This window comes from Choloepus didactylus, chromosome X (genome assembly GCF_015220235.1).
Source record: "Choloepus didactylus isolate mChoDid1 chromosome X, mChoDid1.pri, whole genome shotgun sequence".
Lineage (NCBI taxonomy): Eukaryota > Metazoa > Chordata > Mammalia > Pilosa > Megalonychidae > Choloepus > Choloepus didactylus.
In genome coordinates this window covers 47,334,255-47,406,343 of record NC_051334.1, presented here as the reverse complement: position 1 = coordinate 47,406,343, position 72,089 = coordinate 47,334,255, and the positions used below count along the sequence as shown (strand labels likewise).

General features: G+C 39.4%; 5 pseudogenes; 2 read left to right on the top strand and 3 right to left on the bottom strand.

Annotated features, from left to right (window-relative positions):
* The first annotated feature begins 8,365 nt into the window (after positions 1-8,365).
* Positions 8,366-9,079, top strand: LOC119522111 (annotated as a pseudogene).
* Positions 9,080-21,463: 12,384 nt separating this feature from the next.
* Positions 21,464-22,338, bottom strand: LOC119522926 (annotated as a pseudogene).
* A 4,522-nt stretch (positions 22,339-26,860) lies between these two features.
* Positions 26,861-54,266, bottom strand: LOC119522110 (annotated as a pseudogene).
* A 2,877-nt stretch (positions 54,267-57,143) lies between these two features.
* Positions 57,144-58,875, top strand: LOC119523644 (annotated as a pseudogene).
* A 5,287-nt stretch (positions 58,876-64,162) lies between these two features.
* On the bottom strand, positions 64,163-65,802 carry LOC119523692 (annotated as a pseudogene).
* Positions 65,803-72,089: the final 6,287 nt, after the last annotated feature.

Sequence of the window (72,089 nt, the reverse complement as noted above, 5' to 3'; positions counted from 1 at the left end):
TCCAAATATTTTCTCCCATTGCATTGGCTGCTTCTTCACCTTTTTGACAAATTCCTTTGAGGTACAGAAGCTTTTAACTTTGAAGAGTTCCCATTTATCTATTTTTTCTTGCCTGCTTGTGCATTGGATATAAGGTCTAAAAAGCTACCTCCTAATACTAGGTCTTGAAGAAGTTTCCCTGCATTATCTTCTAGGAGTTTTATGGTACTGTCTCTAATATTCAGGTCCTTGATCCGCTTTGAGTTAAATTTGAATAGGGTATGAGGTCAGGGTCCTCTTTCATTCTTTTGAATATGGATATCCAGTTCTCACAGACTCATTTGTGGAAGAGATTGTTCTGTTCCAGTTCAGTGGATTTGGGGGTCTTATCAAAAATCAGTTGACCATAGATCTGGGAGTCTGTTTCTGAACTCTCAATTCAATTCTATTGATCAATATGTCTATCTTTGTGCCAGCACCATGCTGTTTTGACTACTGTGGCTATATAGGAGGCTCTAAATGCAGGAAGTTTAAGTCCTCCCAGTTTGTTCTTCTTTTTAGAAAGTTTTTGGCAATTCAAGTCCCCTTTCCCTTGTGAATAAATTTGATAACTAGCTTTTCCAAGTCTGCAAAGTAGTTTGTTGGAATTTTGATTGGAATTGCATTGAATCTGTAGATCAGTTTGAGTAGAATTTGCATCTTGATGTTTAGCCTTCCTATCCATAAACACAGAATGTCTTTCCACCCCTTAGGTCCCACTTTATTTCTTTTAGTAAAGTTATGTAATTTTCTCTGTAGGGGTCTTTTATGTCCTTGGTTAAGTTTATTCCTAGGTACTTCATTTTTTTTGGTTGTTATTGTGAATGGAATTTTTTTTCTTGAGTGTCCTTTTAGTTAGGTCATTTCTAGTGTATAGGAACATTACTGAGTTTTGCACATTAATCTTGTATCCCACCACTTTGCTGAATTTGTTTATTAGCTCAAGTAGCTGTGTCATCCATTTCTCAGGATTTTCCAAATATACGATCGTATCATTTGCAAGTAATGACAGTTTTACTTCTTCCTTTCCAATTTGGATGCCTTTTATTTCTTTGTCTTTCCATATTGCTCTGGCTAGGACTTCTAGCACAATGTGGAATAATAGTGGTGACACTGGGCATCCTTGTCTCATTCTTGATCTTAGGGAGAAAGATTTAAGTCTCTCACCATTGAGTACTATGCTGGCTGTGAGTTTTTCATATATGTCCTTCATCATATTGAGGAAGTTTCCTTCAATTACTACCTTTTGAAGTAATTTAACAAAAAAGTATGTTGAATTTTGTTGAATGCCTTTTCAGCATTTACTCAGATGATTACTTGAATTTTCTCTTTTGATTTGTTAATGTGTTGTGTTACATTGATTGATTTTCTTATGTTGAACCATCCTTGCATGCTTGGGATGAACCCCACTTGGTCATGGTGCATGACTTTTTTGCTGTGTCTTTGGATTCAATTTGCAAGTATTTCATTGAGAATTTTTGCATCTACATTTAGTAGGGAGATTGGCCTGTAGCTTTCTTTTCTTATAGCATCTTTATCTGGTTTTGGTATTAGAGTGATGTTGGATTCATAAAATGAGTTAGGTAGTGTTCTCTTTTTTTCAATTTTTTGAAAGAATTTGAGCAGGTATGGTGTCAGTTCTTCTTTCTGAAAATTTGGTAAAATTCCCCTGTGGAGCCTTCTGTCCCTGGGATTTTATTTGTAGGAAGCTTTTTGAAGACTGATTGTGTCTCTTTATTTGTGATTGGTTTGTTGAGGTCCTCTATTTCTTCTTGTTTCAGTCTAGACTGTTCATGTGTTCCCAGGAAATTATCCATTTCCTCTGAATTGTCTAGTTTGTTGGTGTACAGTTGTTCATAGTATTCTTTTATGGTTTTAAAAATTTATTTGGGATCCACAGTAATGTCCCCCATCTCATTTGTGATTTTGCTTATTTGGGTCTTCTCTCTTTCTGACTTTGTCAGTTGAGATAAGGGTTTGTCAATCTTGTTGATCTCAAAAAACCAGCTTTTGCTTTTATTTATTCCCTCTATTGTTTTTTTTTGTTGTTGTTGTTCTCCATATCAATTATTTATACTTTAATCCTTGTTATTTCTTTTCTTCTACTTACTTTAGGGTTAGTTTGCTGATCATTCCCTAGGTTCTTCAGTTGCTCAGTTAGTCCTTTGATTTTAACTCCCTCTTCCTTTTCAATGTATGTATTTAGGGCTATAAATCCCCCTCTCAGCACTGCCTTTGCTGCATCCCATAGGTCTTGATATCTTGTGTCTTCATTTTCATTCATCACTAGATATTTACCAATTTCTCTTGCAATTTCTTCTTTGACCCACTGATTGTTTAGGAGTGTGTTGTTTAACCTCCACATATTTGTGAATGTTCTTGTTCCTTGATGGTTATTGACTTCTAGTTGTATTCCATTAGTTCAGAGAATGTGCTTTGAATAATTCCAATCTTTTTAAAATTATTGAGGCTTGTGCCCCAGCATATGTTCTATCTTGTAGAACATTCCATGAGTGTTAGAGAAGAATGTATATCCTGGTAATTTAGGATGTAACACTCTGTATATGTCTATTAAATTTAATTCATTATCACATTGTTAAGGTTCTTAATTTCCTTATTGGTCTTCTATCTGGTTGTTCTATCTATAGAAGACAGTGGTGTATTGAAGTCTCCCACTATTATTGTAGAAATGTCTATTGCTTCCTTCAGTTTTGCAATGTTTGTCTCATGTACTTTGGAGCACCTTGATTGGGTGCGTAAACATTTACGATTGTTATTTCTTCTTGATGGGTTGGCCCTTTTGTTAATATATAGTGTCCTTCTTAGTCTCTTATGACATTTTTGCATTTAAAGTCTATTTTGTCTGATACTCAAATTGCTTCCACTGCTTTCCATTGACGTAGCTTGCATTGGAAAATATTTTTCCATCCTTTCTCTTTCAATCTCTATGTTTCTGGGTCTAAGATGAGTCTCTTGTAAACTGCATACTGATGGTTCTTACTTTTTAATCCATTCTGCCAATCTGTATCTTTTAATTGTGGAGTTTAATCCATTCACATTCAATGTTATTACTGTGAAGGCAGTTCTTGAACCAACCGTCTTATCCTTTGGTTTTTATTTCTCAGATCTGTTCCACCACCCCCCTCCTTATTTTTCCTATAAGTTACCCTTAATAATTCTCTTCAGTTCTGTGCCCTTCTCCTGACCTCTCTCTTTTTTTCTCATCCAGTAGAACTCCCTTTAATATTTTTTTTTTTTGCAGGGCAGGTCCCTTGTTAACAAATTCTCTTAGCATTTGTCTGTGAAAATTTTAAACTCCCCCTCAATTTTGAAGCAGAACTTTGCTGGATAAAGAATTATTGGCTGAAAATTTTTCTCTTCCAGAACCTTAAATATGTCATACCATTGCCTTCTCGCTTCCATGGTCCTGCTGAGTAGTCGGTACTTAGTCTTATGTGGTTTGCCTTGTATGTGGTGAATTGCTTGTCTCTTGCTACTTTCAGGATTTTCTCCTCTTCAGCATTTGACAATCTGATCAGTATATGTCTCAGAGTGGGTTTATTTGTATTTATTCTATTTGGAGTTCATTGAGCATCTTTGATTTTCATATTTATCTCATTTAGAAGGGTTGTGAATTTTCCCCAACTATGTCTTCAAATGCACTTCCTGGCCCTTTACTCTTCTCTTTAATTTCTGGGACACCAATGATTCTTATATTTGTGTCCTTCATGTTGTCCATTATTTCCCTGAGATCCATTTCAAATTTTTTTTATTTTTTTCATGATTTTTTCTAGTGCGCATTTGCATTCAATTGTTTGTACTCTAGGTCACTTATTCTTTCTTCTGCCTCTTCAAATCTGCTGTTGTGTGTCTCTAGTATATTTTTAATTTGATCAACAGTATCTTGTATTTCTATAAGATCTGCTTTTTTAAATTTACTCTTTCAAATTCTTCTTTATGCTCTTCTGGAGTCTTCTTGATATCTTCTTGATATCCTTTATGTGTTACCAAACTCATTGAAGTTGTTTTAGAGATTTGTGTGTACTTCTTTGATTAATTGCTCCACATTCTGTGTCTCCTCCAGCTTTTAAATACAGTCATTTGACTTGTCCATACTGTGTTGTTTCTTCATGTACTTTATGATTTTCTGTTGTTGGCTTTGGGGCAGTTGCTTATCTTGATAAGTTTATTTTGGGATATGCAGCATTATTTGAAAATTTATCTATAATCTGGCAAAGCTAAAGCTTGGTGGAGTGCACATTCCCTGTTCTACCAGCAGGTGACAGCTGGTACTCTTGAGCCAGCTCTCCCACAACTTCACTTGTGCAATGGGCAGGTTCTATACTGGGTGGAAATCCAATAAGCCCACCAGTTCTCCATGTGCACTGGGGACTGCCAACCCTGGGGGTAGTGGGTGGGCCCTGCCACTTTGGCAGGGAGTCCACTCCAGGGCACAGTGAGTCCAGCAGTTCCCAGGGGTGCTAGTGGAACACTCTGGGGCTGTGAGGCTGTGTGTCTCACCCTGCAGCTCAAATCCACTGCAGTCTCTGTCCGCCATGTGCCCGCTAGCCTCTGGGGCTGGGGAGGGACTCCTGGCACTTTGGTGTGGTACCCTTGCCTTTCAGCTATGCTGACCACACGCTTCTGTGCAGAAAGAGTGAGTGCAGTCACCACAAGTCTGCCAAATCTTGAGTCCCTTCATGGGATCTCTCAGCCACGGGACTGTGAAGGGTTATCTCCCCAGCTAACTGCTGAGATGGGCACATGGAGCTGGAAAGCTGCTCCCTCCCATGCTCAGCAGCTGGCTTCAGCCACCAGTCCCTGGTGGTGGTCCCGGCCCAACATAGTCACCCCGTCCTTTCAAGTGCAGTCTCTGCGCCTCTCCATATAAGTCCCCTCTATGTGGTGTAGATGTCCCTGTCTGGCTGATGGTACCCTGGAACTGCTTTTCTGGGGGTGATTTCTTCCTTTTATCTGGTCTTTTTCCTGGAGAAGTTTGCTCTGCCTCTCCTAATTCACCATCTTCCTGGAAGTCCTGTATTGCTTGTTCCAAAATCCTAATGGACTGTACTCTGATTCTTATATGGGGACCTTCCAAAGGCACCATACATCATTCCTATCTGCCAGAGACCCTTCAAGCCACATGTTATATGCTAGGTCATATGGTCCAAGAGAGTGTGCATGGCAGATCAGACCTATTTCAAAGTGTATTCTTGCTCTGGGTCACATTGAAAATTGGCAGTTTTGTAGATTATTCAGCAACTGGGCTGAAGCAGCAAAATAAGATTTATGGGCCTAGTAGGGTCCATTAACATGCCAGGAGCAGTTTTTCAAGAGTGATGTAATTCTCTATTGCAGATGCCATGACCTTGCTCCAAAATTCTGGGGACCTGATTCCCACACTGCATTTTTTCCATCATGGACAACTTTAACACCCTAGGGCTACCAGAAACACATGGTCTGAGCAAGAAGACAGCTTGTACTACAACCTGAACTTGATGCAGAGCTTTTTGTTCTCCAGGCTCCACTCAAAGCTGGGAGCCTTCTGTGTCATCTGGTATATGGGCCAGTGCAGTATTTCTAGGTGTGGAATATGTTACCTACAGATTCCAAAGAGACCCTCAAGGTGCTGTACTTTCTCCATTGTGAGGTTAAGCATTGTGTGTTTGAGCTTGTGGTAGTTTACAGTCATTCTCTAGGAACCAGCTGGTTTCTGCAGGGGCCAGAATAATTATTTAAACAGAAATATGGTAGGTACCATCACCACCTGCATTCTTTAGGCCTTTAATGGTGTCATTAATCTCCATCTCCATAGGATGCGGTATTGTTTATGATTTACCATCTTGGTCAATGAGGGAAGGGGGAGGCAGAAGTTCCCATTTTGCTTTCCATGCTATGAAAGCTCCAGAGGCCCAGAACCCAGTGTGGATATTAGTCCAGCTCCCAAGTATATCAATTCCAGTTATATGCTTGGAGACTTGGGAAATCACCACTCGATAGGTCTGTAGATGCAATGGCTCACTGTGAACCAGATTTTAGCCAGGACTCCATTTGCTACCTAACTCTACAGTAAGGTAAACCCCCACTCTAACAGGAGGGCCATTATGGAGCTTTGAGTGTCTGCATATCAATGTAAACTCAGAAATCTGTGTCCAGTTGTCCAAAAATATCTGGGTATTTCCCTTTTCCCAGTGTACAGTCACCAGAATAAATGGCCAAAAGCCTCTTTAAGGGAGGGCTAGGATTAGCATTATAATGTATGCCAGCTACAATGTTATAGAGTCCTTACTTTGAGGAACATGGGTCTCTCTTCAGTCAATGGGTTTCAAATCTGAAGACTGGCTCAGATCTGGGAACTGAGCAAGGGATCCTAACTTTTTGCTGCAGTGATTGTCCTCAGATCTCTGTTCTTCCATTCTTGCCTATTTCTGACCGTAATTCACCCTTGTTGACTGTCCATCAATTTTACTCCTAGGAATGTTAAACTCATAAGCAGACTCCATACAGCCTAGAAAAGAATTAGTGATCTTAAGGGAAAGTGTTTAGGCTTTCACCTCTTAATATGATTTTAGCAATGGCCATTTGTAGATGTCCTTTATCAGGCTGAGGAAGTTCCCTTCTACTCCTAGTTTACTGAGGGTTTTGTTATTATTATTATGAACATTTATTGAATTTTGCCAAATGATTTTCCTGCAGCCATTGAGATGATCACATGGTTTTTCTCTTTAACCTGTAATATATTTAGTTAAACTGAGTTCTGAATGTTAAATCAACCTTGCATTCATTTTAATATATTACTGGATTCATGGGTATATGGGAAAAATCTACATGTTGCATACTAGGGACTATAATTAATAAGAATACCATACTAGTACTACACAAATACTAGGGACCAATAATTAAGGGCTGATAAGAGCTATGAGATGTTTTGTGTCAGGAGCATTGTTTTAAATGAAGAGTGATGAGGATTGTACAACTAAGTGATGGTAATGTGAGATATGGTTGGATTGTCATGGACATAACATATTCCATGTGAACTTAGGAATCCCCTACTTTATAAGTCAAGCCCTCAATCTTGAGGCTTGTTCGGGTGAAACTTATGGTTGTAAAGGGGAGGCTAAGACCACCTATAATTATGCCTAGGAGTCACCTCCAGAGAACCTCTTTTGTTGCTCAAATGTGGACTTTCTCTCTCTAAGCCTAACTCTGCAAATAGTTAGGACAGCCCCCCCCCCCCCCAGATGAATGAGTCTTCTTGGCAACATGGGACATGGATTCTGGGAATGACCCTGACCCTGGCATTGAGGGATTGAGAATGCCTTTTTGATCACAAGGGGGAAAAGAAAGGCACAAAATAAGGTTTCAGGGGCTAAAAGAATTCAAATAGAGTCAAGAGGCTGTCCTGGAGGTTACTCCTATGCTAGCTTCACCTAGATATGCCAAATGACCACAGTAAAATAAGCCCAAGTCAACAGTAGTCCCAAAAACCTTAAGAAATGCCTGGATCCCTATCTGAGACTCTATAAAAGTTTGACTCATTAAGTTTATTCTTCAGAAACTAAAATCCTTCAGAGAACTCCTATGCCAGCTAAGTCCCAAAGCCCAGAGGCAACAGCCTCTTCAAGAACATCAACTAGGTGTGTCCCCTTTTCTCATAAAGTTGACACCCATTTTCAAAATGAACAAGTTAGGGTGGTCACTGCCTAGACATCTCTGAAGATTGGAAATTGATTAAGCTAGAGGAAGGGGTAGCAATAGACAAGATGGAATTTAACAAAGGATTATGAATACCGAATCTTTATATAATTTTCTTTTTCTTTGTTGCTAGGGCATTAGAATGGCTAGAGGGAAAGAATTGGAATGGTGGCACTTTAACACATGGCATCCTTTGAAATTTGTTCCATGGATGCTTGTTATATTGTACTTTGAAAGCTGCTACCTTTTTGTATACATGTATTTCACAATAAAAAAATAACTGAAACTATGGTACCATAACTCATACTAACTTTGGAGATTTCCTGTATAACTGCTTGTTAAATCATACTTTGAAAGATACTACCTTTTTGAATATACATTATATTTCACATTAAAGAAATAACTGAAACTGTGGAACTGTAACCTATAATATTCTTTGAAATTTGCCCTCTAACTACTTGTTAAATTGCACTTGGAAAGTTATCACTTTTATGTATATATGTTATATTCTACAACAAAAAATTTAAAAATATATTACTGGATTCAATTTGCTAATATTGTGTTCACATTGTTTACATGAATATTCATGATAGCTGTTAGTCTTTAGTTTTCTTTTCTTGTAATTTTCTGGTCTGATTTTGGTATCAGGGTAATGTTGGCCTCAAAAATAGTTGGGAGGAAAAAGGGGGCATGCGTGCAGTCTGGTTGCTGTGTGATTGGTACTCAGGCTGAGGCTGTGGTAGTGGCTAAAGCAGTTTTGGTGTCTTTGCAGGTTGAGGAAGGGGACCCCAACCCCCTTCTTCTGCTGATTTTAAGAAGCTGGCTGTGGTGCAATAAGAAACTTAAAGTAAAGATTTTTAGTGTCCATCCTACCCAGGTTGTTAATGAAAAAAAATGTCATTCCAGTTTGTAAAAGCACAGGGTTTTAAAATCCTGCATCACAGTCAACTTCACAGTGACCAAAGTTAAAATAGTGATGAAAGGAAAGGCCAAACCTCAGGGTAGAGAAGGAAAAGGTGCTCAATTAACTCCAATTTAGTACTCCTTCCTCACCCATGTCTCAAAAGTTCAGGAGAGGGAAAGATGGCTCCTAAGCTTTTGAATGATTTCCACTATGGAAAACTAAGCTTTGGAAATGAATGTTCCATTGAACACATGGAATAGGTTTGGCGAATGCAGAAGAAATTAGTTCACTTGAATTTAGAGCTTTATGGGGAGTTAGAGGAACTTTCTGAGGATAAGGAAAAAACAGCCCATGACTCCAATTTGGATAGGCTTCTGCTCAATTTAGAAGAATTGTAGTCTTCTATAAAAAAAACTCCATTTGGCAGAGGCACAAGATGTTACAAATACTTCCACCAGCTGAAAGGGAACACAGTTTGCTGTCTTATGATTTAAAGAAAAGCAGCATTCTTCACTTTGGTAATGATTTTGAATTTGATTTTGCTGGACCTGCAACCCATGGTACAGCAATCTTTGGTTATGAGGGCTGGCTTCCTGAATCCAGTAGAAGAATCATCTTTCACAACAATGAATTAAAGTACAAGTGCAATGATTATTTTCACATATTTCTTTTAGTAGACTCCAGGACCTTGTTGAAGGTTTAATCAGGAAATGTGACACAGAGATTGTTGCTTCTGTGATTTATATTTGTTGCCTTGTGGGGTTATACTTGAACTGTATCATGCTAATTGTTGATAAGGCTAAAGGATTTGTCCTTCCTGAGCTCACCAAACTTATTCCAATGCTTATCATAAGTTGATGATGCACAGGCTTTTTGTGGTAGCCTAGCTTCAGTTTATATCATACAATCAGTACACACTCTGGTGTGGTTTTCACTGACCTTTGACAAAATTTTAAATAAACATTTGTGAAAGTTGCTATTTTAAATAATGTGATTGTTTTAAATTAGAAAAAAAAATAGTTGGAAATATTTCCTCATTTTCTTAAAGCGTATGTATAGGATTGATATTGTATCAACCTGATATGTTAGCTAACATTGACCAGTGAAGTCCCTGTTTGTGGTGTTTTCTTCTTGGGTAGATTTTAAATTCCTAATCCAATTTCTTTAATAGAGATAAGGCTATTCAGGTTTTCTATTTCTTTTTGAGACAAAGTTGAAAATTTGTGTCTTTCAAATATGTTCATTTCTTTTAAATTGTCTAGTTTATTGACATAACTGTTCATAATATTTCCTTATTATCTATTTAATATGTCTCAGGTTGTATCTTCATTCCTGATAGTGATAATTTTATCTCTGCTCTTTTTTTGTCAGAATTCTGACTAGAAGTTTATCACATTTATCTCTTCAGAGAACTGGCTCTTGGTTTCATTTATTTTTTCTACCAACTCTTTTCTATTTCATTGGTTCCTTGCTTATTTTTATTGTTTCTTTCCTTCTGTAACTTTGAGATTAACTTGCTCCACTATTTCTAGCTTTTTAAGGCAGTAAGTAGTTCTCAAAATTGTCTGCCCATTGGAGTCACATGGGAAGTTTTAAGAAAGAACTCATACCTGGGTCCCCCCCCCCCCACAAGATTCTGATTTAATTGGCCTGGGGTTTGGCCTAACCATCAGAATTTTTAGAAGTTCACCACATGATTCAAATATTTGGAAAGTTTGAGAACTACTGGCATAGGTTTTTGTGTTGGTCCTTTCATCCCTTCTAATATGAGCATTTAATGTTATAAATTTCTAAGTAATACTTTCACTATATTCCTTAGATTTTGTTATGTTGTGTGTTCATTTTCATGGAGTTAAAATATTTTCTATATTTCCCTCTTCCTGATTTCTTCTTTAAACCATAGGTTATTTAGAACCCATGTTGTTTAATTTCCAAGTATTTGGAGATTTTTTCAGATATTTTGGTAATTGATTTCTAATTTAACAATATTTTGGACCAAGAACATGTCTTATATGATTTAATTATTTTTAAATTTATTGAGACTTCTTTTATGATCCAGAATTTTGTCTCTCTTGGTGAAAGTTCCATAGGTACTTGCAAAGAATATATATGCTGCTCTTGTTGGGTAGTGTTAGGACAAGTTGGTTGGTGGAGTTGTTCAAGTCTCCTCTATCCTTACTGATTTTCTTTTTGCTTGTCCTATCAATTAATGAGAGATGAGTGTTGAAATTCCCAACTGTAATTATGGATTTGTCTAAATTTTTTCAGTTCTTTAAGGTTTTTTCATTTATGTTGAAGTTCTGTTCTTAAGTACATAAACATTTGGGATTTTTCAGTCTTCTTAGTAAATTTATCCCTGTATCATTATGAAATGTCCCTCTTGATCTCCAGTAATAATCACTTTTTTCTGAGATATTTGTCTAATATGGACATAGTCATTCTGGTTCCTCATGATTATTGTTTCCATAAAAATTAAATTTTTATCCTTTTACTTTTAAACTAACTGTGTCTTTGTATGTAAAGTGTGTTTCTTGTGGACAACATATAATTAAGTCTTACTTTTCATCCCAGTCTATTGCTGCCTTTTAATTGGAGTATTTGGATCATTTATATTTAATGTAATTATCAACGTGAGTTGGATTTAAATCTACCACTTTACTCTTTGTTTTTTACTTGCTCCAACTGGTTTTGCTTCTTTTTCCCTCCTTTCCTGTTTTCTTTTGCACTATTTTTAGACTTTAATTTTATATTCACTATTGGCTCATTAGCTATATCAATGAGTGCTGGTTTGAATCTGTTATGTACCCCACAAAAGATTATGTTCTTTTAATCCACTCTTGTGGTGGCAGACCTATTGTGGGTGGGATCTTTTGATTAGGTTGTTTCCATGGAGATGTTACCCACCCAATTGTGGGTGGGACCTTTTGGTTAGATTTCCATGGATATGTGAAACTGCCCATTCAAGGTGGGTGTGCTGATTTGGATGTATTATGTCCCTCAAAACACCATTATCTTTGATGCAGTCTTGTGTGGGCAGGAAATGTATTGGTGTTGATTGGGTAGGAGACTTTTGGTTGGATGTTTCCATGGAGATGTGATCACTCAACTGTGGGAGAGATCTTTCATTGGATAATTTCCATGGAGGTGTGGCCCTGCCCATTCAGCATGGGCCTTGATTAGTTTACTGGAACACTATATAAGCTCAGACAGAAGGAGCCAGCTTGCTGCAGCCAAGAGGGAAATGTTGAAGAATGCACAGAAGCTGAGAGAGTAGCTGCAGATGAGAGACAGTTTGAAGATGGCTGTTGAAAGCAGACTCTTGCTGTGGAGAAGCTAAGAGAGGACAAACACCCCAAGAGCAACCAAGAGTGACTTTTTTTTAACTATATACAATATTATAAATATTTTATTTAAAGTCCAACCCTTTTTTGAGCTCTGGGTATCATCTTAGGAAATAATACATGGTTTCTTCTTTATTTCTTCCTTTTGCATGTATCTAAAGAACTCATTAAAATTGTATTAGACATTTTAAAGAGTAACCGTTAACAGAACCGTCTCCTGTGTAGTGCTGGAAATGCTCTGTTCTTATCTGGTGTTGGTTACATTGTGCATTTAGTTTGTGAAAATGCCTTGAGCTGGAAATTTATATGTTCAATTTCTGTTTGTAAATGGTACTTCAGTAAAAAAATTTAAAAGGTGGTTGCCTTTTTTTTAGCAGAGAACTGACATTTTATTTCTGGATCTTTGATAGCCTTAACACAATCCCCTCATGTACTCATTGATGTAAAGACAAAGAATTAACTCTTTACCAAAGTTGAGTTTCTGCCCAATGTATATGGATAGGAATAGTCTTATCCATTCTAAATACCCAGATATCTGGCATCATGTAGACAGGCTCTCTGGATAACTGGATAGTTGGATCTCCATGGCTTCTGGAAATGGCCTGAGTCTGATGTGTGCACAGTGGGCTCAGATACTCCCACATCTCCCACAGCCACCATAAAACTGACGGGAGGGTCCTGAGCCTACCTCAAACCCATGTCCCTGCAGACCAAGGCCCTTCACCCAAGGCAGCACCCAGGGTGGGTATTTTCCTCCACAAAATCGGCACCAGAATCATGTAGGAGCTCTGCTGAACTACATTCCCAGGTGCCTCCCAAGTCCACTGACTGGGAAAGATGGAAGGGATCCCACAGATTGCACATTTAACAAGCACCCCAAATGGCACTGAGGTTGAGAACCACCAGTCTCACACGTGGTCTTTAAACCCTCGTGCAGAGAGCGTCTTTCATGCCTCAATTTAAAACACACTTTAATAGCATTTTTGCTTGGAGTGGAGAAGTTCCAGGAGATAAAAATAAGCCACAGAAACCTTCAGTGCCAAGCCCTGGAGGGGACAGGATACGACCTTCATAATCAACTCGAGCTGTTCCTTCAACTCAGGTGAGTGAGGCCTCGTTACCTTGGCCACCCGCTGGGAGGGAGCTGCTATTACCTCCCCTAGATGTCATTCCAGATGGGGCTTGACTTATTTTTATTTATTTATTTTTTTAATGAAAATAATTTTAATAAATGTAACATATATATTTGAATCATGAAGATAGATACAAGAGTATAAATGTTTGTAAGAAACATTTTTGAAACTCACGGCCCTAAGCCTACTAAAAAGAACATATCATCTCTGTTTCTTCCTTCTACTCTTGATCTTCACTTTCTTTTTTTAACATTTTATTTTGGAATAAATTCAAAGTTATAGGAACAGTTGCAAAAACCATACAAACCCCATACACAGAACTCCAGCATTCCCTGACCCCCCCGATACCCCCCGATACCCCCTGATCCACAAACTTTAACATGTTGTCCCACTGCTATTTCTTTCTCTCCCTTCCTCCCTCCCTCCCTCCCTCTCTCCCTATCTATCATCCATCATCTATTGCTCTGTCTTCTGAACATATGAGAGCTAGCTGCACCCCTCCTTGAACAAACACTATAATTCACATATACAATTCCCATGAACAAGAACATTCTTTTATGCAATCCCATTAAGCGCAGCTAAGAAGTACAAGGGATTCAACAATGATACAAAGCTTACATTCTATATTTCCTTTTCCTTATGTCTCAACTATGTCCCTTTGAGCCTCCTGTCCTCCATCATCCGATCCTATCCAGGGTCATCCTTGGCATTCAATTGTTGTCTATTTAGACTGCTTTTTTTTTTCTTAACTGTGGAAACATATATACAGCCTAAATCTTCCCATTCCACCCCATCCCTAGCATTCCATTAGTGGGATTAATCACATTTAGAATGTTGTAATGCTATCACCTTCCCACCCTCCATTGCTAGAAATTTCCCTTCACCTCAAACAGCAACCTTACACTCGTTTCTTAACTCCCCATTGCCCCTTCCCCCATTTCTCTTTGATACCAGCTTAACTTCTATAGGACACATAGACTATGTTCCTATACTCCTCCATTCCCCCACCTTTATATAGTTCTTGTCAAAAATTACATATTTTACGTTGAGTTCAAAACCACTGATTTGTCCTTAGAGTTTGTGTATTTTATATCATGGAGGAAGTAAATAGTGGAGTTACAATTCAAAAAATTATTGACTTCTATTTGTATTCCATTGTGGTTGGAGCATGTGCTTTGAATATGTTCAATTTTCTTTTTTCTTCTTAAATTTATTGAGGCTTGTTTTATGTCCCAGCATATGGTCCCTTCTGGAGAAAGATCCGTGATCCCTAGAGAAAAATGAGTGTCCTGGTGATTTGGGATGTAAGGTTCTATATATGTCTGTTAAAATTCTCTATATCTCTTTCTACTTTCTTTGTTTCTCTGTCAGTAGGGCTTTTTTTAGTATCTGGAGTAGGGCAGGTCTTTTACTGGCAAACTCTCTCAGCATTTGTTTGTCTGTGAAAAATTTAAGCTCTCCCTCAAATTTGAAGGAGAGTTTTGCTGGATAAAGTATTCTTGGTTGGAAATTTTTCTCTCTCAGGATTTTAAATATGTCATGCCACTGCCTTCTCGCCTCCACGGTGGCTGCTGAGTAGTCACTAGTTAGTCTTATGTTGTTTCCTTTGTATGTGGTGAATTGCTTTTCTCTTGCTGCTTTCAGAACTTGCTCCTTCTCTTCAGTATTTGAGAGTCTGATCAGAATATGTCTTGGAGTGGGTTTATTTGGATTGATTCTATTTGGAGTTCGCTGGGCATTTATGCTTTGTGTATTTATATTGTGTAGAAGGTTTGGGAAGTTTTCCCAACAATTTCTTTGAATACTCTTTCTAGACCTTTACCCTTCTCTTCCCCTTCTGGGACACCAATGAGTCTTAAATTTGGACGTTTTATTTTATCTATCATATCCCTGAGATCCATTTTGATTTTTTCAATTTTTTTCTCCATTCTTTCTCTTGTTTTTTCATTTTCTGTTCTGTGGGCTTCTAGGACTTTGAGTCTTTGTTCAACTTCCTCTAATCTTGTATTGTGAATATCCAGAATCTTTTTAATTTGGCCAACAGTTTCTTTTATTTCCATAAGATCTTCTATTTTTTTATTTACTCTTGCAATGTCTTCTTTATGCTCTTCTAGGGTCTTCTTTATGTAGCTTATATCCTGGGCCATGGTCTTCTTGATGTCTTTTAAATCCTTTGCCACGTTTTTGTTCCTCGATTGTAGCTCTTTGATTAATTGAGCCAAGTACTGGGTGTCTTCTGATATTTTGATATGGGTGTTTGGACTTGGGTTCTCCATATTGTCTGGTTTTATCATATGCATTGAGATTTTCTGTTGTTTTTGGCCTCTTGGCATTTGCTTTGCTTGATAGGGTTCTTTCGAGTTGTTAAAAAAAATGCCAATCTAATTTTTCAGAAACACAGGTTGGTGGTGTACACTTTCTCTAGCTAACCAGCAGGTGGCATCTGTGAGTCACCTATACCCCTCAAGTCAGCTCTCCCCAACCTTGTCCCCACGGTGTGTGGGGAAATGATTCTTGTGGGGGTTCAGTTGGTGAACTCAGAACTCAGTTTGGGTGTGTTGCTAGAGCCATCCGCCCTGAATGTGGGGTGTGTGTCCGGGTGGCCAGGGAGGCAGGGCAGTTTTAATATTCAATCCCCCCAGGTGTTCCTGGAGATTCAAGGCCGTCACAAGAGTCTAAGCCTTCATTTCGGATCCATCCCAGACCCTCTCTCTCGCTGACCCACAAACCACCAGACTTGGCGCAGTGTCCCTGGGTTTTCCAAGCGGGCCCTCTTTCTCAGCTGTGATCTTCCAGGACCTCTGCTGAGGGAAGGCTGTGCTACATCACAACTGTGTGCCATCCCTCAAGGGAAGCCCCGGGCCACCCTGCCGTGCTGGGGCACTCTCAGCCTGACACAAAAATGGTTGAAAGGGGTGTCTCTACAACCCCCTCTCTTCGCACAGTTCCTCCTTCCCAGCTCCAGGACAACTGGCGGGGCTCTGGGCTGTGGGCACGGCTCCAGGCAGGAGTTTATCCAGCCCTCTGGGGATCCAGCTACAAGCCGCAGGGCTTCTCCCTCCCTCCGGCTCTCCCCTGCACTCCCCTGGTCCCAAGGGTGTCTGCCACAAGCTATCCTCCACGGCCGACACCGAGAGGCTGGCTCAGCTCACTCCTGTCGTGTTTCGCTGCACGGTTTCCACCATCGGCAACTGTGGCCGCTCCTGGGTTTTTCCCCTTTTTTTTTTTAAAGGACCAGTCTGTCTCCAGCCGTCAACCCCCGGCTTCCCCACACCACAGCATGGCTGCGGGTCTTCCAGCCAGCTTACTCACTCGTTTTGGAATGCAGACTCCTGGTTATACCAAGTATACGGCCCCTGTGGTGCTAGGAGGCCTCATCCAACGGGCGCATCACTGAAACTGGTACTCTGGGTCACTTTCTGTTTTTTTTCTAGTATTTTTCACGGAGATATTTTTTTTTTCCTGTCTCACCTGGCCACCATCTTAGGTTCTCCCAAGAGTGACATTTTGAAGAGGAGCTGCAGCCTAGAGAGAAACATCATGGGAGAAAGCCATTTTGGAACCAGAACTTGGAACAGATGCCAGCCACATGCCTTCCCAGCTAACAGAAGTTTTCTGGATGCCATTGGCCATCCTCCAGTGAATACCCTTTGTTGATGGACACTTTATGGCCTTAAGACTGTAACTGTGTAACCAAATAAACCCTCTTTTATAAAAGCCAATCCATTTCTGGTGTTTTGCCTTCTGGCAACATTAGCAAACTAGAACAGTGGGTCTTAATTAGTTTACTAGAGTCCTTAACAGAGATCAGAGAGAATACAGACCCAGATTCTTGGAGATGCAGACAAAAAGACATTTGGAAATGCTAAGAGATGAAGCCCAGAGTTTGGCCTGGAGAAACTGAGAACTCAGAGATGCTTAGAGAGGAAATGCCCAGAGACATTGAAACCAGAACCAGGAGAGAAGCTAAGAGATGAAATCCAGATTCTGCCCTGGAGAAGCTAACAGAGGACACCCAGACACTTAGAGAGAAACACCCTGGGAGGAAAAAGTAAGGATGCACAGGAGCTGAGAGAGAGAGAAGCTAAGACAGAAGGCCAGGGACATTTTGGAGAAAGCAACAGAAGCCAAAAGGTAACCATGGGAGAGGTCCAGCAGACTCCAGCCATGTGCCCTCCCATGTGACAGAGGAATCCCAGGTGCTATCAGCCTTTCTTCAGAGAAAGTATCATCCTATTGATGCCTTAATTGAGACATTTTTATAGCCTTAGAACTGTAAATTTGTGAACTAACAAACAACCATTTTGAAAGCCAATCCATTTCTGGTATTTTGCATTGTGGCAGCTTTAGCAAACCAAACACTCTGTTTTACTTTTTTAGTGGTTGACATGGTTTGAAATATTCATCTTTAACTTATCGAGTCCAAGTTCACAGAATCTTTTATCACTTCACATATAAGAACCTTGAAACACAATGCTTTCATTTTCCTGTCCTTCCTTTGCACTAATTTTGTCATCCTTTTTGTTCTTTAAAAGCACCACAATATATTATTGAATTTGCTTTAGATTGACAATTACCTTTTTAAAATGAGAAAACAAAAGTCTTTAATATTTATCTGCCTGTATATATACCATTTATTGCTCTGTATTCCTTTGTGGAGATCTAAATTTCCATCTGGTATCATTTCTCTTTCTCTTTATATATTCTGGATATGATAGCCTTATCAGATATATGATTTGCAAATATTTTCTTTCAATCTGGGAGTTGTCTTTATTTTCTTGATAGTGCCTTTAATGCACAAAAGGTTTTAATTTTGATGAAGTGCTATTTGTCTATTCTTTTGTTGATTTTTTGTGTCATATTTAAGGGACCATTGCCTAATCTAAGGTCATGAGGATTTCCATCTATGTTTCCTTCCATGAGTTTTGCATTTAGATATTTGCTCCATTTTGAGTTTATCTCATGTTTTGCATATGGCATGAGAAAAGGGTCCAGATTCATTCATTTGTATGTGAATATCCAGTTGTACAGCACCATTTGTTGAAAAGACTATTCTTTCCCCCATTGAACAGTCTTAGCATCATTGTCAAAAATCAATTGACCATGGGTTTATTTCTGAACTCTCAATTCTATTCCATCAATCTGTATGCCAGTATCACACTGTTTTGATTACTGCAGTTTTGTAGAAATTTTGAAATCAGGAGGGTGAGTTCTTCAACTTTGTTCTTGTTTTCAAGATTTGTTTTGGCTGTTCAGGTTCTTTTTATTTCCATATGAATTTTAGGATCAGCTTGTTCATATCTGCAAAAAGTTGGAATTTTGATAGGGATTATATTTAATCTGTAGATCGGTGTCGGGCATATTGCCATTTTAACAATCTTAAGTCTTCCAATTGATGATCATGGGTTGTCTGTTTATTTAGGTCATCTTTAATTTCTTTCAACAACATTTTGTAGTTTTCAGTGTACAAGTCTTGTACTTTTCTGATTTAATTTATTCCTAAGTGTTTTATTCTTTTTGATGCTATTGTAAATGGAATTGTCTTCTTAAATTTGTTTTCAGATTGTTCATTGCTACAGTATAGAAATACAACTGATTTTTATATATTGATCTTGTACCTGCAACTTTGCTGAATTCATTTATTAGATCTAATAGTATTTTTTGTGGATTCTCCATGGGTTTATATATAAAAGATTTCATCTGCAAATATAGTTTTACTTCTTCCTTTCCAATCAATATGCCATTTATTTCTTTTTCTTACCTTAATGCCCTGACTAGGGCTCCCAATACCACTTGAAAAGAAGTGGTGAGAGTGGACATCCTTCTCTTATTACTGATCTTAGGGGAAAAGCTTTCAGTCTTTCACTATGAAGTATGATGTTAGCTGTGGTTTTGTATAGATGTCCTTGAGAAAATTCCCTTCTATTCCTAGTTGTTGAGTGTTTTAATTTTGAAACAGTGTTGAATTTTGTCAAACAACTTTCTGCATATATTAAGGTTATCATGTGGGTTTTGTCCTTTATTCTATTAGTATGATGTATTGCATTGATTGATTTTCTTATGTTGAACTACCCATGTATTCCTGGGATAAATCCCAGTTGCTCATGGTGTAAAATCCTTTTAATGTGCTGCTGAATTGGAATTACTAGTGTTTTGCTGAAGAGTTCTGTATATATATTCATAAGGGATATTGGTCTGTAGTTTTCTTTCCTTGTAATGTCTTTGGCTTTGGTAATAGTGGCCTCATGGAATGCATTAGAAAATGGTCCCTTCTCTTCTATTTTTTTTTTGGAAGAGTTTGTGAAGGATTTGTGTTAATTCTTCTTCAAAAATTTACTAGAATTCACCAGCAAAGCCATCTGGGCCTGGTCTTTGCTTTGTTGGAAGATTTTTGATTAGTGACACAATCCCCTTATTTGTTAAATATATATCAGATTTTATATTTCTTCTGAGTTAGTTTTTGTAGATTGTATTTTTCTAGGAATTTTTCCATTTCATCTTTGTTATATAATTTGTTGGTATATGATTGTTCATAGTATTCTTATAATCTTTTTTTTTTATTTCTGTAGGGTCTGTAAAAATCTCCACACTTTCATTTCTGATTTTAGTAATTTGAGTCTTCTTTTTTTTTTCTTTATCAGTTTAACTAAAGGTTTGTTAATATTGTTGATCTTTTCAAAGAAGCAATACTGGTTTTGATGATTTTCTCTATTGCTTTTCTATGAACTATTTAATTAATTATTGCTCTAAAGTTGTTTCCTTCCTTCTTCTTGCTTCAGGTTTAGTTTGGTTTTCTTTTTCTAGTTTATTAAGGTAGATTTTATTTGAGTTTTTTTTTTTTTAATACAGGAGTTTGTAGCTCTAAATTTCTGCTAAACATTGCTTTATTTGCATCATTCAGTTTGGTATGTTGTATTTTCATTTTCATGCATCTCAAGATGTTTTCTGATTTCCCTTGTGAGTTCATATTTGACCCATATGGTTATTTAGCAATGTGTTCTGTAATTTCTACATCTTATGAATTTCCAAATTTCTTTCTGTTTTCCATTTCTAATTTTATTCCACTGTGGTCAGAGAACATACTTTGAATGAATTAAATCCTTTGAAGTCTAAAGAGGCTGTTTTATGGCCTAGGTCTATTCTCAACAATGTTCCATGTGCACTTGAAAAGAATATGTGTTCTGTTGTTGTTGGGTGAAGTGTTCTATTGATGTTTGTTAGGTCTAGTTGGTTTAGAGTGCGTCTCAATTCTTCCATATCCTTATTGATTTTCTCTGTAGTGTTCTATCCACTTTTTTATTTTTTATTTTTCCCACTTTTAAAGTAGGGTATTGAAATCCCTAACTTTCATTGTTGAATTGCCTTATTTCTCCCTTCAATTCTGTGAGTTTTTGCTCTATATATTTGGGGGCTCTGTTGTTAGGTGTTTATAATTTTTATGTTTTCTTGATGAGTTGATCCTTTCATCATTATATAATGTCTTTCTTTGTCTCTCATAAAATTATTTTATTAAAATATATTTTGGTTGATATTTACATAGCCATTCCAGCTCTCTTTTTGTTACTGTGTCATGAACTATCATTTTCCATCCTTTTACTTTCAACTAATTTGTGTCTGTGACTCTAAAGTGGGTCTTTTGCAGACAATATTGAGTTGAATCACTTTTTAAATACATTCTGCCAGTCTCTGCCTTGTAATGGAAGAGTTTAATCCATTTAAATTTAATGTAATTACTGTTTAGGAAGGGCTTACCTCTGCCATTTTGCTTTTTGTTTTGGAATGCACTATATCATTTTTCCCTCAGTTTCTCTATTTTGCCTTCTATGTGTTAAACATTCTATAGTGTACCATTTTAATTCCTTCATCATTTCTTTTACTGTATATTTTTCAGTTGTTTTTTTGTGGCTGCCTGGGGATTTCAATTAACATCTTAGTTTATAAAAATATTTTTCTGATTAATACTAACATTATTTGTATTCAGTAGTATGCAAAAACTATAGATATGTCCCACCCCCTTAATTCTGATATTAAAATATTACAATGTTATACAATGTGTGTCCATCAATAAAGATTTATAATTTTTTTCAGTTTTCATAAAGGTCAATTTCATTGTTGGTGGATAGCACATTTAACAGTTAAATACAATTAAATAATATATAGGTGACTACACAACTGCAGCATTGGTAACTAGATAACCAATTCAACTAGAAACCAGCTAACAAGTAACTATCTAAGTATTTAAAATACAGCTCTTGCTTAGGTCATCCTTTGTTTTTATCACCTTCTTGGGGGAAAAAAGCCTGCTGGTCACAATTGAAATATATTAAGGCCAAATCTTCTGATATCAATTCCCAGATGTTTCTTCAGGTGGATTAAGCCTCCAACTCCAGGACAAGCCCAAGTTTGTGGTCTCCAGCATTAATGCTCTTCCCGTCTACCAGAGCAGACAGCATAAGCTTCACACCAGGCCACAGAGTCGCCTGAGTGTAGCCCACCCTAATTAAACTAGAGTTGTTGACTTTTGTAGAAATAGAAGCAGTGGGATCCAACTGATATTTAGCTGCAATGCCAAAATGAGTGCAGTTGATACCCAATGTCCAGGCAAGGTTTACTGAAGTGTCAAGATCTTCACATATTTTCTGATAAATTGATCCTCTGAATTCTGTCCCATCATTGACATTAGTGTGTAGCTGGAATTCTCCAGTCCTGTAGCCTACTGCAAAGTTATTCCTTGTTAGCTCTGATTTGGCACTGTCAAAAGTCATCTGTTAACCAGCAAGCCAGCCCTCATAACCAAAGATTGCTGTACCATGGGTTGCAGGTCCAGCAAAATCAAATTCAACATCATTACCAAGGTTTATACACTGCTCTTGTAAGAAGACTTGATTTTACTACTTTTCTTTCCCATGTTTGGTGAGAAGGTGGTATCAAATGTCAGTTTCAAACCTTGACAAATCTCATCTTTCATTATGATTTCTTTTCCCAGAGTGTTATCAGTGTTCCATTTTTCTGTGAAAGTGAGACCATACTCACACCATTTGTATTTGGTCTCCAAGGTCCCAATAACTGTATTAGATGAACCAGATGTTGAGAATTCCATGCCATTGCATGACTTTGTTTTCACACCCAGTTTCACCAAGCCAAAACCAAATCCTTTGTTGAAAGTATCTCTGGCAGCTTTGCCAAGGTCAGCATATGATGGAGGAATACACATTGGCCTCACATAGCTCTGCCCATAGGTCACCATGGTGAGGCCATGGGAAGGGGTGATCTGATTGTCTTCTGAGGGGGGCCACTACCACTGTTCCATTCATGGGTGAAGCTGCTAGACTTGTTCAAGACAAGACTGCCAGATTATAATTATTGACTTATGCTGTTATCTTTTAAATCAGGTAGGAAGCAAGAGGAGTTAAAAACAAAAAAAATAATTAATACTGTCTTTTATGTTTACCTATGTTCTTATCCTTACTGCTATTCTTTATTTCTTTATATGACTTTGAGTTACTACCTAGTACCCTTTCATTTCAGCCTGAAGTACTCTCTTTAGAGTTTTTGTAGGGCAGTTTTGTTGGCAATGAACTCACTCAGTTTGTGTACATCTGGAAATGTCTTCTATTAGCCTTGAATGATAGAATTTAAGAATATAGAATTCTTGGTTAACAAACATTTTTCATTCAGCACTTTGAATATGTTTCCCCACTGCCTTCAAGCCTTCCTGGTTCCTGATGCAAAATCAGCTTTTGATCTTGTTGAGGATCTCTTATGCCTGATAAGTTGCTTCTGTTTTGCCACTATCAAGGTTCTCTCTTTGACTTATGACAAATGTGTCTCAATGTAGGTCTCTTTGAGTTTATCCTACTTGGAGTTCATTGAGCTTCTTGAATATGAAGGTTAATGTTTTTCATCAAACTTATGAAGTTTTCAACCATTATTTTTTCAAATATTCTTCCTGCCCTTTCTCTCTCTCCTTTTCTTCCAGAACTCCTATTATACATATGTTGGTATTCTTTATGGTGTCCTACAGATCTCTTACATTCTGATCATATTTCTCCACTTTTTTTCTTTGTGTTCTTTTGAGTGGATAATCTCAATTGATATATATTCAAGTTCACTTGTTATTTCTTTTGACTGATCAAACCTGCTGTGGGTCTCCTCCAGTGAATTTTTCACTCCAGTCATTGTACTTTTCAATCCAGAATTTCTATTTGGTTACTTTTTATAATTTCTTTCTCTATTTGATATTCTCCATGTGGTGAGATATTATTTTGCTTTCCTTCAATTCTTTAGCATGGTTTCCTTAAGCTCTTTGAACATATTTAAAATGGTCTTTGTCTAGTAAATATTAGACAAAGACTAAATACTGGGTTTCTTCGGGTTCAGTTTCTATTGATTGCTTTTTTCCCCCTGTGTATTGGCCATACTTTATTTCTTTGCATGCCTCATAATATTTTTTGTTGTTGAGACTTGGACATTTTAAATATTATAATGTGGCACTCTGGAAATCAATTCTCCCCCTTCCCTAGGTTTGTTATTGTTCATTTGTTTGTTTAGTGACTTTTCTCAAATATTGTAGAGTTTGTTTTCTTTATTGTGTGTGCAGTCACTGAAGTCTCTGTTGCATTAGCTTGGTGGTCAGCTACTGATTAGACAGAGATTTCCTTACAAGCTCAGAACCAAAAAATCTCCCAGTCTTTGCAGAGGGGGTCTGTGTGTGTATGTTGGACCTTGCTTTCCACACTCAGTCAGGCAGGTTACAACTCTGCCTTTATCCTTTATTTCCTGCTTATGCAGAGCCTCAAGGCCAGCCAGAGGTGAGAGCCTAGGCCCTTCTCAGGTCATTCCTGAAGATGTGCACAGCCATGGGCATGCATGTGGTCTTCTATATTCCCAGGAATACACCAGAGATTTTAAAAGCCCCTATTCCTCAAAGCATGTCATTCTTCAGTCTTTCATCTGAAGCATTTTGGTTAGTCTATTGCTTGCTTCAACTGTTACTTATTGCTTCATGTGACTAAAACATTTGCCTGTAAATGTTTTCAACAAATCCCCCTTGGGTAGTGGCTTTAGCACTTGGTGAGTTCCGAGTTAGGTAAGATAAAGACAAGCCTATTGAGTGAGTGTTCCAGGGAACCAGCAAGCAGAACATCTAAGTACAATTCTTTCCAAATGATGCCTGATTTCCCCCCTCCCTTGGTACTGGTACCAGTGTAGTGGGCTGTTATTTTTAAGGCTACCACTGAACTGGAGAATGGAGAATGGGACTAGAGTAAGTTAAAATGGCACAAAACTCACTGTTCTTACCAAGAACCAGACTTTTTTTTATATAGTGCTCTCTGGGTTGCTGCAAATTTTTGGTTAGCATTTTGGTTTGCTAATGTTGCCATTTTGCAAAACACCAGAAATGGATTGGCTTTTAAAAAGGGGGTTTATTTGGTTACAAAGTTATAGTCTTAAGGCCATAAAGTGTCCAAGGTAAGGCAGCAACTATAGGGTACCTGAATCCAGAAAACCTCTGTTAGCTGGGAAGGCACGTGGCTGGCATCTGCTTGCTCCCAGGTTGTGTTTCAAAATGGCGTTCTCCAAAATGTCTGCATCATCTTCCAACAGCCATCTTCAAAGTGTTTGTCTCAGCTACAGCTAGCTTCTGGGCCTGTGTGGCTCTTTTAGTACTCCAGTAACCAATCAATGCCAACACTGAATGGGCAGGGCCACAACTCCATGGAAACATTCAGTCAGAGGTCACATCTTAACCAAAGACTCTCTTTTGCATTGAATCCCTCTCCTGCTTCAAACCCCTGACTTCCTCTTCCACCACCCAGCTGAGGAAACCTCTGTTTTACAAGGGCTCATGTGAAAAGATTAGGTCCACCCAGATAATCACCCTTTTGCCATGTAATTTAATACAATCACAGGAGTGGTATCTCCTCATATTTACAGGTTCCACTCACACTCAAAGGGGATGGATTATACAAGGAAGAGTATCTTTGGGGGTCATTCTTAGAATTCTGCCTACCACAACTGTTATTGTTCGTTTTCTCTCTTAAACATCACATTTTCCTGCCTTTTCTCTTGTCTAGTATATTTTTTCTCTAGGATATTGTGTATTAAAAAGAGTATGAGGTTATAGTTGCCTTTTCCTCTATTCAGCAGAAAAAGGGAGGGACTGCTCACCTCAAACCAATCAGGGCTGGTTTACATTGTTGTTAAGACAGTCCAGCTCTTGTTTAACACTGTTTCTTGGGTTTGTCCCTCCTGCACTTTTGCTTGAGAACCTTCTGAATCTCTGTCTCCTCAGACCTGAATGACTGCTGGTGACTTAGTTCTCTCCTTCAGAGGTTTTTAGCTTAGCTCTTTATCCTCTACACCCATAAATAATTGCAGCAGGCCCCTTTCTCTACTGGGACTGTTTCCAAAGCACAGTGAGAGTCAGGAAATTTCACTTTGCCATATCAGTGCAGTCCCTAACCTCCAACCCCATTACAAATTCAACAAATGTCCTATGGACAAAAGTAGTCATGTGCTTTGGTCTCCTCTAGTTCCTTAGTCAGTCCTATATAACCTCTAAAAGCTCTCTGAATCTCTTTCCCCTTGTAAAGTCTGTCAGCCTGGTTGAGACCCATCCCCAGCTCAAACTCAGTGTGCCCCCAGGGAAGATAATGACCCACAGCTGTCAACTCACCTAGACAAGGCATTTCCTGCTCTGGAATTTTAATTCCTCTAGTCCTCATTGCTTCTGCAGCTCTGCAATATCTTTAAACTAATTTTTAAGTGTATCCTTTTTCCCCCTAGTTGTTGCAACATGACTGCTGGTCTGGCAGGACCAACTACAATATACACAAAAATGGAAGTCTGCTCATTACTTTCAAAAATGAGAAGTATTAAATAACCACATATGATGTTCCTTCCTCTTTTCCCTGGGTGAAGTCTTGAAGTTTGATATTGTGGAAGAGCACACAAATTGGCTTCACAAAGGAGCCATGGAATGTGAATCAGAATAGGTGTCTCCTAGTGCCTGCTATAACTTACCATCTATGAGACTTAAGTAAATACACTCCTTATGATTTTGTTTCCTCATCTGTAAAATACATAGGGTGTGTGTGTGTGTTTGGGGGAGGGGATACTGTCATCATCCTCCCTACTTAATCGGGTTGATGTGAGAATCAAAAGAATTCATCAATGTAATGCTATTTTATTTAAATGAAAAGCCTTAACTTATGTAAAGAATCAGTATTAAGAAATACGAATCACAGTATATGTTGAGGACTGGTGACAAAGAGCAGGGGAAAAAGAAGAAAAGAGAAAATGAGCATTCAATAGCAATCACAAGGATCAAAATGAAAAGTACTTTGTATTTGATGTCTGACAGTTTGGGTTTGAGTCACAGTTTGTTTTTATGACCTGTGGGACCTTTACTCATTCACTGAAATGCTTCTCACCTGCAAAATTTGGTAGCTTATAACTGAGGTCACAGGAATTTGTGAGGATGAAGTGAAAAAGTAAAGATGAGTATGTTTTAATTTTCATGAGAAAATCACTATAAAAATCCAAGTCACAAGATATCCGTTTTCAAAGGTACAATATATTCTTGTAACGAAATCAAGAAGACTACCACCTGGAAAATGAATAAGAAATATGTGTAGATATGTCAAAGTGGGATTATCTGTGTCGAATAGAAAGTAGCAGAATAATGTCATATAATGAAGATGTGACTGGATAGAAAAATGGGAAGAAGGGAGGGAAAGAAAGAAAAATAAGAAAAGTATGTAAAAGACATTTAAAATAATCTTTATTGGTAGTTTGTGGAAATTTGAGGCCACAATCAAAGAGGAAATTAAAAGTCAACCATTCTAACACCCAAATATGACTCCTATTAGTAGGCATTAGGGTGTCTTTTCTTCCTAGCTTTTTTTCAGTGCATGTCTTTCTCCACACATGAAGATAAACACATATATGCATAAAATAGATATACATGTAGTAGAAATGTATATATAATTTTTTACTAATAGAAAATTTGCCTATATTCCCACCACCCAGAGACACTGAATGAATTCTTGGGAGTAACCAAGAACTACTGGATGAAGTTATCCCACTTACAAGTTTATTCTTAGGTTTTCTCTCCTGCATGACTTCTCTGATGTTTAATGAGAGATGTCTTCCCACTGAAGGCTTTTCCACATTCTCTGCATTAGTAGGGTTTCTCTCCTGTATGAGTTCTCTGAAGTACAATAAGAGTTGATTTCACACTGAAGGCTATTCCACATTTGTTACAATCATAAGGTTTCTCCTCTGTATGAATCCGCTGGTGTTTAATGAGAGTTGACTGCCTACTGAAAGCTTTCCCACAGTCACTGCATTCATAGGGTGTCTCTCCTGTATGAACTCGCTGATGTTTTATCAGGGGTGCCTTTTGGATAAAAGCTCTCCCACAATCACTGCATTCATAGGGTTTCTCCCCTCTGTGAGTTCTTTGGTGTGCAATGAGAGTTGACTTCTGGGTGAAGGCTTTTGCACATTTACAGCATTTGTAAGATCTCTCTCCAATGTGAGTTCTCTGATGTACAACAAGGTTTGCTTTCTGGATAAACACTTTCCCTCATTCAGTACATTCAAATAATTTCTCCCCAGTTTGAATTTGCTGACTTTTATTAAAGGGTTGCTTATGGTGGAGGGCTTTTCCATGTTGATTAGGGTCAACAAATTTCTCTCCAAGTTGAGCTTTTGTCAAGATTAGAATGGAAGCACAATTTCCAATGTGTCTTATATTCATCATCTTTCTTTCTTAAATAGCTTCTCTTTTGACTAAGAAAGTTTAAATTATGTTTTGAATGTCTTCCCCATAAATGACATTTAGGGAGTCTTTGTCCTATAGAAACAAAGTCTGTGCTCAGATAAATGAATTTTCTACATGTTCTGCATTCTTAACCACTTTCATCCTTCAGTGTTCTCTTGTCTTTAGATGCAACTTGCCACAGAGGATTGTCTTGGCTTTCCTTGTAGTCATCTATCTGGTCATCAACTTGCCAGACTTCTAGAAAAAAAATACAATGAATCATCATAGTTGTAAGTATTTCTACTATAAAGTTATGGGATAAAATTAATTCATAAATGCCCTGCTCTGACCTCCTATCAATATGACTGGGCTGATGTGGATGGACCCTCCCCATGCTCTGCTACCACCACCTCCCCTGACTGCAAATACAAAGAAATGCTAGACCAAATTTAACTAAAAAATAGTTAATAAAAATAAAAAAATAAAAAGCTGAAAACTGACAAAGTGATTACATGACATAAATAAGAAATTTAAAGTGAGGAGTGAACAGAAATTGAAGCTATGTGGATGTGCAGTTGGGAGGTGGTTAAGGCTCTAATTCATGACTGTGGAGTAGATTCCAGGGAACAGGGCACACATGTGCAGAGAAATAGAACAAAACTACCTTCTTAAAGCTGGAAGTTACAAAGGACATCCCTGCTTGTAAAACAGGAACTAGAAAGATTTCACCTACCAGTTAATGAAAATGGTAAAAAGAATCAGAAGTTATTTATAAGAAATCAGAACTCTAATCCAATACCACATGTAGGAATATAGTCCAAATGGATATTCAAAGCATAATACAAAGCCCACAAGCTGAAAAATATATCCAAAAATTTGTTCTGCATTAGTGAAACCAGTGGAGGCCCTAGCAGTGGCACTCTTCAAACAGTTCTGTAGTGATGTTTTCATAGCATAGGGTATGCAGAATTTCCATGGAAAAGAACTCTCACTGAAAAGGAGATCACAATGATAACTTACAAACCTGAAAACAAATGAACCTGAATGAGGGAACATAACAGATTCAATTAAAGACCATTGAACTAGACAGAGTTTAGAATGGGATAAATAAAAGTGAAATAACAAAACTTACTTTAAAGTTAGAAAATCTTGGAAGCTATCAGAGAAAAATGACAGATTACCTTTATGGGAATAATTAGAGCAACAGACTTCATCAGCAAAAATAGAAGCCAAAAAAATTATAGAATAGTAGCTTCAAAATGCAGAGAGAAGCTGTCAACCTAGAATTCTATATTCAACTAAATTATAATCAAGGAAATAGGACAAAATAAAGACATTTTTGGATACAAAAGGAGAAAATATACCACATGTAGAATCTTCTAAGAGGAATAGTAAGTACTTGATTTACTCAGGATAGTGACCTGCAGGGGAAAAGGAGAGGGAGGGATAAAGAAAACTTGTTCCATAAGATGGCAGGGAAAAAGAAAAAAGAAGCAAAAAAGGGAAACACATGTAGAAAATAAAATAAAATTAAAGAACCACAAATATATCAATAGTCATAAAAAATTTTAGCCTAATGGGCACTAAAAAATGAGTGTCTATTAAAAGACATAATTAGAACAACATGACACAGACATATTGAAAATAACATGATGGAAAGCATTCTAGCTGGTAAATAACCAAAAGAATATTGGTACAAAAATTCACCAAATATAAATTAAAGCAAAGAGCATTAAAAGGGAAAAAGGAGATATGATGTATTAAAAAAGGGAACAGTCCAACAAGATGATATAACTTATGAATTTGTATAACTGAAGGGTCTTATGATAAGAAAGAGAAATTGATAATCCTACAATTACAGTGAGGCAGTATAACCTGTTCCACCAGAAACTGATAGATCAAGGTGACAAAAATAATAAAGCTATAAAAGAATGCCAACAATACAATAAAAAGTCTAATCTAATAGCAGTATCTCAGGAACCTATATGTAGCTCCCAAAATGGGGGGAACCCATATACTAGAGAACTGAAGAGATACTAGTTTGAGCTGGGAAATAAGCAGTCCAGAGGTAAATAGAAAGATGAGTGGAATGATCAGGCTCAAAGGAGATATAACAGGGTTATCTCTTTCCCAAGGTTCTTGTGATAGGAACCACACAAGTCTCTCTGCTTCCAGACCTTTTCTCCTCATCCATTCCATAACTCTATAAACCAACTTACCCCAAACACTCCTGTAGAAAGTGCTCTAAATCTCCATATAGCTGTGATTAATTCTGTCATGGGCATGTAGCCCTTTAATTAAAAAGGCACATAGCCTTTTTAATTCTGAAAATCAGAATGCATAAAACAGGGTAGAGGGGAAGCCTCTGGGATGAAATATAGAAGGATCACATTCTCTATTCTCTCTGGCTTACCATACAGCTGGCCTCCTCTTTGCTCATCAAACATGCTAAGCTCATTCCTGCACCCGGGCTTTTGAACATGCTATTCCCCCTGCCTTCAATATTCTCACCCTGGCACTTCAGGTAGCTGGTTCAGTTGAATTCTTCAGGTCTCAGCTCAAATGTCACCTCCTCAGAGAAGCCTTTGCTTGGCTACTATTTTAGTTTCCTAGGCTGCTCCGAGCAAATACCATGAAATGGTTTGGCTTAAACAATGGGGATTTATTTTCTTATGGTTTGAGTCTGGGAAAACGTCCAAATCAAGGTCATCATCAAGGCAATGCTTTCTTCCCAAAGACTGGCTGCCAGTGATCCTTGGCTCCTCTGCCACATGGCAAGGCACATGGAAGTATCTGCTGGTCTCTCCCTTCTTTTCCAGGTTTCATTTATTTCAGTTTCTTGTTTCTGTGCTTTCTCTCTGTTTTCATTCCATTTATAAAGGACTCCAGTAATAGGATTAAGACCTGTCCTGAATGAGGTGGGTCACACCTTAACCAAAGTAGCTTCATCAAAAGGTTCTACTTACAATGGGTTAACAACCACAGTAATGGATTAGATAAGAATATATTTTTCTGGGGTACAAACAGCTCCAAACCACCACAGCCACCCTACATAAAGTGATTTCTGTCATATCACTCTGTTTATTTCACTGTTAACACAATGAGAAATTATTTTGTTAATTAACTTATTGCCTGACTTCCCCCAAAAGACTGTGGGCATCACAAGGGCAGGAGTTGTATCTGTATTGTTCACACAGTATTTTCAGCACTTAAAACAGTACCTGGAACATAGAAGTGTTCAACTGATATTTGTTGAATGAGTGAGTGAGTGCTGTTATCAAGAATATTGGCACCTCACACCTTTTTCTATTAGGGGATCCCTAGATCCTAGTGATCACATCTGATTTTAGCACATTTTTATTTACCTGATATAATAATGCCCAGATAATTCACACTTTAAACACAAAGCAATAATACATAAAATGTAAGAACAGAAACTCCAGAGAATGGTCAGTATCAAAAACAAGATACATGCATCTCCATGGAGTAGAAATAGAACAGAAATGGAAAGTACTAAGCAGAGCTGAAACCAAAAGCCTGTTAGGCTCCCCATCCAGGCAGTGCCAAACAGGATTTCCTGTGGGGTTAAGGTCTTAAAAGTGGATTGAGATCCAAGGCTAGACTCACTGACTAAAACAATGGGCTGGAGTAGGGCTCCCCTCTCTCCTGAAAGAAGGCTGAAAATAAAATGTGGTCAACCAATTACCTACAGCCACTGCCTTAGCAAGTGGCAGGCCTAGGAAGGCAAGAAGACAGAGACCCAGACTTGAGAATAGAAACTGAATGAAGCCACCAGCTGGTTCTGAGCATGGATCTGTAATATTCTCAATATCATTGTGAGACAGGTACCCTGAAGTACCATTCATGGGACATGGCTCTGGGCTAGGGTCCTGAAGGAAGGAGGGTAGAGGGAGGGATGGAGGAAACAGAGGAGAAAGAACCCCAAATCTTCTCCTCAAATTAAGCTTACAAAAAAAATTCAAAATCAAATGAAAAAAATAAAGAATCTAATGCTAAGATAGACATACAATAAAATCATCAATCAGAATAAGTATTCCCTCCAGAAAAAATTTTATGAGACACTCTGACACTGGCTTTAAAATAAGCATGCTAGTGGAGCTACTGCTTTCAGCTTGGACATGTAGAGAGTGGAATAGAAGCTTCCATCCTGACAACAAGAAAAAATCTGGACAGGTACTAAATTAACAACTTTTCATGACCTAATAAAGAACTGAGGTCACAGGAGAAATGCCCATCCTGAAATCTGGAGAATGTACCTGCAGGGAGATATAGGGCCTGAGCAATTGTTCATCTGGGGCAGAAGCTACAGAATGTCATATAGGGAAGGATGAACATTAAACTAGAAATTCTGACAAATTGCTGGAGACCAAGTATGGGCTAGTGTAAGAGTATGAGGCTCCTGGGAGCTGAAATCATTAAGGTTCCCACCCTTTTGAAGGTTTTTCCTCCAGGAATTCTACCAGAATCTGACATGGAGGATCAGGAAGAATCTGGAGAAAGCTCCCTTTATAGTGCTGGCTAGGGGGAGGGAAAAGCAGCCACTGTGAAATCTGCTTAGATCCATCTCCCTTATGGAACAAAAGGCATTATCTGTAGGGGAAGGATATCACTGGTGAGTTCTGGGAAAATATCAGTGTAACTGGGGTAAGGTAAGTCTACCTAGGCCCAGCTACCCTGTCTTGCCTACTTAAAAAAATAATTTAAAAAAAGCCTTAGTTTGCAGTAGAGAGGACCTCAAAGACATTGACAGAGAATACTGGTAGATACTCACTGCACCTCAGGATGGGGAGAGAGGGAGCAAAGTCCCAACAGAGAATTAATTTCCAAAAGACTTACTCTACAGGAAATGTTAAAGGAAATTCTTTAGGCAGAAGGATTATGATTAAGGTCAGAAACTTGTATCTACACAAAGAAATAAAAAGCAATGGAAATGGAATAAATAAAGGTGAAATATTTTCTTTTTGTTTTTGATTGCACATCAAGGCAACTGTTTGAAGCAGTAACAGTAACAATGTATTGGGTATTTAGAGCATCTGTAAAGCTGAAATGTATGATAACAATGACATGAGGGATGGGATATAGGAACTAGGAATATACTGTTATGAGTTTTTTTCATTACATGTGTAGCAGTGGTAGAAGGCAGAATAAGAGGAAACAAGAAACAAAGAACAAATACAAAGAATAGAAAATAGATAACAAGATGGCATACTTTAACCCCAAAATATCAATAAGCACTGTAAATGTGAATGGTCTAAACAAACAAGTCAAAAGAAAGAGATCATCAGATTGGTAAAAAGGCAAGAAGCAACTATATATTGTCCAAAAGCAACCCACTTTAAAAATACCATTTACTTAAGTTAAAAGGGGACAGGAGAGGCGGGGCAAGATGGCAGACTGGTGAGCTGTATGTTTTAGTTACTCCTCCAGGAAAGTAGGTAGAAAGCCAGGAACTGCGTGGACTGGACACCACAGAGCAATCTGACTTTGGGCATACTTCATACAACACTCATGAAAACGTGGAACTGCTGAGATCAGCGAAATCTGTAAGTTTTTGCGGCCAGGGGACCCACGCCCCTCCCTGCCAGGCTCAGTCCCGTGGGAGGAGGGGCTGTCAGCTCCGGGAAGGAGAAGGGAGAACTGCAGTGGCAGCCCTTATCAGAAACTCATTCTGCTGATCCAAACTCCAACCATAGATAGTCGGAGACCAGACACCAGAGAATCTGAGAGCAGCCAGGCCAGCAGAGAGGAGACAGGCATAGAAAAAAAACAACACTAAAAACTCCAAAATAAAAGCGGAGGATTTTTGGAGTTCTGGTGAACATAGAAGGGGGGAGGGCAGAGCTCAGGCCGGAGCTCAGGCCCTGAGGCGCATATGCAAATCCCAAAGAAAAGCTGATCTCTCTGCCCTGTGGACCTTTCCTTAATGGCCCTGGTTGCTTTGTCTCTTAGCATTTCAATAACCCATTAGATCTCTGAGGAGGGCCCTTTTTTTTTTTTTTTTTTTAAACCTTTTTTCTTTTTCTAAAACAATTACTCTAAGAAGCCCAATACAGAAAGCTTCAAAGACCTGCAATTTGGTCAGGTCAAGTCAAGAGCAGAACTAGGAGAGCTCTGAGACAAAATGCAATAATCCCGTGGCTGAGAAAATTCACTAAACACCACAACTTCCCAAGAAAAGGGGGGTGTCCGCTCACAGCCATCATCCTGGTGGACAGGAAACACTCCTGCCCATCGCCAGCCCCATAGCCCAGAACTGCCCCAGACAACCCAGTGTGACGGAAGTGCTTCAAATAACAGGCACACACCACAAAACTGGGCGTGGACATTAGCCTTCCCTGCAACCTCAGCTGATTGTCCCAGAGTTGGGAAGGTAGAGCAGTGTGAATTAACAAAGCCCCAATCAGCCATCATTTCAGCAGACTGGGAGCCTCCCTACACAGCCCAGCAGCCCAGAATTGCTCTGGGGGGACGGCACTCACCTGTGACATAGCACAGTCATCCCTCAACAGAGGACCAGGGGGTGCACGGCCTGGAAGAGGGGCCCACTTGCAAGTCTCAGGAGCCATACGCCAATACCAAGGACTTGTGGGTCAGTGGCAGAGACAAACTGTGGCAGGACTGAACTGAAGGATTAGAATATTGCAGCAGCCTTAAAACTCTAGGATCACCAGGGAGATTTGATTGTTAGAGCCACACCCCCCTCCCTGACTGCCCAGAAACACGCCCCATATACAGGGCGGGCAACGCCAACTACACACGCAAGCTTGGTACACCAATTGGACCCCACAAGACTCACTCCCCCACTCACCAAAAAGGCTAAGCAGGGGAGAACTGGCTTGTGGAGAACAGGTGGCTCGTGGACGCCACCTGCTGGTTAGTTAGAGAAAGTGTACTCCACGAAGCTGTAGATCTGATAAATTAGAGATAAGGACTTCAATTGGTCTACAAATCCTAAAAGAACCCTAACAAGTTAAGCAAATGCCAAGAGGCCAAAAACAACAGAAAATTATAAAGCATATGAAAAAACCAGACGATATGGATAACCCAAGCCCAAGCACCCAAATCAAAAGACCAGAAGAGACACAGCACCTAGAGCAGCTACTCAAAGAACTAAAGATGAACAATGAGACCATAGTACGGGAGACAAAGGAAATCAAGAAGACCCTAGAAGAGCATAAAGAAGACATTGCAAGACTAAATAAAAAAATGGATGATCTTATGGAAATTAAAGAAACTGTTGACCAAATTAAAAAGACTCTGGACACTCATAGTACAAGACTAGAGGAAGTTGAACAACGAATCAGTGACCTGGAAGATGACAGAATGGAAAATGAAACCATAAAAGAAAGAATGGGGAAAAAAATTGAAAAAATCGAAATGGACCTCAGGGATATGATAGATAATATGAAACGTCCAAATATAAGACTCATTGGTGTCCCAGAAGGGGAAGAAAAGGGTAAAGGTCTAGGAAGAGTATTCAAAGAAATTTTGGGGGAAAACTTCCCAAATCTTCTAAACAACATAAATACACAAATCATAAATGCTCAGCGAACCCCAAGTAGAATAAATCCAAATAAACCCACTCCGAGACATATACTGATCACACTGTCAAACACAGAAGAGAAGGAGCAAGTTCTGAAAGCAGCAAGAGAAAAGCAATTCACCACATACAAAGGAAACAGCATAAGACTAAGTAGTGACTACTCAGCAGCCACCATGGAGGCGAGAAGGCAGTGGCATGATATATTTAAAATTCTGAGTGAGAAAAATTTCCAGCCAAGAATACTTTATCCAGCAAAGCTCTCCTTCAAATTTGAGGGAGAGCTTAAATTTTTCACAGACAAACAAATGCTGAGAGAATTTGCTAACAAGACACCTGCCCTACTGGAGATACTAAAGGGAGCCCTACAGACAGAGAAACAAAGAAAGGACAGAGAGACTTGGAGAAAGGTTCAGTACTAAAGAGATTCGGTATGGGTACAATAAAGGATATTAATAGACAGAGGGGAAAAATATGACAAACATAAACCAAAGGATAAGATGGCTGATTCAAGAAATGCCTTCACGGGTATAACGTTGAATGTAAATGGATTAAACTCCCCAATTAAAAGATATAGATTCGCAGAATGGATCAAAAAAAATGAACCATCAATATGTTGCATACAAGAGACTCATCTTAGACACAGGGACACAAAGAAACTGAAAGTGAAAGGATGGAAAAAAATATTTCATGCAAGCTACAGCCAAAAGAAAGCAGGTGTAGCAATATTAATCTCAGATAAAATAGACTTCAAATGCAGGGATGTTTTGAGAGACAAAGAAGGCCACTACATACTAATAAAAGGGGCAATTCAGCAAGAAGAAATAACAATCGTAAATGTCTATGCACCCAATCAAGGTGCCACAAAATACATGAGAGAAACACTGGCAAAACTAAAGGAAGCAATTGATGTTTCCACAATAATTGTGGGAGACTTCAACACATCACTCTCTCCTATAGATAGATCAACCAGACAGAAGACCAATAAGGAAATTGAAAACCTAAACAATCTGATAAATGAATTAGATTTAACAGACATATACAGGACATTACATCCCAAATCACCAGGATACACATACTTTTCTAGTGCTCATGGAACTTTCTCCAGAATAGATCATATGCTGGGACATAAAACAAGCCTCAATAAATTTAAAAAGATTGAAATTATTCAAAGCACATTCTCTGACCACAATGGAATACAATTAGAAGTCAATAACCATCAGAGACTTAGAAAATTCACAAATACCTGGAGGTTAAACAACACACTCCTAAACAATCAGTGGGTTAAAGAAGAAATAGCAAGAGAAATTGCTAAATATATAGAGACGAATGAAAATGAGAACACAACATACCAAAACCTATGGGATGCAGCAAAAGCAGTGCTAAGGGGGAAATTTATAGCACTAAACGCATATATTAAAAAGGAAGAAAGAGCCAAAATCAAAGAACTAATGGATCAACTGAAGAAGCTAGAAAATGAACAGCAAACCAATCCTAAACCAAGTACAAGAAAAGAAATAACAAGGATTAAAGCAGAAATAAATGACATAGAGAACAAAAAAACAATAGAGAGGATAAATATCACCAAAAGTTGGTTCTTTGAGAAGATCAACAAGATTGACAAGCCCCTAGCTAGACTGACAAAATCAAAAAGAGAGAAGACCCATATAAACAAAATAATGAATGAAAAAGGTGACATAACTGCAGATCCTGAAGAAATTAAAAAAATTATAAGAGGATACTATGAACAACTGTATGGCAACAAACTGGATAATGTAGAGGAAATGGACAATTTCCTGGAAACATATGAACAACCTAGACTGACCAGAGAAGAAATAGAAGACCTCAACCAACCCATCACAAGCAAAGAGATCCAATCAGTCATCAAAAATCTTCCCACAAATAAATGCCCAGGGCCAGATGGCTTCACAGGGGAATTCTACCAAACTTTCCAGAAAGAACTGACACCAATCTTACTCAAACTCTTTCAAAACATTGAAGAAAATGGAACACTACCTAACTCATTCTATGAAGCTAACATCAATCTAATACCAAAACCAGGCAAAGATGCTACAAAAAAGGAAAACTACCAGCCAATCTCCCTAATGAATATAGATGCAAAAATCCTCAACAAAATACTTGCAAATCGAATCCAAAGACACATTAAAAAAATCATACACCATGACCAAGTGGGGTTTATTCCAGGCATGCAAGGATGGTTCAACATAAGAAAATCAATCAATGTATTACAACACATTAACAAGTCAAAAGGGAAAAATCAATTGATCATCTCAATAGATGCTGAAAAAGCATTTGACAAAATCCAACATCCCTTTTTGATAAAAACACTTCAAAAGGTAGGAATTGAAGGAAACTTCCTCAACATGATAAAGAGCATATATGAAAAACCCACAGCCAGCATAGTACTCAATGGTGAGAGACTGAAAGCCTTCCCTCTAAGATCAGGAACAAGACAAGGATGCCCGCTGTCACCACTGTTATTCAACATTGTGCTGGAAGTGCTAGCCAGGGCAATCCGGCAAGACAAAGAAATAAAAGGCATCCAAATTGGAAAAGAAGAAGTAAAACTGTCATTGTTTGCAGATGATATGATCTTATATCTAGAAAACCCTGAGAAATCGACGATACAGCTACTAGAGCTAATAAACAAATTTAGCAAAGTAGCGGGATACAAGGTTAATGCACATAAGTCAGTAATGTTTCTATATGCTAGAAATGAACAAACTGAAGAGACACTCAAGAAAAAGATACCATTTTCAATAGCAACTAAAAAAATCAAGTACCTAGGAATCAACTTAACCAAAGATGTAAAAGACCTATACAAAGAAAACTACATAACTCTACTAAAAGAAATAGAAGGGGACCTTAAAAGATGGAAAAATATTCCATGTTCATGGATAGGAAGACTAAATGTCATTAAGATGTCAATTCTACCCAAACTCATCTACAGATTCAATGCAATCCCAATCAAAATTCCAACAACCTACTTTGCAGACTTGGAAAAGCTAGTTATCAAATTTATTTGGAAAGGGAAGATGCCTCGAATTGCTAAAGACACTCAAAAACAGAAAAACGAAGTGGGAGGACTTACACTCCCTGACTTTGAAGCTTATTATAAAGCCACAGTTGCCAAAACAGCATGGTACTGGCACAAAGATAGACATATAGATGAATGGAATCGAATTGAGAATTCGGAGATAGACCCTCAGATCTATGGCCAACTGATCTTTGATAAGGCCCCCAAAGTCACTGAACTGAGTCATAATGGTCTTTTCAACAAATGGGGCTGGGAGAGTTGGATATCCATATCCAAAAGAATGAAAGAGGACCCCTACCTCACCCCCTACACAAAAATTAACTCAAAATGGACCAAAGATCTCAATATAAAAGAAAGTACCATAAAACTCCTAGAAGATAATGTAGGAAAACATCTTCAAGACCTTGTATTAGGCGGCCACTTCCTAGACTTTACACCCAAAGCACAAGCAACAAAAGAGAAAATAGATAAATGGGAACTCCTCAAGCTTAGAAGTTTCTGCACCTCAAAGGAATTTCTCAAAAAGGTAAAGAGGCAGCCAACTCAATGGGAAAAAATTTTTGGAAACCAGGTATCTGACAAAAGACTGATATCTTGCATATATAAAGAAATCCTACAACTCAATGACAATAGTACAGTCGGCCCAATTATAAAATGGGCAAAAGATATGAAAAGACAGTTCTCTGAAGAGGAAATACAAATGGCCAAGAAACACATGAAAAAATTTTCAGCTTCACTAGCTATTAGAGAGATGCAAATTAAGACCACAATGAGATACCATCTAACACCGGTTAGAATGGCTGCCATTAAACAAACAGGAAACTACAAATGCTGGAGGGGATGTGGAGAAATTGGAACTCTTATTCATTGTTGGTGGGACTGTATAATGGTTCAGCCACTCTGGAAGTCAGTCTGGCAGTTCCTTAGAAAACTAGATATAGAGTTACCATTCGATCCAGCGATTGCACTTCTCGGTATATACCCGGAAGATCGGAAAGCAGTGACACGAACAGATATCTGCACGCCAATGTTCATAGCAGCATTATTCACAATTGCCAAGAGATGGAAACAACCCAAATGTCCTTCAACAGATGAGTGGATAAATAAAATGTGGTATATACACACGATGGAATACTACGCGGCAGTAAGAAGGAACGATCTCGTGAAACATATGACAACATGGATGAACCTTGAAGACATAATGCTGAGCGAAATAAGCCAGGCACAAAAAGAGAAATATTATATGCTACCACTAATGTGAACTTTGAAAAATGTAAAACAAATGGTTTATAATGTAGAATGTAGGGGAACTAGCAGTAGAGAGCAATTAAGGAAGGGGGAACAAGAATCCAAGAAGAACAGATAGGCTATTTAACGTTCTGGGGATGCCCAGGAATGACTGTGGTCTGTTGGTTTCTGATGGATATGGTAGGGGCAAGTTCACAGAAATGTTGCTATATTAGGTAACTTTCTTGGGGTAAAGTAGGAACATGTTGGAAGTTAAGCAGTTATCTTAGGTTAGTTGTCTTTTTCTTACTCCCTTGTTATGGTCTCTTTGAAATGTTCTTTTATTGTATGTTTGTTTTCTTTTTAACTTTTTTTTCATACAGTTGATTTAAAAAAGAAGGGAAAGTTAAAAAAAAAAAAAGAAAGAAAAAGAAAAACAAGGAAAAAAAAAAAGATGTAGTGCCCCCTTGAGGAGCCTGTGGAGAATGCAGGGGTATTCGCCTACCCCACCTCCATGGTTGCTAACATGACCACAGACATAGGGGACTGGTGGTTTGATGGGTTGAGCCTTCTACCACAGGTTTTACCCTTGGGAACATGGTTGCTGCAAAGGAGAGGCTAGGCCTCCCTATGGTTGTGCCTAAGAGCCTCCTCCCGAATGCCTCTTTGTTGCTCAGATGTGGCCCTGTCTCTCTAGCTAAGCCAACTTGAAAGGTGAAATCACTGCCCTCCCCCCTACGTGGGATCAGACACCCAGGGGAGTGAATCTCCCTGGCAACGTGGAATATGACTCCCGGGGAGGAATGTAGACCTGGCATCGTGGGACGGAGAACATCTTCTTGACCAAAAGGGGGATGTGAAAGGAAATGAAATAAGCTTTAGTGGCATAGAGATTCCAAAAAGAGCCGAGAGGTCACTCTGGTGGGCACTCTTATGCACACTTTAGACAACCCTTTTTAGGTTCTAAAGAATTGGGGTAGCTGGTGGTGGATACCTGAAACTATCAAACTACAACCCAGAACCCATGAATCTCGAAGACAGTTGTATAAAAATGTAGCTTATGAGGGGTGACAATGGGATTGGGAAAGCCATAAGGACCACACTCCACTTTGTTTAGTTTATGGATGGATGAGTAGAAAAATAGGGGAAGGAAACAAACAGACAAAGGTACCCAGTGTTCTTTTTTACTTCAATTGCTCTTTTTCACTCTAATTATTATTCTTGTTATTTTCGTGTGTTTGCTAATGAAGGTGCCAGGGATTGATTTGGGTGATGAATGTACCACTATGTAATGGTACTGTAAAAGAAAGCTTACTTAAAGTTTAAAAAAAAAAAAAAAAAGGGGGGGACAGACTTCCAGTTTCAGCTCTGACATGTAAAGAGCATGGAAGTTATCACACCCATCCTCACAAGAAAAAGCTGAACAAACAGAAAATCAAAGGCTTTTCTTAGATCCATCAGAAAATCAAGGTCATAGGGCAAACTACCATGCTGCAATCTGCAAAGACAGAATACAGAGAATCACAGTTGATATCAGCATGCCTGAAGCGGAATCTATTGGACCCAGTGACTGGTAGGAACTAGGAATAGAGAGGAACTTTCTCAATTTAATAACAAACACTACAAAAATTCTACAGCTAACAAAACACTTAATGGTGAGAAACTAGATGCTTTCCCCCTAAAACTGGGAACAAATCAAAATGTCTCCTCTCACTAGTCCTATTCAACATTTTACTGGAATTCCCAGCTATGTAATAAGATAAGTCAAGAAATAAAAGTATACAGATTGGGAAGGAATAAATAAAACTGTCTTATTCACAGATGACATTGTTATCTCAGAAGAATAGAAAAAAATACACCTGAAACTAATAAGCAATTTAGAGTAAGGTTGCAGGATACAAAGTTAATATATGGAAGTCAAATGCTGTCCTATATATCATCAATGAACAATTGGAATTTGAAAATAAAAGCAAAATTCCATTTACATTACTACCAAAAATAATGAAATACTTAGTGTTTTAGTTTCCTAGGCTGCTTAAAGCAGATACCATGAAATGGGTTGGCTTAAACAATGGAAATTTATTAGCTTACAGTATTAAGGTCAACAAAAATGTCCAAATCAAGGCATCATCAAGGAAATGCTTTCTTCCTGAAGATTGGCTGCCAGTGATCCTTGGCTATTTTGCCACATGGCAAGGCAAATGGCAGCATCTGCTGGTCTCTCTTTTCTCTTCTGGGTTTCATTGCCTTCAGCTTCTTGCTTCCATGGCTTTCTCTGTATTCATTCAGTTTATAAAGGACTCTAATAACAGGATTAAGATCCATCCTGAATGAAGTAGGTCATACCTTAACTGAAGTAGCCTGGTCAAAAGGTCCTCCCAATAATGGGTCCACACCACAGGAATGGATTAACTTTGAGAACATGTCTTTCCAGGGTACATACAGCTTCACACCACCACACTTAGGTATTAATTTAACAAAATACATGCAGGATCAAATGAGGAAAACTACAGAACTCTGATGAAAGAAATCAAAGAAGCTTTAAATAAGTGCAAAGATATTCCATGTTCATAGATAGGAAGAGTAAATATTAAGATGTCAATCCTTACCAAAGTGATCTATATATCAATGCAATCCCAATATAACTCTCAGCAAGTTATTTTATGGATAGTGAGAAAGTGATTCTTTGTCCTCAAAATTTATCTGGGAAGACAAGAGACCCAGAATAGCCAACACAATACTGAAGAAGAACAAAGTTGGAGGACTGATATTACCCAACTTCAAGACTTACAATAAAGTTACAGGAATCAAGATATTGTGTTATTATTAGCAAATGAATCAACTACTAAATCAAGGAAACAGAAAAGAGATATCACAAGTAGAACCACACAAATATAGTCAACTCATCTGTGACCAAGGAGCAAAGATAAGCCAATGGAGGAAGGATAATCTTCTCAACAAATGGTACTAAAACAATTGGGCATCCGTATGTGAAAAAAAAAGGAATCTAGACATAGAACTCATACATTCCACAAAAATTGACTAAAAATGGATCAGAAACTTAAATGTAAAACACAAAGCTAAAAACTTCTAGAAGACAACATAGGAGAAAATCTAGGTGACTTTGGGTTTGGCAATGAGTTTTTAGCATAACACCAAAAAATATGATAGATTAGAGAAAATATTGGTACTTCAGTTGTACTTCAATAAAATTAAAAACTTTAGCTCTTTGAAAGACACTGTTAAGAAAATGAAAAATCAAGCCACACACTGGGAAAAAATATTTGCCAAACCCTTACCTGGAGTCTGGAGGCAAGACAGCAGCATAGGGAAGTGTGGAATTTAGTTAGTTCTCTGCAACAACTAGCATATAGCCAAGAACAACTAATAAATAGTCTGGAACAACTGCTTGGGGACATCTGTGACTGAGCATACATCGTATACCAACACCCTGGAATGGGTGGAATGGCTGAGATCACAGCATAAGAACTGAAAATAAGGATCCCCAAAGCCTGGCATGTCAGGCTGAGTTGGAAGACATCCCTGTTGGAAAAAGAAGCAGTCAACAAGGAGGAGGGAAGGTAGTTAAACCAAGCTCCAAATGCAGTTTTAATTAATGAATTTAGACTACTGAATACAAGCTATGATCACAGATAAACCCAGAGCAAACAGGAAAGGAACCTGGAGGTTCCTCCCAGCAGAGAGAAGGTGAGGCTAATGGAAGAAAAATACATAAATAAATGAAACAGAGGCTTTTGGAGACAGCTGAGCTCAGAATACTGGAAAAGGGCTGTGTCCCAAGAAAATGGGCACATAGAATTGGGCACCAACTCAGTTCTTGACTGTAACTGAGGGCTGGGGACTGACTCTGAAAAAGGGATTTCTTTCTTTTTTCCTTTTTTTTCTCTCTCACTCTAAGTAGCTCATTAGAGAAAGCCTTGGGCATTTTCAGTTGTAAGTGCTGACCCAGGCAAGGGTGGAGTTAAGATAGAGTAAAAGGAAGAAATCAAATGTAGGAGATAAATCCCTAAAGGGCTTATCTTTCCTAAGAAAAGGAGGAGATGGGGCCAGTTCAAGTGGCTGCCCTTCCTCAGGGAATTCAGACCCTAGGGCCTGGGGGTAAACAAATGTCAGCTTGGCTTCTGACACACTCAGCCCTTGGCAGGGACAAGGTCTACTGAGAATTAAAGGCAGCACACCTCTTTACACCCATGGGGAGATGCAGGCTGACAAACGCCACCTGCTGGGCAGGACAGGAAAAGCACAGTGTCTATAGGCCTCACAGGAAAGTCTGACAACTTTCTCAGTCTCATCCTCAGGGAAACCAGATACTGATTACACCTTCTTCCTGAGACCTATGCCCCTCTTGTCTGGGACAATAAGCCACTTTGTAACATTGTTAATGAAAATTAAATGAGATGGCCAGTGGGACCAAGATGGCCAGAGAGAGGCTCATGATGCTTGTTTAGGTGACATCATCAACATGGTGATGTAAACAGCTGCTGAAAAATTCTCTCCAGAGATTCAGTGAAAAAGGGGAAAATTCTGAGTTGTTGGAAACTCTAGAGGAGGATATAAACTGGAGAAAGACCCTGCAAATGCTGAATTGAAGAAAGAGAAGAAATATCAGGTAGGAATTTTCTGTCCCAGACCAGTCAGTCATTTCCCCTCCCCCTCACTCAGTCTCCATGTGGGAGAGGCACAGACTCAGCAGATGGCAACCCTCCCACCAGGGACACAGATTTTAAAATCTCACAGCAGTGAAAAATACCCTCACTGTTGGAAGACCTGGTGGACAATGGAGGACATTTCAAGACCCAGATCATTGAGGAACAAAGAGACTGAGAAAATGCAGACAGAGATGCATTTCCAGCCCTGGGTATAAAAGCCCTTCCCCCACCCTTGAGGGAAGCAATGGCTGGCAGCTCTCTCCTTGTCTTAGAGACAGCTGGAGTGCTGGATTGGCTGAAGGCATACTTTGCCACAGAGAGGGAGCAGCCAGTGGCCAGTTCCTTGCCTTGGGGACAGCTGGAGTGCTGGCCCAGCTGTGGGGAATGCTGTGCCACAGATAGAGCTTCATATTGAGCTGGATTTTGGCCAGCAGAGTGAGGACATAGGTATCCTGCAGTTTTGGCCTGGCTGTGCTCCAAGGCAGAGCAACCTCTGAGAACAATTAAGTTACCAAACAGTGCCATCTACTGAACAGTCCAGAAAGTGCAATGACCCTTTCTTAGGAACATAGGAGCTGGTCTACATGCCCTGTACAGACACCCAGCCCTGTTTTGTCTGAGAAATAGGGAAGAACCAACTGTTAAAGCAGGTACCCAAAACAAACCCAGGTTTTGCTAGCTGGTGGAAAACAGCACCACTGGAAGCCAGCAGATTTGTATTACCACACAAAGTGAACTTGCTGGGGTGCCCAGTGCCTACCTCCCATCCCTGTGGCAGGCCACAGTGGGTGCCTGATTTTGGTGAGAAGACTGGAGGGTAGAGCCAATCTGACAACTGGCCAGCGAGAGAAACAAAGAAAAGATAGAGATCAAAGTCAACCAACAAGAAAACCTTACATAAAAGAGAGAAAACAACCTCCAGAATAAACCAATCAAGGAAACCACAAGACAAGACAGCAGAAAATCAAGAGCCACATCAGGAAACAGGAAGATATGGCCCAGTCAATGGAAGAAACTAAGATTTGAACTGAGATTCAGGAGTTAAAATAACTAATTACAGATGTTCAAACAAATCTTTTAAATTGAATCAATGGGTAAGAGAGAATGTGACAAAAAAGATACAGGATATAAAGAAGATAGTGGATGACCATAAGGAAGAATTTATAAGCTTAGAAAAACAAATGGCAGAACTTATGGGAATGAAAGGCACAATAGAAGAGCTGAAAAACACAATGGTGACATACAACAGCAGACTTGGAGAGGCAGAAGAAAAGATCAGTGAGATGACATCTGAAATCCTGCACACAAAGGAACAGATAGGGAAAAGAATGCAAAAATGAGCAGGGTCTCAGGGAACTGAAGGACAACATGAAGTGCATGAATATATGTGTTATAGGTATCCCAGAAGGAGAAGAGAAGGGAAAGATGGCAGAAGGAATAATAAAGGAAATAATCAATGAAAATTTCCCAACTCTTATGAAAGACAAAATTACAGGTCCAAGAAGCATAGCATACCCTAAACAGAACTGATCCAAATACACCTACTCCAAAACACTTAGTACTCAGATTTTCAAACATCAAAGACAGAGAATTCTGAAAGCAGCAAGAAAAAAACAATCCATCACATACAAGGGAAGCTCAATAAGACTAAGTGTGGATCTCTCAACAGATACCATGGAGGCATAAAGGCAGTGGTATGACATATTTAAGATACTGAAAGAGAAAAACTGCCAACCATGAATTGAGAGGTCATTCTGGAGGCAATTCTTATGCCTTATATAGATATCCCTTTTTAGTTTTTAGTGTATTAGAATAGCTAGAAGGAAATACCTGAACCTGTTGAACTGCAATCCAGTATCCTTGATTCTTGAAGATGATCGTGTAACTATATAGCTTATATGATGTGACCATGTGATTGTGAAAACCTTGTGGCTCTCACTCCCTTTATCTAGTGTATGGACAGATGAGTAGAAAAATGGGGACAAAAAGTAAATTAATAATGGTGGGGGGAGGAGTATGGGATATTTTGGGTGCTCATTTTTACTTTCATTTCATTTTATTTTATTTTTATTTTTTTGGAATAATGGAAATATTCAAAAATTGATTGTTATGAATGCACAACTATATGATGATATTGTGAACAACTGATTGTACACTTTGGATGATTGTAGGGCAAGTGAATATACCTCAATAAAATTGCATGAAAAATTAAAAAGAGATAAACCATGGTGTTCCTGTTTGCTAATGCTGCCATTTTGCAAAACACCAGAAATGTATTGGCTTTTATAAAGGGGATTTATTTGGTTAAATAGTTACAATCCTAAGGCCATAAAGCGTCTGAGGTAAAGCATTAACAATCGGGTACCTTCACTGGAGAAAGGCTATTGGCATCCAGAAAACCTCCGCTAGCTGGGAAGGCATGTGGCTGGCATCTGCTTGCTCCTAGGTTGCATTTCAGCTCCTCTCTCAGCTCATTTGCATTCTTCAAAGTGTCCCTTGTGGCTATAGCAGCTCCTTCTGCTGTGAACATTTTTATAGGACCGCAGTGATTCAACTAAGACACACCCTGAATGGGTGGGTTAACATCTCCATGGAAATTATCCAATCAAAGGTCTCACCCATAGTTGATTGAGTCACATCTCCATGGAAACATCCAATCAAAAGGTCACACTCTAATCAAAAAGATTAATCAATCTGCCCCCACAAAATTGCATCAAAGAATGTTTTTTTCTGGGGGACATAATATATACAAACTGGCACATTCTACCCCCCTGGACCCCACAAAAACATGATCTTTCCATGTACAAAATACATTCATCCCTTCACAATATCACAGAAACTTAAATGCTTTCAGTAACAATAGTTAAGTACAAGATCCCATCAAAATCAGTTACAGTTGTGCTCTGTCCTAAAGCAAAATTCCCCTCTGTCTCTGAACCTGTGAAACTTAGAACAAGTTATCTGCTTCCAATATACAAAGGAGGGACAGTCATAGGATAAACATTCTCATTGCCATAAAGAGAAACAGTAAGGAAAACAGGGTTTAAGGGAGCAAAACAATTCCTAAAACCCACAGGGCAAATTCCATTAGATTTCAAAGTCTGAGAGCCATTCACAGAACATTTTACCCTTGGGGCTTGAGAGAGCAGTACTACAACCCTTTTCAAAGGCTTACATGGCAGGCTTTTTCTCTCCTAATGCTGGGGTGAGTGCTCCAACATATCCACACATTGGGGAGACCACCCTCTTCTTGGCCCCATCCCCCTCAAACATCAGGGTGCTACCCAGACTCTGCCTCTCCAGGGCAAAGGCTCTCCCCTCTACAAAGAGTGTGGTGATGGCCAGGCTCTCCCCAATCCCTGGGGAATGTGCTCCATCCTCTCTGAGGCCTGGGGTGGCAGCACTCTTCCCAAGCATCCAGGTGGAAGGCCCGCCCTTGATCTCTGGGGTAAACTCACCCTTTCCATGTGCCTGGGTTGCTCTGCTCTTCTGGCCTGAGATTTCTTGACTACAGATCTCAATTTCCATGAATTCTGTCATTGAAGAAATTTTTCCTTCAATTGTTCCTTCTATGTCCCTTCCTGTCCAGACCAGCAGTGGCTCCATATATACAGATCTTGCAAATATCTGGTTGGCTTGGCATGAAGCACACAGGGGTCAAAACCATCAGACAACAGAAGTTTCACAAATCCTTTCAGGATAACTCCATCTCCAATCTTGGCTTCTACTGAAATGGGGGTCGGGATCCATGTTTGGTTAAATCCTCACGTGGGGCTGTAGTTTCTGGGGTTCCACTCGCTGGAAGCCTGGAATTTTCCAAACCATTAGTTTCTGGTTCCTTTGTACCCAAGAGTTAAGTTCTAGGTTTATTTCTCTCTGCTTGCATTTTACTATAAGCTGCAAGGATAAGCCAGGCCACACTTTCAATATTTAGTGTCAAAATCTCTTCAGCTAAGTATCTGAGCTCATCGTTTTCAAATTCTGCCTTCCATCCAATGCCAGGATTCAATTTTGCTAAATTCTCTGCCACTTTAAAACGAGGATCACCTTCCTTCCAGTTGACAATGACACATTCATCATTTCTGCTCAAGGCCTCATCAGAAGTATCTTTAGTGTCCATATTTCCCCAAACAGTTTTTTCAAAGCAATCTAGGCCTTTTCTATCAAGCACCTTACAATTCTTCCAGAATCTTCCCCTTATCCATTTAAAGGCCACTCCAACATGTTTGGTATTTTCAAGCTCAGCAGCACCCCACTCTTGTTACCAAAATCTGTTCCCATTTGCTATTGCTGCCAGAATGCAAAACACAAGAAATGGATTGGCTTTTATAAAGGAGGTTTATTTGGTTACACAGTTACAGTCTTAAGGCCATAAAGTGTCCAAGGTAAGGCATCAACAATAGGGTACCTTCACAGAAAAGTGGCCAATGGCAAATGGAACACCTCTGTTGTCTGGGAAGGCACGTGGCTGGCGTCTTCTTCCTTGGCTCCCAGGTTATGTTTCAAAATGGCATTCCCCCAGGACATTTCTCGCTAGGAATCTGGGGGTATTCTGTTAGTTTCTCTGGAGCAAACTCTGTTGTAGCAAAAGTCTACTTTCAAGGGCCGTCTTCAAAATGTGTCCCTCAGCTGCAGCTCTGAGTTCCTTCTGTTTGTCAGCTGTTTTGTATAGCTCCAGTGATTTAATTCAGACCCACCCAGAATGGGTGGGGCAATGCTTCCATGGACATTATCCAATCAAAAGTCTCACCCACAGTTGATTGAGTCACATCTCCATGGAAACCCTCAATCAAAGGATTCCAACCTAATCAACACTAATACATCGCCCCCCACAAGATTGCATCAAAGAACATGGCTTTTAGGGGGACATAATACATCCAAACCATGGCATAGCCTGGGAGTAAACACTTGGAAAACACACCTCTAATAATAATAATAAAACTTGTGTTCAGAATATGTAAAGAACTCTTACATTTTAATAACAAGCAAAACTGGCAAAAGAATACAACAGATACTTCTCCAAAGACATCCAAATGGCAAATAAGCACAAGAAGTTGCTCAACATCATTAATCATTAGAGGAATGCAAATTAAAATTTACAATGGGATACTCCTACACACCTATTAGAAAGGTTAACAATACCAAGTTCTGTCAATGATGTGACATACCTGGCACTCTCATACATTGTTGGTGGGCAAAGGAAATGGTGCAACCACATTGGCAAGCAGCTTGGCAGTACCTTAAAATGTTAAATATACACTGCCCATTCAACCAAGTAATCCCACTCCAGGTATTTGCTCAAGAGATAGGAAAATAGAAAGCCACACAAAGACTTGTATATGAATATTCATACCAGCTTAGTTCATAATAACCAATAACTGGAAATCCAAACCTGGTTCACAAATAAACATACTGGAACACTACTTAGCTATAAAAAAGAACAAACTACTGAGACATGCCACAACATGGAGGAACCTAAAATGCAGTAAGGTAAGTGAAAAAAGCCAGACACATAAGAATACATAGTGTATTATTCATTTACTTGACGTTCTAGAAAAGAAAAAAATAAAAGAACAGAAAAGAGATCAGGTCTGGGGAAGGGTAGGGCTTTAATTATTAAGGGACACAAGTAGGGGTTTTTTGGGACTATGAAAATGTCCAATATCTTGATTGTGGTAGTGTTCATATGACTATATGTTTGTCAAAATTATAGACTATAAACCTAAGAAGGATGAATTTTATGATATGTACAAATTATACCTCAATTAATCTAACTTAAAAAAAAACAGAAGGTAGTGACATCAGCATAAAACGACAATACATGGAAAATGCATGCTAAGAATTGTGTTAAAAACATTACCTCAAACAGCCAGAGATCATATGGTGCTATTAATGCAATTCCTTTTATTAATATAACTAATAAGCTCTAAAGATAAAAAATACAAATACTGAACTCTAGTTAATAAAATGTGTGTGGAGGTATTTAAGGATGAAATGTACTGATCTCCACAAGTTACTATGAAATTCATCATACACATACACACACACACACATAATAAAGAAGGACTGATAGAAGGACAGAGGAATTGGTAGACAGGTAAGAGATAAAGGAAATATAGCAAAATGTTCATTGTAGCATCTAGGTTGTGGTTATATGGGTGTTCAATTTATAATTCTTTCAATGGCTCTGCATGAACATTTACATAATAAAATGTTGGGGGGGAAAGGAAGCTAGATAAAGAGAGCAAAGTAAACCCAAAGTAAATAGGAAAAAAGGAAATAAAAGTAAATGCAGAAATCAACAAATAGAAAACAGAAAAAATTAACAAAGCTAAAAGTTCTTTCTGTGAAAAAATGAATAAACCTTAAATAAAGTTTAGAGCTTTCATTAGTACATGGGATTGGACAGTTGTCCTTATAGCAAGGAGGCCACACTTGTGACTAAAAGTTCCTAGAAGATTTTTATTATCTCAGATCAGAAAACTATGTGAACTGCCAGAGATTTCATCCAACAGACAGGAGGCAGGGGTGTGAGGGGGGTGGAAATAGTCCATGAAGTACATTTAAATATAGAGGAATGGGGGAAGAAAATCAAGTTGCTTTCTGTTCCACCCTGGGGAGTTCTGCCGGTTGTCTAGCAGTGATTCCATGTGCTCTTGTCTTCACTTCCTATCCTCAATGCAGTGCTCCCGGATGAAGGTCTTGCTATGTCTCCCATTTCCTTTGAGTCCCTCAGTGGATATTCAAAGCAGTGGATCTTAACTGACCATGGGCATCAGAACTATTTGGAGCATTTCTCAAAATATGCATAACCAGGAGCCACACCGGATCTTCCAAAACATTATTACCAGAGGGTAGGGCCTACACGTGAGTATTCTGAGAGTTCCACAGGTAATTATGTGATACATCCCAGGTTACCAACCACTATGTTAAAAAAAATCATTCTGAATGGATAATAACAACCACCATAAAAAGAATGATAGCATTTATTAAGACCTTCCTCTATGTCAGCCATCATTTTAGGTGCTTTACATGCATCAACTCATTTAATTCTGACAATAATGTAAGTTCTATAACTACCTCCACTTTGCATACAGGCAAAGGGAGGATAAACAACTTGTGCAAAGTGACTGCTAGTAAGTGAAGAAGCCAGAATTTGAATCTAGGCAGTGCAGCAATAAAGTCCAGATACTTAACCAATGTATGTGTAAATGAGTAGCAAACCTCCTTCTTCTGTCCAGTTTCATAACAATCAATGAAATATTTATTAAATGTCTTCTACCAGAATAAGGAAGAATAAGATACAGCTCTTGTCTTTAGGGCTTTATGTTCTAGGTAGAGAAATAAGCCATAGACACTTACCTAGTTTAAAAGAAGTTACAATATGGAATGCAAAGCAGAAGTTTACATTCTTTATTTGTAGTTACAAATGTAACCCATAAAAGAACTAAAATAATAATTTTAACAATCAAACATTGTGAAGAGCTAGAAAGAGGAGAGCCATAGTGTGAGTTAAATTCTTATTTTTCATAGAGGAGACATAAATTGAAAATTCATTAAATAGAGGTAGAAAGTTGTTACCTAGACACATGGAAGTGCTCACCAGAAGAATTAACAACAAAGGAGGTTGTCCTTGGGAGGTGGAAATGGGAATGCCTTTAAGATTATTTTGATCATATTCTGCTCTTTGCTCTTTGACTGAACGTGCACAGGTATTACTTTTAATAAAATGAATATTTAATAAAATGAATTTTTTAATATAGAAGAATTCTGATTTAAGAGGGTAGACTGTTCCCTAGGTTTGTTTTTCCTCTCTTCCAGGATACCACTGAAACAAGAGTAAAGAATCAATGGCACACAACCATTACCATTCTAAGGTATCGCTGGAAATGAGGAAGCATGCTACCAGCAGACCAGGAATCCTGACTAATTTCAACGAGGCAGCAGATATGGGGCTGCACTGATCCATAAAGAGGAATTACAAATCAAGGCATTCCTGGGAGAAGCCACAGCGAGGTGGGAGCCCCACATTCCAGTGCAGGGAGCTCAGAGCAGGGAGTAGGCCCATTTTCTGAGGAGCAGTGGGCTCCGGGGAAGCCCTCCAGGGAGTCACCAGCAGAACAGAGGGCCGGCATCTCACTGCAGCCAGAGGTCTGGAACTCAGCTCCACAAAGCAGGGCTTCTCAAACTTGAGTGTCCTACAGGTCCTTGGGGATCTTGTTCAAATGCAGATTCTGATTCAGGAGGTCTGGGTGGGGCTGAGATGTTGCACGAATAATGAGAGCTCAGGGGATGCCCCAGCGCCCGGCCCTTGGACCACACTCACACTTTCAGGAGCAACAGTGCTCCAAAAGGACTTGGCAAAGGGCCCACTGAGTGGGTACAGTGAATGAGGAGCACAAAGAGGCAGATGAACACCTGAAGTGCCCAGAGCAAAAAAAAAAAAAAAAAAAAAAAAGAAAGACAAGAAAAAGCAGATCTATCCATGACTAAAATACTGCCCATAAAGCATTCCACCAGGGGAGTCAAGTCCTCTCAACTGATTTATTTTTTAAATAAAGACCTAAAACAAAAAACAAAATAGTTAATTGAGAAGTATTGATAAGAGGTGGAATCTCTTAAGAGGAAGAATCTAGTTAGATTTTTAAGAAATAAAAATGAGAAAACAGAGAAAAGTGTGTCAAAGTGACACACAAAGTTTAGCCACGTTGTTTAGCCACAAAGTGAGGGCACACAAGAACCTGGAGGGTACCTGATCTGGTAGAGTTAAAGGTTACCATCAAAGTTTTTTTGTCCATACCCAACTCCAAAAAAATCATGTAAGAAAATTCCTTGATGTGAGAAAAAAGATCTAAAGTTTCAGCGTGTAAGAGCTCACAGCATGCCCAAAAGAGGAAACTGGGACACCTGTGCTTAGTTTGGTGACCATGCACAAGCCCAAGCAGGGGAGAAAATCATAAAGGTGCCCTGAAAGGAGGGCAGGGAAAGGAATGTAAGTGGGCTTGGCACTTCTCACTAGCAACTCAGGATGCTGGAAGGTAGTGATGGAATCTAGATAGTGGCCACACTCTGTCTAACCCCAAGCAAAGAACACGGAGACTGTAAGAGGGCATCAGGTAGAGGCACTATTTGGCTGTGAAACAGCTCATTTCCTCAGATCTGAGTCACTTCCAAAGGTCTGAGGGTCCTGAGAAGACCTCCTGAGCACATGCAACAGGCTAACCTCCCAGGGACCAATGGGATCCTCTTCCCCCCTGGCATGACTTGCCAGGCAAGGGCTCACCTTGACCACTCTGCACTGCGCTTTCTCCATCTGCCATCCAGGCCTCTTCTTGTCCCAGCCTGAAGACTGCATCTAGTTTGGCAACTAGATATCCTGTTCAGGGGAAATGACACAGGACTTCATTATCAAAACTGGAGGCATTCCAGAACCAAGCTCCTCCTTGCTGGCTGATATAGTACAGCCTCAGTGAGTGCCAAGGAACAGGGCTGTTGGGACCTCAGTACAGAACATTCACACAGAAGACGAGGGCATAAACATCCTGTCCCTTGTCCAAGGGATTATGAACTCTTGACGGTGAGCCTTAAGCCCACACTCATGAAGGGTTTCAGAAGCCCCCGAGCGCACAGCAGCTAGAAAGGAAGATACTACTTGGTACATTCTAAGTCTTCCGTGGAGTGGTTCCTTACCCACTGAGACCAGGTGGCTATAGTTCTCAAGCATGACATCCCTGTAGAGATTCTTCTGAGCAGAGTCCAGTTGCTGCCACTCCTCCAGGGAGAAGTCCACAAACACATCCTTGAAGGTCAATGATTCCTGTAACAGCACATTCCTTTTTAGACCAAAGTGTTCAGTACAAGGGACTGGGACATAATCTCTCACGTACATGGAGCAGTTACTATGTGCCCCATACGCATTTCCACGGATTAAAGATTTTGATTCTCATAACCACCCTAGGAGATACATGGCAGATGAGGAAAGCAAGGCCCTTAGAGTGTAAAGTAGCTTACCCAGGGTTATGCAGCTAGCCATTAGAGATTAAAACCCCCATGGCCACATGTCAGAGCCCAGAATTTTAAACAGTACACTATGTTGCCTTTTTGTGTATTCTTGATATTATCCTGTTCAACTTTCAGAAGTTGACGCAGTATTTTATATAGCATGTTTAAGTTATTAAACTTATTGAAAACTTTATAGAGGAAAGAGATAGGGTGTTAGAAATATCTTACCCTGGATATTCATTCATTTAACACATATTTATTGAAGAGAGACCAAGCTGTTAAAGGATGTAAAGATTAATAAAATATACCCCCAGAACTCAGGGAAGTTCAGTCTAGTAGAGGGAGTAAAACAACACTTGCAAATATATATATGAAAGAAAGGAAGGGGAGGGGGGCAGGACAAAGGCTTGCCTTACAAGGTCAATGACAGTTGTATGACTGGGTATAGGTATCATACTTCCTTGGAAATGAAAGTAGTCAATTCTGCTTGGGAGTGACAGAGAAGGCTTTACAAGGGATATAGAGCTAGAACAAACAATTCTAATCTTAGTGAATTAATCATGAGACAGAGAATGGAAGTTGTGGGTCTGTGTCTAGCCTGGTCAGCAGATTGAGGGAAAAGTGGAAAGATCTGTGTTTGGCCCTCACCACCAAACAAAAACTCACTTCTATAAGTGCACTAATTCATATCTGGTTTCCTGGGACCCAAGGCTAAAGGCGAGAAACCCAAGGACATTTTTCTATAGGAAAGAAGAAAGGGCTTTGTTAATTCTATACTCAGTGTTATATATCAATAATGATAATGATGATCATTCTGAAAGGTAAAAACCACTAAGAGATCCTACACATCCAGTATGAGAAATAGACCAAAGTACATGTGAGAATTTAGTTCATAATAAAAGTATCATCTCAAATCACTGCAGAAAAGATGTCATTAGGAATATCTCGCTAGGCTAGTGAGATAACAAAACCCCCCAAAAACTGAATTTCCTAACTCACTCTGAGTCCAAATAAATTACAGCTGTATTAGAGACTTATATGTGTATAAGAAAATCATAAAATCGGTAATTAAAATTTTTTTATAATCTTGAGGTAGTGAAAGCCCTTCAAGATTTCTAAGGCATCCACAAATTCAGAAGACATAGAGCTAAAGACTGATAAATTTGACTACCTAAACATTAGAAATTTCTAAATGGCAAAAAGAAAACCATAGAAAAATTCTCAAACATTAATAGCAAAGTATGGAAAAAATATGTAATTTTCATAACATATAATTTCCTTCATACATTAAAATTCTAACAAATTATTGAGGAAAAGACCACAACCTAATACATAATTGGAAGAATGTGAAATAAATTTGTAACAGCATACCATTTATCTCCCTACAGATTCTTAAACATTAATAAAGGTTGATAATACCTACTGCAGTCAAGTGTATAGAAAAACACCAAAGAAATTATAAACTGTTACCAGCCTTTTTGGGGGAGCAATTGTATAATAGACAACAAAGTTTATATTGCTAATACCCTTTAGCAAAGCAATGCCCTTGCTAGGATTTTTCTCCTAGACCTTCAATAAGATAGTAGGAATAGACAACTCAACAGAGTGGACACATTCATAGCAAATGAAATATAAGTGGTTAATAAATACACATAAAGATTCTAAACCTCACTAAAATTCAAATACATGCTAACAAGAAGATACCCTTTTATCTATGAGACTAGCAAACACTCAAAAAAGAGACAAGAGCACGTGCTTGTGAGGGTATTGGAAAATGATCTCTCTCATATAAGATTGGTTGACAAGTAACTGGGCAGTACATATCCATTTTTTCTCATATTTTAACCAGCAGTTGCATTTCCAGGACTCTATCCTACTAAATTATTGCAAATAAGTATGTTCAAGGCAGTGTTATTTGTATTAGCAAAAAATAGGGGGACAGAGCCCAAAATTTCCATCAACAGGAAACTGGTTCAATTGTTACACCATTAAAAAAACTGACAAGCATGAAAGGATGTTCATGATATTTTTGTTAAATGAAATAAGCAAATTTCTGAATATGTGTAGTATGTTCCTATTTTTGTTATTAACAACCCATGCTCATTTGTTTTTTTAGTATATACCTTCTAGAAAGTTGATAGGGAAGGCAAGCAGTTAAAAGGAGGACAGAGATTGGTTGCGGGAGACCTCACATTGGCAAAAATTAAAAAGTTGGATAAACAATGCGATTGCCTATTTATGGGAAAAGGCATTATACTGTGGCTAGGAGTGAAAATTGGAGGCAATTTGACAACTTCGTAATCAAAATTCCAGATGCACATAGACTTTGACCTAGAAATCTCACTTCTAGAAAATCATTCTCAGCTATTCTCACATGCATACAACCTGGAATATATATATGTCGTTTATGGTAGCAAAAGACTAGAACTATCCTAAATGTCCCGAACTGGGAACAATGTAAGAAAATAATGGTATTTCCACCCAATGGAATTTAAAGCAGCCATTTTTGTAAATGAGGTCAACCAGTGGTTTTCAATCTTTGGCGATTCTGTCCCCAGGTATACCCTCCATAAATACTTGTACTATTGAACAAAAAAATACATAAAAGTTATTCATGTGGCACAGTGTATAATAGGAAAAAATATCTATCAAGGCGTCCTCTCCACAGTGCCCCTCAGCCCCCGAGACGCCGCCGCGGCAGAGCCCGGAGCCCGCCTGCCTGAGGTGGCCACAGGCAGGGTGGGCAGCTGCGGCCAACTATATCATGTGGGCAACCTGCTGCAACTGGATGGACAACTGCCTGGATGGACAGCCTGAAGAGGCCCCTCTGCCCCAGGGAGCCAAGCCAGCCTATTCCAACCCTGGGTACAGCTCCTTCCCTTCCCCAACAGGCTATGAACCAAGCTGCAAGGCCTGTGGGGCCTGCTTGGTAAACACAGCCAGGAAGCAGGCCTGCTTGGACTGTAAGAAAAATTTCTGCATGACCTGTTCAAGCCAAGTGGGGACTGGGCCCCACCTCTGTCGTCTGTGCCACGGTTCCGAGCTACAGCCTTTCAGTGGGAGGAGCTCATGAAGATGAAGGTGAAGGACCTGAGGGACTATCTCAGCCTCCATGACATCTCTACCAAAATGTGCCAAGAGAAAAAGGAGCTGGTGCTTGGCCAGAGCCTGTAATCTCCCAGGAGGGCAGGGCTCATGCCCTCACCTTGTCCCTGGACTTCCTGGAGCAGCAGGCCTTCCTGACCCAGCCTCACACCAGCACAGCACCTCCTACCTCACCCAACCTCCGTTCTTCACCTACACAAGCCACCTTTGTTGGCCCAGCTGGGACTCAGAAAAATCAGTAGGCCAATGGCTATGTGTCTCCAGACCAAGAGGAACCTGTATACCTGGAGAGCACAGCCAGAGTACCTGACTCAGGATGAGATCCAGTCCATTGACTCAGAGGATAGCTTTGTGCCAGGCCAGAGGGCTTCTCTGCCTGACCTGACCAATCTGGAAGACATTGAAGCGCTGATTGTGTGGCAGCTGAAAGAGATCCTGGCCCACAACTTTGTCAGTTACAAGGGCTGCTGTGAGAAGTGGGAGCTGATGGAGAGGGTGCCTTGGCTGTACAAAGATCAAAAAGGACTCCAGCATCTGGTTTGTGGTGCTGAAGATCAAAATGGGGGAGCGGTGCCACCTGGCATGGAGGAGAACCTATGTAATATCTTGTTGTAGTTTGCTAATGCTGCTGTTAAGCAAAATACCAGAAATGGATTGGCTTTTATAAAAGGGGGTTTATTTGGTTTCACAGTTACAGTCTTAATGCCATAAAGTGTCCAAGGTAATGCATCAACAATCAGGTGCCTTCACTGGAGGATGGCCAATGGTGTCCGGAAAACCTCTGTTAGCTGGGAAGGCACGTGGCTGGCGTCTGCTCCAGAGTTCTGGTTTCAAAATGGCTTTCTCCCAGGATGTTCCTCTCTAGGCTGCAGTTCCTCAAAAATGTCACTCTTAGTTGCTCTTGGGGTATTTGTCCTCTCTTAGCTTCTCCAGAGCAAGAGTCTGCTTTCAACGGCCGTCTTCAAACTGTCTCTCATCTGCAACTCCTGTGCATTCTTCAAAGTGTCCCTCTTGGCTGTAGCAGCTTGCTCCTTCTGTCTGATCTTATATAGTGCTCCAGTAATTTAATTCAGACCCACCCTGAATGGGTGGGGCAACACCTCCATGGAAATTATCCAATTGGAGTCATCACCCACAGTTGGGTGGGGCGCATCTCCATGGAAACACTCAAAGAATCACAATCAAATCAAAACTGATATGTCTGCCCACACAAAGATAATGGCGTTTTGGGGGACATAATACATTCAAACTGGCACAGATCTGTATGGACTCACCCATTGACTGTGTTCTGCTGGAGTGTGGTCACATGGTATCTTGCACCAAATGTGGCAAGCGCATGAATGTGACCCATCTGCCGACGGGATGTGATCCAAGCAGTGCATGTCTTCTGATCCTGAGGGCTTGCACTGGCTTCTTCAGTACCTTACAGGGACACAGCCCTGGGTGTCTGGGTTCAGGGTTGGCCAGCTTGTAGAGGAATAGGCTAACAGAAGAAAATTTGCAGAGTGTTCCCAAAACCTGGATGCCATTTCACCCTGGGTTTGCCTTTCTTGCCATGGAGGTACACCTCTTGGCTGACAGAGCCTGAGGTCCATGAGGACTGCATAAATGGTATGGGCAAGTCCCTGTTTTTATGATTGTGGGGCAATGATGGTAACTGATGGGAAGAGACTTTCCAGAACCTGGACCATGTCTTCCTCCATTCCTCTAAGAATCTAGACAACTTGTCTTGCAGTTCCACCCTTCCTTCCATTTCCCGCCCATCCCCTTGAGATGCTTGCCTCTGTTTCACCAATCAGAAATCCTGCTAGAAATGGTTCTCATTCTCTCCAGCATATTTGGATTTATTTCTGGTCTCTCTAGCTTTCTGTGGTTTAACCTAACTTTGCTAAAGTCTTTGGCTACATTGCCTAAAATCCATTTGTTTCTTTGGACCACAAAGATGTTAACTTACCAGACCAATAGTGGTCCTCCCTAGGATAGAATTTTGGACCATAAGTAAACTTAACTTTAGTGAGAAATGAAACACAAATGCTGTTCAACATCTTCAAAGTTGTTAAGAGTTGCTTCCTTAAGTGATGGGACTGGAAGCTATCAGTCTCCTGACCTGACATCGGGAGCCAACAGAGGATCTGGTTCCCCAGCCACTGGGAAATTCCAGTCTCATCTGTGCTGCTTCCTCTCTTGGGGCCTGACTCTGCACCATCCTTAATTTTATGATGAAAGAAGAAGCAGTGGCTTTCTGCTTAATTTTGACTTCTGATCCGCCTTTCCCAACAGTTAGGAGTCTTAATCTATTTCCCCTGAGATTGAAGTCCCTCACTTTCCCATGGAGTTTTTAAAGTATAGTCTTGCTGACCTCACATTGAAGACACAGAGACTTGGGCAAAAAGCCTTACTCTTCTATAGCCAGACTTTTCATGGATAACCAAACCTGTAAGACAGAGCACCTAAGAGGTATCAGAAGGTACTGAATTAGGCTGGATTCTGTCCTTGAAAGGCAGCTGGAAGCCTTAGTCCCCCAAATTGCTGGGAAGTCCCTACTCCCAGTTCCTTTCTCAGCCTACATTTGGGAGCAGGTCAGGAAAAAGCATTCTCTAGGCCCTTTAAGGAGGACCATGTAAGTGAGTAAGTGATGTTCTTGAGCCCACTTAGTGTCTTTATACCACTGGAGGAGTGAAGGGCTTAAGGAAAGCCCACTGGAGAAGCTAAGCCAAGTGAAAAACATATGATGTCAGAAGAGCGGTTTGTGCTCCCATTACCAATGGAAGAACTATGCAAACCCTAAACACCTGAGGGCCTTGGCAGAGCCCACTCTGCAGCCAAGATCTCTTAGACCAGAAGAACCAATAATGACTTTGTGAGGCAGTGGGAAAGCCCTACTACGGGGACCCAATATATTGGTTTGGACATACTTAAGCTTCCCCTCCATCATCATCAACCACTAACCCCCTTTGGGAAAATGAAATAAATCCCCTCCATCATCATCAACCACTAACTCCCTTTGGGAAAATGAAATAATTTCAGGAAGTAGCTCATCAGCTGAACACTAGGCACTTATCTTGGCATTATACCAAGTCCTGGATGATTTGATTCTGGACCACAACCTTTGTAGGAGTTGGGAGAATCAAGATTCCCCATGAAGATATTTTTTCACCTTTCTGCTGGACAGTAAATACTATAGTTTACAATGCCTGTCAGCTTAGCAAAGGACCATTCATTCAGCTACTCCTCAATTTCACTGTGAAACAGGTCTATATATATGCAACTCAGTTAAGATCTAGCAATAACTTCAGGGCAGAAGCTGGCGCCTGCCTACTCATAAGTTGCTTTCTCTGCTGAGGCCCTGCCTTTCCCACTTCACCCACCACACTCCCTCCTAGTTACGAATTGAAAATAAGGACCCAATTGTTAGGTAGGAATCTCCATAAGAATTAGAACTGATGTGATTCACTCATTCTGGAGAAAGAACTTGCCTTAAATCTTTAAACCTCTTTTAGTGAAGGTTTCCATTTAGGGGAAAAAGATGTCAAACAACCCTGATATTTTGTACCTTCTTTACTGTAACACTAAATAAAAACTGGGAGTTCCAAAATCCTATTCTAGCCAGTATCTCACCCAGGTTGAAAACTTGATTTTATCCTTGAGTCCTCCCTCCTGCCCCTTATGGATCCTTAGTCTTAACTTTCATGGAAACATCTAATTCTTCCAATGATTCCTTGGCTTTTGCTATGATTTCTATGAGATCAGTTGAGGCTTATTTTTAAAGACTGGGGAAGCTGATTGGTTCATAATACATTGGAATAGTTGGACACTAATGAGAATAAGCTGTACAGGAATTAGTGCTCAATATATATAGTATAAATTTGTTGAAATCTCTTGGATGTGAATGTGTTACTTCAAGTGGCTAATATTAAGATCTCAGACTTACTTGGGTGTTAAAGCAAGCCCACATGTGTATTTTTGTTACAGAGCTTTGCTTTATAATTTTGTAATGAAGTTTCAATATAGAAAAAAAATCTATCAAAAGAAAAATAATTAAATGATACATCCATACTATAAAATAGGAACTGAAATAATCTTTATACATTGAGAAGGAACACCACCCAGAATATAATCAGGCACAAAGAACAAGATTGGTACAGGAGTATAATGGCATTTGTGTAAAACCACACCAAAGAATACATATGTTTGTATTTTTAGTTACTTACATTGACAAACATGCATCTATACCAGCTATTTCAAACTGTTAACAGTGGGCATCTCTGAGGTAGGGCATGGGATTTAGGGGAAAATAAATAGGTGGGTTCTGACTACTATTTTTTTCATATTAAACATTATACATGTGAAGAGGAACATTTTTTCATGGGCTTTTTAGCCATTTGTATTTCCTCTTCAGAGAAATGTCTTTTCATATATTTTACCCATTTTATAATTGGGCTGTTGGTACTACTGTCATTGAGTTGTAGAATTTCTTTATATATGCAAGATATCAGTCTCTTATCAGATACATGGTTTCCAAATATTTTCTCCCATTGCTCTGGCTGCCTCTTTACCTTTTTGACAAATTCCTTTGAGGTACAGAAGCTTTTAATTTTGAGGAGTTCTTCCCATTTATTTATTTTTTCTTTTGTTGCTTGTGCTTTGGGTGTAAGGTCTAAGAAGCAACCTCCTAATACTAGGTCTTGAAAATGTTTTCCTACATTATCTTCTAGGACTTTTATGGTACTGTCTCTTATATTGAGGTCTTTGGTCCACTTTGAGTTAATTTTTGTATAGGGTATGAGGTAGGGGTACTCTTTCAATCTTTTGGATATAGATATCCAGTTCTCCCAGCCCCATTTGCTGAAGAGACTGTTAGGTCACAGTTCAGTGGATTTGGGGGCCTTATCAAAAAATCAGTTGACTGTAGATCTGGGGGTCTATTTCTGAATTCTCAATTTGATTCCATTGATCAAAATATGTCTATCTTTGTACCAATACCATGCTGTGTGTTTTTTTTTTTTTTCATTCTAACCAAGAGTCATTTATTTCTTTTGTCACTGCCAAATATCCCTCAAGTCTTACCAGAAATTAACAAAGCTTCTTTATTTCTCTTCCCTGGCAACCCTTATCTACTGAAAGGACTTTAAGGTTGCAATTGCCTTTTTGAGAATGTAGAATGAATATACCATCTCCTTCACCTGTTTCACGCAAAACGACCTATACTGGCAGCATCCAAATCAGGTTCTGTTGCTCCCTTGTTTGAAAGTGGTCTTCGCAAAAGCCCACACTTTAAAGCTATTGGAGGAGCACAGAGAAGAACAGAGAGTTAAAGAGTTGAAATAGCCTTTCAGAATTTGAAGAGGTGGTATTTGTCCACAACAGAGTTAAGGTTCCCTTACTTATTTTTACATGGCATATGCCACAAACATAGGCAAGAATATATAAGACTAATATTTATGGAAAAGGGGGAAGAGAATCAGAAACATGACAACAGAGCCAATGCTCCCAGAGAAAGCTGGCCTCAAAGAGAAATAGTCCATTAGACATGACCAGGTAGGCATGAAGTACAGAAAATGAATTTTTCTTTCCAGCTCCAGACAAATATCTACATCTGGTCTCAAGGTCTCAAGATATAGAAAGGATAGAACTCCATGGAAGGGCAACACTCAGAAAATTCAGAGACAAAAGGATGGCTAAAGGGGATGAGGACTCAGGCAGTATAGACTAGCAAGGGAGGTCAAGTCCAGGGGAGAAGGAAAGTGATCTTGGCTGCCAATCTTAGTGGCATAATCAGGAGCAGGCTACTGTGTCAAAACATCAAAACATTCCCAATCATTAAAACTGAGGGAGCAGAAGTAAGCTTCAGGACAGCACAGTCAGAGCAACAGAGGCGGCCTCTACCTCCAGCAAAGTTAGGATAGTATTTATTGCTGCTTCTACTTTTTCTTTCCAGTCATTTTAATGTTTGGGGCACATTACTCCAAAGCCTGCTTTTTCATGCCTGTGGGTCTAGTTAGTCACTGCTATTTAGTACAAACAAAACATTTCCCAGTATATAGAGAAGGGAGTTTCTAGCTTTTTCATCCTAAATCCATTTTCTTACTTTCAATACTAAAACCATATTGAGAGGACAAACAGCCTCCATAAAGTCTGTTTCCCAAGGAGAGAGAGAAACCCTATTACATAAGTGACAACTGTTCTAGCTTCTAGGCTTCTTATATCACAAATAGAAAATGATAAATCAGTTATGGTTTAAAAAATTAGATTGGAATTGTTTTATAAGCTAGATGATGGAGTGGCAACTACATCAATGATGCGTCCAAGAACATTCTATCCCCCAGGAAGGAAAGGACAATCAAACAGGTTTGTTAATCTTGTACAGGGTGAGAAGGGACCATAGTTGGCCTTAAGAGGGAGCACTTTGGCCAATGAATAAGGAGGGAATACAGGGAAATTTATAGTTGGCCTTAAGAGAGCACTTTTCCCTTAAGAGGGAGCACTTTGGCCAATGAATAAGGAGGGAAAACAGGGAAATTTACACGGGAGGAAGAGCTCAGAAAGTCACAGCCTTACACAAACAGCTGAAGGAGTAGACTTCTCTCCACTCAGCCCCATGACTCAGTCCTTCCAGCACAGGTTCCCGTGATAACAGCATCACAGCCACTCTCCCAGGAGGGCTCTCTCACTGACTGCCTATTTCCTTCCTCATTTATGATTAGTCTTTGGGGCTTTACTTTCTGGAAATATACGGTCACTGGCTCCTGCTCTGGTTCCTTAGAGGAAGTCAACACTGCCAGTTTCTCATTATTGCTCCTCTGATCCTTCCTTACTCTAAGACTCAGCTCTGACTCAGGAAGCTCAAGGCCAGGCTGCTGTTACCTTCTCAGAGTCCTTCTGCTCCTGTTCTGCTGCTGCTGCTTTATCTTCATCAGCTTTTCAAAGCTTTTGGCTATTGTTGGGTTTACAACGAACCAATCCCCAGCGTGGACAGAGTTGACGTGGTACTTGACACCGCTCTCTGACACAAACTCCTTGTGACACAGAAGACACTTGTATTTGCCAGCCACAAAGTTTCCCAATGGACAAGAGCCCAGGTGAGCTTTAAGGCCAGATACACTACTGTAGACAGCCTCACAGCCCTTGTTAGGACACTGAATGCGATGATACTTCTTGACCTCTGACTTCCATTTGTGCAGCACTTCCTGGCTGAAAGTAGGTAACCCAGGGTGAATATACTTTAACTTGCGATCATCAGGTGCCAGGCCCTGATGTACCTTCCTCTTAGGCCATTCTTTGGCCAGTTAAGCAGTGGTCAGCTCAGCAGTGGCCAGCTCCTGTAGATGTATTCAGTGATCTTGGCAGAACGCCGCTTAACTTGGCCCCCACTCTTTGGCTTCAGACTCATCTTTAAGCACTCTATCTTTCCTGACTCTGGAAAGAAGGAGATAGGCCCATGCTCTGACCTCAGGAGATAGGCAAGTCCAGCCTTCGATCCATATGGCTTTCCACAGTGGTGACATTTCAGAGTCAACTTCTCCAGCTCTGCAGCCCCTTTGCCACATTTTCTGACATGGTACAGATATCCCATGATGCTGGTAAAGCTACTAGAGCAACTCTCATGCATGCACCTGAGTTTTCCCAGTCTCTTTAGAACTGTTCAGAGCTGCTCCCTCTCACTTGGCTCATGTCGTTCACCTCCAGCCTTCAAAATGGGCAAACTATTATGATTTGCCATGATGTGATACTTCATCCCTGCCAGTGAATGAAATTGTTTCCCGAAATGATGACAAGTAAACATTTCCTGTCTGCAGTTTTCCATGTGTTTCTTTAAACCCTCTATGGTTTTCTTCCCCGCAACCTGGCAGGTTGGACAGGAAACATTGCCTTTATCCACAATTTCTAAGTACCACTGCTCCTCCAAACTGCCTGCTGCATAAGCGGGTGGTTCCTTCTGAACACAATGAGCCTGGGATTTGGGTGCATTTGGCTGCATTTTAGGTTGTTGCTTCCTCCCTGTCCTCCCATAAAGTTTATGCTTCTTCTGAGGAAATTCTCAAGTCTTCATCTTCTTCCTGCCTGGGTTTCCTTTTTCCTTTGGTTGATACTCCACCTGACCGTTCAATATGGGAAGTAGCAGCAGGTTTGATTCTTCTCATCTTCATCCAGTAGGTAGATTTTTGGAAGGATGCTGGAACATTGCTCGATTGTTCACATGAAGACGCAGATGATGAGGCACTTAAGGAGTCATCATGAGGTATGGTGTACTGGAAACTATTATCCTTTATGGAGCACTGGGTCCTGCTATTCTTAGCACCCATGATCCTTGTGCTCCTCTGTTGCTTAAAGGAGGTGGGTCCTGGAGTAGCAGGAACTGCACCAAGTCCAGAAGATATCATTCCTTCTCCACACCAATACCATGCTGTTTTGACTACTGTGGCTTTATAGTAAGCTTCAAAGTCAGGAAGTGTAAGTCCTCCCACTTCATTTTTCTTTTTTAGAATGTTTTTAGCAATTGGAGGCCCCTTTCCCTTCTAACTAAATTTAATAAGCAATTTTTCCAAGTTTGCAAAGTAGATTGTTGGAATTTTGATTGGAATTGCATTGAATCTGTAGATCAGTTCGGTAGCATGGACATCTTAATGACGTTTAACCTTCCTATCCATGAACACAGAATATCTTTCCAATCTCTTTAGGTCCCCTTTTATTTCTTTTGGTAAAGTTATGCAATTTTCTGTGTAGAGGTCTTTTACATCCTTAGTTAAGTTTATTCCTAGGTACTTGACTTTTTTAGTTGCTATTGAGAATGGAACCTTTTCTTGAGTGTCTCTTTAGTTAGGTCATTTCTAGTGTATAGGAATGTTACTGACTTATGTGCATTAATCTTATATCCTGCCACTTTGCTTAATTTGTTTATTAGCTCAAGTAGCTGTGTTGTTGATTTCTCAGGGTATTCCAAGTATAAGATCATATCATCCACAAATAATGACAGTTTTACTTCTTCCTTTCCATTTTGGATGCCTTTTATTTCTTTGTCTTGCCAGATTGCTCTGGCTAGAACTTCTAGCACAATGTTGAATAATAGTGGTGACAGTGAGCATCCTTGTCTTGTTCCTGATCTTAGAGGGAAGGCTTTCAGTCTCTCACCATTGAATACTTTTGCTGGTTGTGGGTTTTTAATATATGCCCTTTACCATATTGAGGAAGTTTCTTTCAATTCCTACCTTTTGAAGTGTTTTTATCAAAAAAGGATGCTGAATTTTTTGAATGCTTTTTCAGCATCTATTGAGATGATCATTTGATTTTTCCCTTTTCACTTGTTAATGTGTTGTATTACACTGATTGATTTTCTTATGTTGAACCACCCTTGCATGCCTGGGATGAACCCCACCTGGTCATGGTGTATGATTTTTTAATGTGTCTTTGGATTTGATTTGCAAGTATTTTCTTGAGAATTTTTGCATCTATATTCATGAGGGAGATTAGCCTGTAATTTTCCTTTCTTGTAGCATCTTTATCTGGTTTTGGTATTAGTGTGATATTGGCTTCATCAAATGAGTTAGGTAGTGTTCCGTTTTCTTCAATTTTTTTGAAAGAGTTGGAGTAGGAATGGTATCAGTTCTTTTTGGAAAGTTTGGTAGAATTCCCCTGTGAAGCCATCTGGCCCTGGGATTTTATTTGTAGGAAGCTTTCTGATGACTGATTAGATCTCTTTGTTTGTGATTGATTTGTTGAGGTCTTCTATTTCTTCTCTTGTCTAGGTTGTACATGTGTTTCCAGGAAATATTATCCATTTCCTCTAAATTGTCTAGTTTGTTGGCATACAGTTGTTCAAAATCTTATGATTTTTAAAATTTCTTTGGCATCTGCAGTAATGTCCCCCCTCTCATTTATTATTTTTGTTATTTGGGTCTTCTCTCCTTTTGTCTTTGACAGTCTAGCTAAAGGCTTGTCAATCTTTTTGATTTTCTCGAAGAACCAACTTTTGGTTTTGTTTATTGTCTCTATTGTTGTTTTAATTCTCCAGCTCATTTATTTCTGCTTTAATCCTTGTTATTTCTTTTCTTCTACTTGCTTTAGGATTAGTCTGTTGTTCATTTTCTAGCTTCTTCAGTTGGTACATTAGTTCTTTGATTTTAGCTCTTTCTTCCTTTTTAATGTATGCATTTAGAACTATAAATTTCCCCCTCAGTACCACCTTTGCTGCATCCTATAAGTTTTGATATGTTGCATTCTTGTTTTCACTCATCTCTAGGTACTTAGCAATTTCTCTTCCAATTTCTTCTTTAACTCATAGATTGTCTAGGAGTGTGTTGTTTAACCTCCAAATATCTGTGAATGTTCTAGATCTTTGGTGGTTATTGACTTCTAGTTGTATTCCATTGTGGTCATAGAATGTGCTTTGAATAATTTCAATATTTTTAAATTTATTGAGTCTTGTTTTATTTCCCAGCATATGATCTATCTTGGAGAAAGTTCCATGAGCACTAGAGAAGAATGTATGTCCTGGTAATTTGGAATGTAATGCACTATATATGTCTATTAAGTCTAATTTGTTTATCACATTGTTTATGTTCTCAATTTCTTTATTTGTCCTCTGTCTGGTTGATCTATCTATAGGAGAGAGTGGTGTACTGAAGTCTCCCATAATTATTGTGGAAACATCTATTGATTCCTTCAGTTTTGCCAATGTTTGTCTCAGGTTCTATGGAGCACCCTGATTGGTTGCATAAACATTTATGACTGTTATTTCTTCTTGGTGAATCATCCCTTTTATTAGTATATAGTGTCCTTCTTTGTCTCTTATGACATCCTTGCTTAAATTTAAAGTCCATCTTATCTGAGATTAGTATTGCTATCCCTGCTTTCTTTTGGCTGTACCTTGCATGGCATATTTTTTCCATCCTTTCACTTTCAATTTCTTTGTGTCTCTGGGTCTAAGATGAGTCTCTTGTAAACAACATATTGATGGTTCACATTTTTTAATCCATTCTGCCAATCTATATCTTTTAATTGGGGAGTTTAATCCATTTGCATTCTATGTTATTACTGTGAAGGCAGTTCCTGAATCAGCCATCTTATCCTTTGGTTTTTATTTGTCAGATCTATTCCCCCCCCCCCATATTTCCTTTAAGGTACCCTTACTAAAACTCTTCAGTTCTATGCCCTTCTCCAGACTTCACTCTCCTTTCATTTTTTCTTAGCCAGTAGCACTCCCTTTACTATTTCTTGTAGGGCAGGTGTCTTGTTACCAAATTCTCTCAGCATTTGTTTGTCTGTGGAAATTTTAAGCTCTCCCTAAATTTTGAAGGAGAGCTTTGCTGAATAAAGAATTCTTGGCTGGCAATTTTTCTCTTTCAGAATTTTAAATATATCATACCAATGCCTTCTCACCTCCATGGTGCCTGCTAAGTAGTCAGTACTTAGTCTTATGTGGTTTCCCTTGTATGTGGTGTATCACTTCTCCCTTGTTGCTTTCAGAATTTTCTCCTCTTCAGTGTTTGACAATCTGATCAGAATATGTTTTGGAGTGGGTTTATGTGGACTTATTCTAATCCACCATCTTGGATCCTCTCAGGAAGTGTGTTTAGAATTCTTTTTCTTTACTGGGCAATTTTTCTGGGAATAAGCTTTCTAAATCCTTCTGAATTAGAAAAATTACACAAAATTCTGGATTATGATTCAATGCTTTAGCTGTTTCTCTTTAAGAGGATTTTTCCCAATGGTTGCTGGTTGGGAAATGGAAATCAATGACCCACTTCTTTCCTTTTCTTTTAATCTTTATTTTTTTTTGCTTGTTTGTTTGTTTTCTGTTGGTGTGGTGGTGGTGGTGTTGGTGGGGATTGGAAAAGCCTATGGTGGATTACAAGTTGAATACAAACAGCCAGAACAGAGGGGATTAACTGATTTTTTTTCTGATGGTTAGGAGATAGATTCCTAAAGCCTGCCTCAACTTCATTGGAAAACAAAGGAAGGCATAAATCAGGAACTTACCTGGAACATGGCCACTCTGTTCTGCTGTGGAAAAAGGATGGAGACCTACAAAGGCAGAATTAGGAGGGTCAAGATCAATGTATACAGCCATGAGACCATAATCAACACAATCAACAGCCCAGAAAGCTCCCTGCACCCAGGAGAGAATGCTCTGGTAGCTCAGCCTGTTCCCTTTGGGAATCTGCTATGATCATATGCATTTTGCACATGGAAATTTTTCTTTTGACAGGTATATGACTTGTGTTAAAAGACATCTACTTCAGAAACCATTAACAACTTGACACCTCCTTTAGTGCAACAATTCTATTCTAAGACATTTATTATAACAAAACAATCATAAATGTGCACAAAGCTGCAAAAATGTTAACTGCAGTTGTTTCCAACATTCAAAAATTTGGACACAAACTAAATGTCCTGCAAAGGGGACTTAGTTAAAAAATATGATACATACAAAAATGGGAATACTGCCTGGGCCTTAAAAATGCTGTGGGATTTTGTTTCATTTCTAGGCATGTTTATAAGCAGATACAAAAAAAGCAGAGTAGTGTTGTTCCAGTTTAGATGTATTATGTCCCCCCAAATGCTATGTTCTTTAATGCAATCTTGTGGGGGCTGACATATTAATGTTGGTTAGGTTGGAATCTTTGGATTAGGCTGTTTCCATGGAGATGTGCCTTTCTAGCTAACAGAGGTTTTCCGGATGCCATTGGCCTTCCTCCGGTGAAGGTATACCCATTTTGATGCCTTAAATTGGACATTTTTATGGACTTCAGACTGTAAATTTGTAACCAAATAAACCCCCTTTATAAAAGCCAATCCATTTCTGGTATTTTGCATAACAGCAGCATTAGCAAACTGGAACAGATTTTGGTACCAGAGAAGTGGGGTACTGCTGAGTTTTCAAATACCAAACATGTTGGAGTGGCTTTTTTTAAAATTTTTTTAAAAAATTTGGTTTTATTGAGATATATTCACATACTATACAGTCATCCATGGTGTACAATCATATAGTTGTGCATTCATCACTCCCATCTATTTTTGAACATTTTTCTTACACCAGAAAGAATCAGAATCAGAATAAAAAATAAAAAGAAAAAAGAACACCCAAATCATCCCCCCCATCCCACCCTAATTTCATTTAGTTTTTGTCCCAATTTTTCTACTCATCCATCCATACACTGGATAAAGGGGGTGCGATCCACAAGGTTTTCACAACCACACTGTCACTCCTTGTAATCTACATTGTTATGCAGTTGTCTTCAAGAGTCAAGGCTACTGGGTTGGAGTTTGGTAGTTTCAGGTATTTATTTCTAGCTATTCCAATACATTAAAACCTAAAAAGTGCTATCTATATAGTGCGTAAGAATATCCACCAGAGTGACCTCTCAACTCCATTTGGAATCTCTCAGCCACTAAAGCTTTGTTTCATTTTGCTTCCCCCTTTTGGTCAAGAAGATGTTCTCAATCCCATGATGCCAGGTCCAGATTCATCCCGGGAGTCATATCCTGCATTGCCAGGGAGATTTACACCCCTGGGAGTCAGGTCCCACATATTGGGGGAGGGCAGTGAAATCACCTGCCAAGGTGGCTGTATTAGTTAGGGTTCTCCTTGGAAACAGAATCAATGAGAGATGTCTCTTATTATCAAATTGTAAAAGTGACTCACGCAACTGCGGGAGTGCATGGGTCCAAAGTCTGCAGAGCCGTCAACAAGCTGTCAACTCCAAGGAAGATGTCCGATGAACTCCTCGGGAAACGAACCGACAACTTTGACGAACTCCTCAGGAAACAAACCGGCAACTTTGACGAACTCCTCAGGAAACGAACCGACAACTTTGACGAACTCCTCAGGAAACGGACTGGCAACTTCGACGAGCTCCCCAGGAAAAGCTTCACTGAGCAGCTGAAGAAGAAGAAGGTTTCTCTAACTGTCCAGCTTATAAGCCTCCAACTGATCACCTGGACCAAATCCAGCCAATTGCATTCTCTCACTGTGGAAGCACGCCCCTTGATGAGTCATCAGTCAGCTGCAGTCAATTGACTGATGATCTGACAAACCAGCCCGTTGGTTTATTAACCAGCCTCAAATAGCCTCACAGCAATCGTCAGGCCAGTGTCCGCTTGACCAGACAGCTAGGCCACCTAGCCAAGTTGACACATGAACCCAACCATCACAGTGGCTTAGTTAGAGAGAGGGCCACATCTGAGCAACAAAGAGACACTCAGGGGGAGACTCTTAGGCACAATTATAAGCAGGTTTAGCCTCTCCTTTGCAGTAACAGGCTTCATAGGGCAAGCCCCAAGACAGAGGGCTCAGCATGTCAAGCCGTCAGTCCCCAGTGTTTGTGAGAACATCAGCAACAATCCAGGTGAGGAAGTCCAACACCTCTGCATCCTCCCCCAGCTGCTCAGGGGGGCCCTGAATATATATTTGTGTTCTCCACCCAAATTACTTTGGGATGTGTTGCTATTTCACTCTAACCTATACAGACCTGCCATACCTCACTTCCTATTCAAAGTTCCATGTAATTGTGTTTGAACAAACTGACTGTAGAAGTTATATTGTTTAGAAAATATAGATCCTACACCAAATAAACATCTCTTCCCTTGGTCTCACATGGAAGTTGAA